The following is a 72089-nucleotide window of genomic DNA, read 5'->3' as shown; positions in this document are numbered from 1 at the left end:
ACCACGACAACTGGCTGTTTACTCTCCCTCTTCAAAATGTCCTGCACCCACTCTGAGGCATCCTTGACCCTTGCACCAGGGAGGCAACATACCATCCTGGAGTCTCAGTTGCGGCCACAGAAACATCTATCTATTCCCCTTACAATAGAATTGCCTATCACTATAGCTCTCCCACTCTTTTTCCTGCCCTCCTGTGCAGCAGAGCCACCCACAGTGCCATGGACTTGGCTGCTGCTGCCCTCCCCTGATGAATCATCCTCCTCAACAGTACCCAAAGCGTATCTGTCTTGCAGGGAGATGACCGCAGGGGACTCCTGCACTACCTTCCTTTCACTGCTCTTCCTGTTGGTCACCCATCCCCTATCTAGCTGTGTAACCTTTACCTGAGGTAAGACCAACTCACTAAACGTGCTATTCACGTCATTCTCAGCATCGTGGATGCTCCAGAGTGAATCCACCCGCAGCTCTAGTGCCACAATGCGGTCTGTCAGGAGCTGCAGCCGGATACACTTCCAGCACATGTAGTCGTCAGGGACACTGGAAGCGTCCCTGACTTCCCACATATTACAGGAGGAGCATAACACGTGTCCGAGCTCTCCTGCCATGACTTAACCCCTAGATTAACTTAATTTGGCAACAATAATGCTAAAGGTTACTTACTGATAAAGAAAAGAAAAAGAAAAACTACTCACCAATCACCAGCCAATCACTTACCCCCTTGGCTGTGACGTCACCTTTCGATTTCCTTGTACTTCTTTTTTGCCTTCTCACCCCTACTGCAGCTGCACCAGCTGGCCTCTTGTAGGCTTCCCGACTTCTGGGCCTCCCGACTTCTGGGCCTCTTGTAGGCTTCCCGACTTCTGGGCCTCTTGTAGGCCTCCCGACTTCTGGGCTTCCCGACTTCTGGGCCTCTTGTGGGCCTCCCGACGCTGCCGCTCCGCCTCCTCGACGAACTCCCGCTGCTCCCTCCAACTGCTGTGCCTCTTGTGGGCCTCCGGACGCTGCCGCTCTGCCTCCTCGACGAACTCCCGCTGCTCCCTCCAACTGCTGTGCCTCTTGTAGGCCTCCCGATGCTGCAGCTCCGCCTCCTCGACCAACTCCCAGTGTGTCCAGTCTGCTTCCTCTTGGAGAGAGCAGGCAGAAACATATTTTTCATCTCCAGCAGTAAGTGATCCTTAAAACAGCTTTCAGCATCAGCTGTGGCTCAGTGGGCAGCACCCTCGCCTCTGAGTCAGAAAGGTTGTAGGTTCAAGCCCTACACCAGGGACTTGAGCACAAAAATCCAAACTGACACTCCCAGTGCAGTGCTGAGGGTGTGCTGCACTGCCAGGGGTGCCATCTTGCAGATAAGACATTAAAGCAATTCTGCTCTCGCAAATGGACATAAAAGATCCCATGGCACTATTTTGAAGAAGAGCAGGGGGAATTATTCGCAGTTTTCCCTGGAAAATATTTATCCCTCAATCAACATAACTGTTGGGGTAAAAAGGAGACTTTTCTTCTTCAAGGTGGACTCACTGAAAAAAGGAATCGACACCCGCCCGTATAGCGACCACGGAATCACTCAGACAAAACCTCGGTTCAACCGATTTTTATTCAAGCATGCGAGGGAAGGGTTCACAGATGAACCTTCTAAGAACAGAGGTTTTCTATCTAGAGTTATATATTTTCTGAGGTGAGCGACCCTCCTACAAAACCACCGATTGGCCGACTGCTATCAGCGAAGTTACATTAGACTGGCTCTGAGTGGCTCCGCCCACCTGTCCATCTCCCGTCACCTGTCACCCTCCCGGAATGTGTGGTTCAGTTGTGTCAACTTTGCCTCAGTTCCTCATGATGTGTGAATTAACCTTGTTTCCCAGGGTTTGCTGTCTTGTGAGATTCAGATGCTGCTACAATCTGTGGTTCTAGACTGTTGACTTCCCACTGTCCTTGGTGGATGTTGTTCTGATCTGAATGTAAGTTTCCATCCAAGGTAAACACAACGGATGGTTCATTAACCATCAAGCTTTGCTGAGTAGCAAGCTTTGCTGAGTAGCAAGCTTTGCTGCTTCCCCTTCTTAAAACCCATTGTAAGAGAGTGTATAAGCGAGCTTTACATACATAAGCGAGTTTTACATACAATCTGTCAATTTACAATATATTACAATCCCTACTGTAAGGTAGAGGAACTTCCGATTCCTCAGAACCTCCGAATGCTGAGAAGCCCTACAATCTGGACCATGTGTCAGATCAATTCACTACCTTCAGTATCCACTTTGGCGACCATCTATCTGTCTGTCTACTTCCACTTTAGTCACCGTATTTTATCCCCTTACAATTCTTCTATACCCCTTCCAATATCTGGTCATTGTCACATTGCTGTTTGTGGGAGCTTGCTGTGCACAAATTGGCTGCCGCGTTTTCCACATTACGACAGTGACTTCACTTTAAAAAGTACATAATTGGCTGTCCAGTAATTGGCGCTTTGGGATGTCCAGTGGTTGTGAAAGGCGCTATATAAATTCAAATCTTTCTTTCTTTCTTTACATGAACAAACATTCCACTGTGTCTCGCTGTAGTATATGCCCGAACGTGAGAAGATTTAAACTAGCCATGTGTTTTCTCAGCCCCTCTATTGCCCCCATACCCAGGATTTCTCGTGCCCTCCCCACACAAGGAGATTTTGATTTAATGAACCTCCTTTGACCTGTGTGCATCACGGTTTGCTATGCGCGGCCTCCTCTGCTGAGCAGGGGGAAAAGGGATCTAATCTGGAATGAAGAGCAGAGGAAATGTGTGTTGCCAACTTCCCACACAATCAGCCATCTTAAGCGAAAAGAAAGAAAGACTTGCATTTATATAGCAACGGATGTCCCAAAGCGCTTTGCAGACAATGAAGTACTTTTGAAGTGTAATGTAGGAAGAGCCTCAGCCAATTTGTGCACAGCAAGCTCCCACAACCAGCAAGGTGATAATGACCAGATCCGAGAAGGTTCACCAGGTTGATTCCGGGGATGAGGGGGTTGACTTATGAGGAAAGGTTGAGTAGGTTGGGCCTCTACTCATTGAAATTCAGAAGAATGAGAGGTGGTCTTATCGGAACGTATAAGATTATGAGGGGCCTTGACAAGGTGGATGCAGAGAGGATGTTTCCACTGAAAAGGCAGACTAGAACTAGGGGGCATAATCTTAGAATAAGGATCCGTCTATTTAAAACTGAGATGAGAAGAAATTTATTTTCTCAGAGGGTTGTAAATCTGTGGAATTCGCTGCCTCAGAGAGCTGTGGAAGCTGGGTCATTGAATAAATTTAAGACAGAGATAGACAGTTTCTTAACCGATAAGGGAATAAGGGGGCGGGCAGGGAAGTGGAACTGGGTTCATGATCGGATCAGCCAAGATCGTATTAAATGGCGGAACAGGCTCGAGGGGCCGTATGGCCTACTCCTGCTCCTATTTCTTATATTCTTATGTTCTTGTAGATAATGGGGCTGAAATTGCCCACAGCCAGAAACGAGTCTGGTGAAGTGTTCCGGCCGACCCAATGCATGGGAAGGCCTAGCCGGAGAAATTCAGCATCTCGTGCTTGTTTTTGGGAGTGGGATGGAAGTGGCCCCATCACTGGGGCCGAAGTGAGGGGCGGGGTAACGTTTCAGCTTGCTTAGCTTTTGTCAGAACTGACGGTCTGATCAAACTGACTGCTTGAACTTCCTGACCCTGATTGGTTTCACTTCTACTGCGCTTATTCTACGATTGTCTCTGAATTGTGCAGCCTAAAAGTAAGTACATGCATTAAACACTTTGATACAAGTGTGCAGCACTTCTGTGCCTAGGGTTGAGTACTCAGATTAAAATTATTATACTGGTAGGAAATGAGGGAGGAACCCATTTGAAATGTTTCAGTCTTTTCTCTTTCAAGAATTTTCTGTTAATCTTATCATTTCAAGTAGAATCCATTCTGCTTGTCTCTGCTTGTTTTTAAAAAAAAGCACCAGGTTCCATAGCACAGAAATGAATGTAAAAAGAGCTGAAAACTATGTTGAAAGAACTGACGCAGTTTCCTGTAATCTGCACCGAACACTTCAAGAAATCTGAGCAAGTACTGCTGAAGAAGCCTTGGCGAGTTGCTGCAGTGCATCTTGTAGATGATACACATGTAGATGGCAGCCACGGTGCGCCGGTGGTGGAGGGAGTGAATGTTGAAGGTGGTGGATGGGGTGCCGATCAAGCGGGCTCTTTTGTCCTGGATGGTGTCGAGCTTCTTGTGTGTTGTTGGAGCTGCACTCATCCGGGCAAGTGGAGAGTATTCCATCACACTCCTGACTTGTGCCTTGTAGCTGGTGGAAAGGCTTTGGGCAGTCAGGAGGTGAGACACTCGCCGCAGAATACCCAGCCTCTGACCCGCTCTTGTTGCCACAGTATTTATGTGGCTGGTCCAGTTAAGTTTCTGGTCAATGGTGACCCCCAGGATGTTGATGGTTGGGATTCGGCGATGGTAATGCAGTCGAATATCAAGCGAAGGTGGTTAGACTCTCGCTTATTAGAAATGGTCAATGCCTGGCACTTGTGTGGTACGAATGTTACTTGCTGTATTCTAAATTTCTCCCAGTCCACATGATTTCCCCTTCATAAATCCATGCTGACTTGGACAGATCCTGTCACTGCTTTCGAAATGCGCTGTTATTTCATCTTTAATAATTGATTCCAACATTTTCCCTACTACTGATGTCAGGCTAACCGGTCTATAATTACCCGTTTTCTCTCTCCCTCCTTTTTTTAAAAGTGGTGTTACATTAGCTACCCTCCAGTCCACAGGAACTGATCCAGAGTCGATAGATTATTGGAAAATGATCACCAATGCATCCACTATTTCCATGGCCACTTCCTTAAGTACTGTGGGATGCAAACTATCAAGCCCCGGGGATTTATCGGCCTTCAATCCCATCACTTTCCCAAACACAATTTCCCGCCTAATAAGGATATCCTTCAGTTCCTCCTTCTCACTAGACCCTCGGTCTCCTAGTACTTCCGGAAGGTTAATTGTGTCTTCCTTCGTGAAGACAGAATCAAAGTATTAGTTCAACTGGTCTGCCATTTCTTTGTTCCCCATTATAAATTCATCTGAATCTGACTGCAAGGGACCTACGTTTGTCTTCACTAATCTTTTTCACTTCACATATCTATAGAAACTTTTGCAGTCAGTTTTTATGTTCCCGGCAAGATTCCTCTCATAATCCATTTTCCCCATCCTAATTAAACCCTTTGTCCTCCTCTGCTGTATTCTAAATTTCTCCCAGTCCTCAGATTTGCTGCTTTTTCTGTCCAATTTATATGCCTCTTCCTTGATTAACACTATCCTTAATTTCCCTTGTTAGCCATGGTTGAGCCACCTACACCGTTTAATTTTTATTCCAGGCAGGGATGTACAATTGTTGAAGTTCATCCATGTGATCTTTAAATGTTTGCCATTGCCTATCCACCGTCAACCCCTTAAGTATCATTTGCCAGTCTATTCTAGCCAATTCACATCTCATACTATCGAAGTTACCTTTCCTTAAGTTCAGGACCCTAGTCTCTGAATTAACTGTGCCACTCTCCATCTTAATAAAGAATTCTACCATATTATGGTCACTCTTCCCCAAGGGGCCTCGCACAAGATTGCTAATTAGTCCTTTCTCATTACACATCACCCAGTCTCGGATGGCCAGCCCTCTAGTTAGTTCCTCGACATATTGGTCCAGAAAACCATCCCTAATACACTCCAGGTAATCCTCCTCCACCGTATTGCTACCAGTTTGGTTAACCCAATCTATATGTAGATTAAAGTCGCCCATGATAACTGCTGTACCTTTATTGCACGCATCCCTAATTTCTTCTTTGATGCTGTCTCCAACTTCACTTTGGTATTCCGCAGCTCCACCCATACAGATTCTACATCCTCCAGGCTAATGTCCTTCCTTACTATTGCGTTAATTTCCTCTTTAACCAGCAACAACACCCCACCTCCTTTTCCTTTCTGTCTATTCTTCATGAATGTTGAATACCCCTGGATGTTGAGTTCCCAGCCTTGTTCACCCTTGAGCCATGTCTCCAATTATATCATATTCATTAATTGCTGCCTTTGCAGTTAATTCGTCCACCTTATTACAAATACTCCTCGCATTGAGGCACAGAGCCTTCATGCTTGTCTTTTTAACACACTTTGCCCTTTTAGAATTTTGGTGCAACGTGGCCCTTTTTGATTTTTGCATTGGGTTTCTCTGCCCTCCACTTTTACTTTTCTTCTTTCTATCTTTTGCTTCTGCCCCCATTCTACTTCCCTCTGTCTCCCTGCATAGGTTCCCATCCCCCTGCCATATTAGTTTAACGTCTCCCCAACCGCACTAGCAAACACTCCCCCTAGGACATTGGTTCCGGTCCTGCCCAGGTGCAGACCGTCCGGTTTGTACTGGTCCCACCTACCCCAGAACCGCTTCCAATGTCCCAGGAATTTGAATCCCTCCCTTCTGCACCACTCCTCAAGCCACGTATTCATCTCAGCTGTCCTGTGATTCCTACTCTGATTAGCACGTGGCACTGGTAGCAATCCTGACATTACTACCTTTGAAGTCCTACTTTTTAATTTAACTCCTAGCTCCCTAAATTCATTTTGTAGGACCTCATCCCATTTTTTACCTATATCGTTGGTACCTATATGCACCACGACAACTGGCTGTTCACCCTCCCCCCCTGCACCCGCTCCGAGACATCCTTGACGCTTGCACCAGGGAGGCAACATACCATCCTGGAGTCTCGATGCAGCCGCAGAAACGCTTACAATAGAATTCCCTACCACAATAGCTCTCCCATTCTTTTTCCTGCCCTCCTGTGTAGCAGAGCCACCCATGGTGCCATGGACTTGGCTGCTGTTGCCCTGCCCTGATGAGTCATCTCCCTCAACAGTACCCAAAGCGGTGTGTCTGTTTTGGAGGGGGATGACCGCAGGGGACACCTGCATTACCTTCCTTCCACTGCTCTTCCTGTTGGTCATCCATTCCCTATCTGTCTGTGTAAACTTTACCTGACGATACAAAGATCGGAGGTAAAGCAATGTGTGTGGAGACACAAAGAATCTGCAAAAGAACATAGACAGGCTAAGTGAGCGGGCAAAAATTTGGCAGATGGAGTATAATGTTGGAAAGTGTGAGGTCATGCACTTTGGCAGAAAAAAATCAAAGAGCAAATTATTATTTAAATGGAGAAAAATTGCAAAGTGCTGCAGTACAGAGGGACCTGGGGTACTTGTGCATGAAACACAAAAGGTTAGTATGCAGGTACAGCAAGTGATCAGGAAGGCAAATGGAATCTTGGCCTTTATTGCAAGGGGGATGGAGAATAAAAGCAGGGAAGTCTTACTACAGTTATACAGGGCATTGGTGAGGCCACACCTGGAATACTGCGTGCAGTTTTGGTTTCCATATTTACAAAAGGATATATTTGCTTTGGAAGCAGTTCAGAGAAGGTTCACTAGGTTGATTCCGGAGATGAGGGGTTTCTCTTATGAGGAAAGGTTGAGTAGGTTGGGCCTCTACGCATTGGAATTCAGAAGAATGAGAGGTGATCTTATCAAAACATATAAGATTATGAGGGGGCTTGACAAGGTGGATGCAGAGAGGATGTTTCCACTGATGGGGGAGACTAGAACTAGGGGGCATAATCTTAGAATAAGGGGCCGCCCATTTAAAACTGAGATGAGGAGAAATTTCTTCTCTCAGATGGTTGTAAATCTGTGGAATTCGCTGCCTCAGAGAGCTGTTGAATCTGGGACATTGAATAAATTTAAGACACAAACAGACAGTTTCTTAAACAATAAGGGAATAAGAGAATAAGGGGTTATGGGGAGCGGGCAGGAAAGTGGACTTGAGTCCATGATCGGATCAGCCATGATCGTATTAAATGGCGGAGCAGGCTCGAGGGGCCGTATGGCCTACAACTGCTCCTATTTCTTATGGTCTGATTTATGTTCTGACTCAAAGGCCCACTGGATCTGTTCTGAATCGATCGCATTTAGCACGGTGGTAGTGCCACACAACACAATGGAGGGTGTCTTCAGTGTGAAGACGGGAGTTCGTTGCCACAATGACCACGCAGTAATCATTGCTACCGCCGTCTTGAACCTCTGCAGTCCATGTGGTGAAGGTCTTATTATTTCTCGGTGCAGCTTGTTACAACTGAGTGGCCATTTTAGAGGGCAGTTAAGAGTGAATTACATTGCTGTGGGTCTTGAGTCATATATAGGCCAGACCGGGTAAGGACGGCAGATTTCCTTCCCTAAAGGGCAGTAGAGAACCAGATGGGTTTTTACGACTATCCAATAGTTTCATAGCCACCATTACTGACACTAGCTTTTTATTCCAGATTTATTTAATTAACTGAATTTAAATTCCCCAGCTGCCGTGAAGACATTGTAGAAGTGAAGACACAGGCTGAGTAGATCAGGCTGTGTTGTATCTCGAAGCCTGTCTTTTCTTGGTCTGTGTTCAACTTCATCACAGATTCCACTTTATAACAGAACTGGTGCCCTAACCCATTAAAACAGAAGTGCCCTTTGCTGTCAGCTGCTGTTTGTTAGAGCTGTACAATTCTCAGTGATTCTCTCTCATTTCAACTTTATAATCGGACAGGTCCTTTTTTTTTAATCTGCTGCAGCCTGCAAGCGAGCACAACAATTCAAATTCTGAAATGAAATATTATGATAGCATAATTGATTTATTTACAAGTGGAACAGAGAGAGCAAGGGGGAAAACACATCTTTATATCTCGTTTGTCCTCCTGCCATTAAGCCAGATTGACTGTATCTAAAATGTATAAAGATTAACTATCAATCTGAAGTTTCAACTTTAAAAGATCACTTTGAAAAAAGTTTCTTTTCTTTTCGCTGGCTTCATCTATTTCCATATTGCCAACCAGATGGGAACTGGCATCTGTCCCTGCATCAAACGGAAACTGAAAAGGAATAAAACCTTTCTTTAACCAGTGATGTGTTTTGCAGGGCTGGAGTAGCATTGCAACAAACAATCAACAGAAAGGTTGGGGTGTGATTTGGTTCCAAGTCCACGAACAGCAGCATCAATTAAATTTGATTGGCACCTTATTAGCCAATCAGCAACTTTCATGTAAACACTTGACACCGGCACAAATAATGAAGAAAAAAAATCTACAAATACTGGACGTTGCAAATAAATACAGGAGGCAGTTAGCGGGTTAAAGTGTAAAGCGAAAAGAAACGTTCAACTTTCCAGTTCATCACATTTAATTAACTAAATTTAAATTCCCCAGCTGCCATGGTGGGATTTGAACCCACGTCTCCCGATCATTGGTCCAGGCCTCTAGGATTACTGGTCCAGTAACATAACCATTGCCATCATCATAGGCAGTCCCTCGAAATGTGAGTTGTCAGGTGAGTTAACAGTCCAATACAGGAATTAAAGTCCCTGTTACAGGTGGGACAGATAGTCATTGAGGGAAGGGCTGGGTGAGACTGGTTTGCCGCACGCTCCTTCCGCTGCCTGCGCTTGTTTTCTGCATGCTCTCGGCGATGAGACTCGAGGTGCTCAGCACCCTCCCAGATGCTCTTCCTCCACTTAGGGCGGTCTTTGGCCAGGGACTCCCAGGTGTCGGTGGGGATGTTGCATTTTATCAGGAAGGCTTTGAGGGTGTCCTTGAAATGTTTCCTCTGCCCACCTGGGGCTCGCTTGCCGTGTAGGAGTTCCGAGTAGAGCACTTGCTTTGGGACATCCGACGACATCCTCGCCTCCCATCCTCCAGCAATGCTCTGGCCTCCCACCGGCTGCTGGTCCTACTCAACGGCAGAGTCTCTGTCGAGCACGTGATGTGCACAATGGCAGTAACATTACCACTATGCTACTGTGCCCAAGAGCCATAAAGTTGATCTCAACCTTTGTGGTCTCAGCACTGTGGGCTACAGAGCTGAGGGGCTGGGGAGAGGGTGGTATTATAAGTTCCCACTCCTAATCATTAACCAGAAACGCCCGTTGGAAGTGAGCGGATGTCAGGTGAAGACTGGGTCAGCTGTGATGCTCCCATAGGAGGACAAAGGGTTTGATTAGGGCAGGGAAAATGGAGTACGAGAAGAAGCTTGCAGGGAACATTAAGGCGGATTGCAAAAGTTTCTATAGGTATATAAAGAGAAAAAGGTTAGTAAAGACAAATGTAGGTCCCCTGCAGTCAGAATCAGGGGAAGTCATAATGGGGAACAAAGAAATGGCAGAGCAATTGAACAAGTACTTTGGTTCGCTTTTCACTAAGGAGGACACCAACAACCTTCCAGATATAAAAGGGGTCAGAGGGTTTAGTAAGGAGGAGGAACTGAGGGAAATCTTTATTAGTCGGGAAATTGTGTTGGGGAAATTGATGGGATTGAAGGCTGATAAATCCCCAGGGCCTGATGGACTGCATCCCAGAGTACTTAAGGAGGTGGCCTTGGAAATAGTGGATGCATTGACAGTCATTTTCCAACATTCCATTGACTCTGGATCAGTTCCTATCGAGTGGAGGGTAGCCAATGTAACCCCACTTTTTAAAAAAGGAGGGAGAGAGAAAACAGGGAATTATAGACCGGTCAGCCTGACCTCAGTAGTGGGTAAAATGATGGAATCAATTATTAAGGATGTCATAGCAGGGCATTTGGAAAATGGTGACATGATAGGTCCAAGTCAGCATGGATTTGTGAAAGGGAAATCATGCTTGACAAATCTTCTGGAATTTTTTGAAGATGTTTCCAGTAAAGTGGACAAGGGAGAACCAGTTGATGTGGTATATTTGGACTTTCAGAAGGCTTTTGACAAGGTCCCACACAAGAGATTAATGTGCAAAGTTAAAGCACATGGGATTGGGTGTAGTGTGCTGACGTGGATTGAGAACTGGTTGTCAGACAGGAAGCAAAGAGTAGGAGTAAATGGGTACTTTTCAGAATGGCAGGCAGTGACTAGTGGGGTACCGCAAGGTTCTGTGCTGGGGCCCCAGCTGTTTACATGGTACATTAATGATTTAGACGAGGGGATTAAATGTAGTATCTCCAAATTTGCGGATGACACTAAGTTGGGTGGCAGTGTGAGCTGCGAGGAGGATGCTATGAGGCTGCAGAGTGACTTGGATAGGTTAGGTGAGTGGGCAAATGCATGGCAGATGCAGTATAATGTGGATAAATGTGAGGTTATCCACTTTGGTGGTAAAAACAGAGAGACAGACTATTATCTGAATGGTGACAGATTAGGAAAAGGGGAGGTGCAACGAGACCTGGCTGTCATGGTACATCAGTCATTGAAGGTTGGCATGCAGGTACAGCAGGCGGTTAAGAAAGCAAATGGCATGTTGGCCTTCATAGCGAAGGGATTTGAGTACAGGGGCAGGGAGGTGTTGCTACAGTTGTACAGGGCCTTGGTGAGGCCACACCTGGAGTATTGTGTACAGTTTTGGTCTCCTAACTTGAGGAAGGACATTCTTGCTATTGAGGGAGTGCAGCGAAGATTCACCAGACTGATTCCCGGGATGGTGGGACTGACCTATCAAGAAAGACTGGATCAACTGGGCTTGTATTCACTGGAGTTCAGAAGAATGAGAGGGGACCTCATAGAAACGTTTAAAATTCTGACGGGTTTAGACAGGTTAGATGCAGGAAGAATGTTCCCAATGTTGGGGAAGTCCAGAATCAGGGGTCACAGTCTAAGGATAAGCCATTTAGGACCGAGATGAAGAGAAACTTCTTCACCCAGAGAGTGGTGAACCTGTGGAATTCGCTACCACAGAAAGTAGTTGAGGCCAATTCACTAAATATATTCAAAAGGGAGTTAGATGAAGTCCTTACTACTCGGGTGATCAAGGGGTATGGCGAGAAAGCAGGAAGGGGGTACTGAAGTTGCATGTTCAGCCATGAACTCATTGAATGGCGGTGCAGGCTCGAAGGGCCGAATGGCCTACTCCTGCACCTATTTTCTATGTTTCTATGTTTCTATGTTTCATAGTACTTGCTGTCTCGTTCACTGCTTGAGTGACATACTGGCTGCTTCCTGCTATGTTTGAATAACTTGCTAGCAATTGTTGTTCAGAAGTTAACAAATTGTTGCTGCTAATGTTTCAGGCATCCATCAATCCAAGAGACTTTAAACTCTTGATATCAAGGCTTTGATCCACCGTGGGATTTACTGTATCCTGAGCTGTATTTGATACAGGAATACACCTAATTTAAAGAACGACATGGGCAACAATGCTTCAGTGACTACAACAGAAAAAGCTGCACAAAAGTTGTATTAGAAGATGAAGGATAAGAACGCATATGTAGAGGTCACAACAAGCTGGAAATACACAAAAGTAGTTCTTGCAAAAACAGTAATGCTATATTTGGAAAATGGTGCTAAGTTCCTGTTTAAAAATGTTTTTGCAGTAAGCCGTGTTGCTGCAATTTCTACTGCTTCCTCATTGGGAATATTGGCTTTAGCTGGTTGTCTTATTGCACACAAAGATTTTGAAAATGACAGCAGCATTGAGGACATAATCCGGAAAGTATTCAATGAAGACAAAGCAGAGGAAATCGGTAACATACTTGCTGCCTACACCGATCGCTGCTTAATATTTGCAAACCACACAGAGAAACTCTGTAAAGAAGCTGAGATATACGAGAGGGAGCTGTTCAATCAGCTCAAGAGGATCAGCCAGGCTATGCTTCAAAAACCGATCAATAAGACAAATGTTTTGACCTTCTACGCCTGGCTGAAAGGTGCTCGATTTCACCTGGAAATGCTTTCTGACATGATTACTTTGGGGCTTGGAAACTCGAATGAGGTGCTCAAAGCAGCCGAGATACACAGCAACACCATGAGGGAGCTGGGAGCTGCAGTAAGAAACCAGAAGGCTTCGGTCATTGTGTATCATAATCTTTGTCTAGGCATCTGGCTGACAGACAAGGAAGCAGGCCAAAGTGTTACTTTATGGTGCCCTGAATGCGATTTTTAAAAAGTCAAGGATAAATACCTGGAGCTCCTGTTTGATGAGCTAATTAAAAGAGCAGAAGAGGAGTTTATTTCTTTTATTGCTGATTTTAAACCGCAATTACCCCAAGCGAGATCTCACTCGCAGACCAACAATGGCTCCTGATTAAGCAACGCCTTGATTTCAAAATTCCCATCTTGTTTACAAATCCTTCCACATCCTCCCCGGTTCCTATTTCGGTAATCTCCTCCAGCCCTACAACCCTGTAGCTCCTCCAGTTCTGGCCTCTTGAGCATCGCCTGTTATGTAAATACCATGTCTAACCACCAGAGGGCTTATCCCCTGGAGTCCCAAGGGATCCCACAATCCCTTGGGAGCACCTGTATATAAGGAGGCCCCACAAGCTGGAGAGGCACTCTGAGATCTGTAATAAAGGACTACAGTCACACCTTACTTTGAGCTTGCAGTATCTAGTCTGACTCTTTATTCAAGACATAACAATTGGCGACAATATACAGATGACGAATCCCACCGCAACAATGCAGAGAACCGTAGGCATGCTGGAGAAATTTTCAGAGTGAGATGATTGGGAAACCTTCGTGGAGCAACTCAACCAATACTTTGTGGCCAAGAGCTGGAAGGAGAAGCGAACGCTGCCAAACGAAGGGCGATCCTCCTCACCGTTTGCGGGGCACCAACGTATGGCCTCATGAACAACCTGCTCACTCCAGCGAAACCCACAGAAAAGTCGTGCGATGATTTGTGCACACTGGTCTGGGAGCATCTAAACCCGAAGGAAAGTGTTCTGATGGCGAGGTATCGGTTCTACACGTACAAGAGGTCTGAAGGCCAGGGAATGGTGAGCAATGTTGCCGAACTAAGGTGCCTTGCAGGACATTGCGAATTTGAAGGATACTTGGAGCACATGCTCAGGGACTTCTTTGTACTTGGCATTGGCCATGAAGTAATACTTTGCAAACATTTGACTGTAGAGACCAGGGACAGTACCAAACAAATTTCTCAGCACACTAGTGCTGCTGCAAGTATTGTGAACAAAGTAACATTGTTTTCGAATCGAAATGTACAGGGCAGGACTTACACGCCTACAGCTGCATGTCCGCAGATGACTCAGAGTCCACCATCAAGGGTGGTGAATACAAGGCCATTAACACCTTGTTGGTGCTGTGGGGGTGATCATTGCTTCCACTCATGCTGCTTCAAAAGATACGTTTGCAAGGACTGTGGAACAATGGGACACCTCCAACCTATGTGCAGGCAAGCTGCAAACACTGCAAATCCTGCAAACCACCTTGTGGCAGAGGAGGACAGATCCACGGTGGATCAGAACAAACCAAAGCCTCAGACTGAGGAGGCAGAGGTATATGGGGCGCACACCTTTACAACAAAGTGTCTCCCGATAATGCTGAAGGTTGAATTAAATGGACTCCCGGTGTCCATGAAGCTGGACAAGGGCACAAGCCAGTCCATAATGAGCAAAAAGACTTTCGATAAATTGTGGTGCAGCAAACTGAGAACGTACACAAAGGAACGGATTCCCGTAATCGGCAGTGCTACCGTAAAGGTCTCCTACGATGGAGAGGTGCACGAGTTACCACTCTGGGTGGTACCGGGCAATGGCCCCACACCGTTCGGCAGGAGCTGGCTGGGAAAGATACGCTGGAACTGGGACGACGTCCGAGCGCTTTCGTCCGTCGATGACACCTCATGTGCCCAGGTCCTAAACAAGTTCCCCCCGCTGTTCGAACCAGGCATCGGGAAGTTCCAAGGAGCAAAAGTGCAGATCCATTTGATTCCAGAGGTGCGACCCATCCATCACAAGGCGAGAGGTACCTTACATGATGAGAGAGAGGGTGGAGATTGAGCTGGACAGGCTGCAATGAGAGGGCATCATTTCGCCGATCGAATTCAATGAGTGGGCCAGTCCGATTGTTCCAGTCCTCAAGGGAGACAGCACCGTCAGAATCTGTGGTGATTACAAAGTAACTATCAATCATTTCTCACTGCAGGATCAACACCCGCTACTGAAGGCAGATGATCTATTAGCGACACTGACGGGAGAAAAAACGTTCACGACGCTGGACCTGACCTCGGCCTACATGACGCAGGAGCTGGAGGAATCATCGAAAGGCTTCACACGCACAAAGGTCTCTTCATTTACAACAGATGCCTGCTTCGGATACGATCGACCGCGGCGATATTCCAGAGGAACATGGAAAGCTTGCTGAAGTTGGTCCCACGCACCGTGGTCTTCCAGGACAACATCTTGGTTACAGGTCGGGACACCGTTGAGCACCTGCAAAACCTGGAGGAGGTTCTTAGTTGGCTCAATCATGTGGGGCTCAGGCTAAAATGCTCGAAGTGCGTTTTCCTGGCGCCTGAAGTGGAGTTCCTGGGGAGAAGAATCACGGCAGACGGCATCAGGCCCACCGATTCGAAGACGGAGGCAATCGAGAACGCACCGAGATGCAGAATGTGATGGAGCTGCGGTCATTTCTAGGACTCCTGAACTATTTTGGTAACTTCTTACCGGGTTTTAGCACATTGTTAGAACTCCTGCATTCTTTACTGTGTAAAGGAGATGAATGGGTATGGGGTAAAAGCCAAGAAAATGCCTTTGAGAAAGCAAGGAAGCTTTTATGTTCAAACAAATTGCTTGTGTTGTACGCACCATGTAAGTGTTTGGTACTAACATGTGATGCATTGTCGTACGGGGTCAGATGTGTATTGCAACAAGCTAATGAATTTGGGAAATTGCAAGCGGTTGCTTATGCATCCAGAAGTCTGTCTAAGGCTGAGAGGGCCTACAGTATGATCGAAAAATAAGTGTTAGCGTGTATTTACAGGGTAAAGAAAATGCATCAATATCTGTTCTGGCTCAAATTTGCATTGTAAACTGACCATAGGCCACTTATATCCATTTTTTCTGAAAGCAAGGAGATAAATACGAATGCATCGGCCCGGATCCAGAATGGGCGCTCACGTTGTCCGCATACAACTACGCCATCCGCCACAGGCCAGGCACAGGAAACTCTGCCGATGATCTCAGTAGGTGGAGATGGCACAGCCCGCAGATTTAGTCATGGTAATGGAAGCATTCGAGAGTGAGCAGACAGATTAGAACCTGGACGAGCCAGGACCCCTTACTGTCCTTTGTAAAAAATTGTGTGCTCCACGGGAGTTGGTCTAGTGTCCCGTTAGAGATGCAGAAAGAAATAAAGCCGTACCTGCAGCGCAGAGATGAAATGTCCATATAGGCAGACTGCCTCCTATAGGATAATCGGGTAGTTGTGCCAAGAAAGGGCAGGGACACTTTCATTAGTGATCTCCACAGTACCCACCTAGGCATCATAATGATGAAAGCGATAGCCAGATCCCACGTGTGGTGGCCCGATATCGATGCAGACTTGGAGTCCTCCATGCACAAATGTTAAGCAATGCACCGAGGGAGGCGCCACTAAGTTTATGGTCCTTGTCATGTATTCAACCAGCATTGTAACCCATGTATAAACTGACAAGTTGTACACTGTGAGAACAATGACCACTAGGTAGTGAACTTTTGGGAGACACTCCTAACCTGGACCTTCAGGTATAAAAGGGGAAGCTCCACCCACCTTCATCACTTGAGTGCTATGAAATAAAGGACAGGTCACAGACTGACCTTCTCTCAAGCATGGGCCTCGTGTGCATTTATACTGTATAGTAAGGACGTATCAATGGCGATGAGAAACTGGGATTTAAACCACGCGAGCATGGCCACGAGCAGAACAGACGAGAGATACTGTGTTAAGGAATGGTTGGGACAGAGAATCAACATTGTTAAAGCAGCACGCAGTTCTCCAGGCAGACAAGGGCAGTCGGGCATGCCCCAACATGTAGTCGAACCCAGAGGGGGAGTTCGACAGAGACAATGGCAAGCTGAACGGCGATTCACGCCATTGCAAGGGACAATGCGGCCAGTAATGGGGCCATCAACACCTGTTAATAGCGCACTCAAGGGCAATAACAGGGGCAGTCAGGGACGATCGACTGGCAAGGGACCTTTTGTTTCAAACAACAGTTCATGTTGGAGGCGTGGAGGCACACATTCAGCCAGAGTTTTCAGAGATGAGCAAAATACCTGCAGAAATGAACGCTGGGGGAAATCGCTGGAGCTGAAGTTCAGCGAGTTCATGTGGAGCACGTATACAGTTCATACATCAGGACGCCACCGATAATGATGAAAGAACTCCTCAATGGCATCCCAGTATCAATGGAGTTAGACACGGGGGCCAGCCAGTCCCTCATGAGTATCAAATAGTTCGAAAAGTTGTGGGCATCCAAGGCCAGGAGGCCAAAATTATCGGCGATTGACGCGCAGCTACGGGCTTACACAAAGGAGATCATTCCGGTGCTAGGCAGTGCCACGGTAGTTGTGACCCACAAAGATTCGGAGAACAGGTTGCCACTCTGGATTGTCCCAGGGGGACAGTCCCTCACTACTGGGAATGAATTGGCTTGCTGTCATGAACTGGAAATGGGGCGATGTCAATGCAATTTCCTCTGTGGAGTGAGTATCATGCTCACAGGTCCTGGACAAATTTGACTAATTATTTCAACCCGGCATTGGCACTTTCATGGAGGTCAAGGTAGTGATTCATATAAACCCGGATGCCAGGCCAGTACACCACAAGGCCAGAGCGGTGCCGTATGTGATGCGGGAAAAGATAGAAGGCGAATTGGACCGCCTGCTGAGGGAAGGCATCATCTCGCCAGTCGAATTCAGTGACTGGGCAAACCCAATTGGGCCGGTGCTCAAGGCGGATGGGTCGGTCAGGATATGTGGTGATTACAAGGCCACCATCAATCGGGTGTCACTCCAAGACCAGTACCCGCTACCGAGAGCGGAGGACCTCTTTGCGGCAATATCCGGTGGCAAACCTTTTTCAAAATTGGACCTGACCTCAGCTTACATGACCCAAGAGCTGGCAAGTGAGTCTAAGAAGCTGACCACCATCACGACATACAAGGGGTTGTTTGAGTACAACAGATGTCCGTTCGGGATTTGCTCGGCCGCCGCGATCTTCCAACAAAATATGGAAAGCCTCCTCAAGTCGATTCCAGGGACGGTGGTTTTTCAAGACGACATCCTCATCACGGGTTGTGATACTGAAGAACATCTCCACAACCTGGAGGAGGTGCTACGCAGACTGGACCAGGTAGGGCTGCGACTGAAAAAGGCGAAGTGCGTCTTCCTAGCTCCAGAGGTAGAATTCCTGGGGATGAGGGTAGCAGCAGACGGGATCAGCCCTACTGCGTCCAAGACGGAAGCGATCCAGAGAGCACCCAGACCCCGTAACACGACATAGCTGCGTTCATTCCTGGGCTCCTGAACTATTTTGGTAACTTTCTTCCCAAATTGAGCATGCTGCTAGAGCCGCTACATGTGCTCCTACGCAAAGGTCGCGAATAGGTCTGGGGGGACAGCCAGGAAAGGGCTTTTAATAGAGCACGCAATTTGTTATGTTTCAACAATCTGTTAACGCTATATGACCCATGTAAGAAACTTGTGTTAACGTGCGATGCGTCGTCCTATGGTGTCGGGTGTGTGTTGCAGCATGTCAATGCCAAGGGTCAGTTACAGCCGGTAGCTTATGCCTCCAGAAGTCTGTCCCAGGCAGAAAGGGGCTATGGGATGGTAGAAAAGGAGGCGCTCGCATGTGTATATGCGGTAAAGAAAATGCACCAGTACCTGTTTGGCAGGAAATTTGAGCTGGAGACAGATCACAAACCCCTAACGTCCCTTTTGGCCGACAACAAGGCCATAAATGCAAACGCATCGGCCCGCATACAGAGGTGGGCACTCACGTTAGCCGCCTATGACTACACAATTCGGCACAGACCGGGCACTGAAAACTGCACCGATGCACTCAGCAGGCTCCCACTAGCCACCACTGAGGGGGCAACCGAGCATGCTGCTGAGATGGTCATGGCTGTTGAAGCTTTCGGAAGTGAAGGGTCACCGATGACAGCCCGTCAGATCAAAGTCTAGACAAATAGAGACCCGCTACTGCCTTTAGTCAAGCAATGTGTCCTGAATGGGGACTGGGCAGCCACGTACGGGGCATGCCCTGAGGAATTTAAACCATTTCACAGGCGCAGGGATGAACTCTCGATTCAGGCCGATTGCCTGTTGTGGGGAAACCGCGTAGTCATGCCCCAGATGGGCAGAGAGGTGTTTATCAGGGAACTCCACAATGAGCACCCGGGCATTGTCATGATGAAGGCAATTGCCAGGTCACACGTTTGGTGGCCAGGGATAGACGCAGATCTGGAACTTTGTGTTCGCAGGTGCAACACGTGTGCCCAGCTGCGCAATGCGCCCAGGGAAGCCCCCCTTAGCCCCTGGTCCTGGCTCGCCAAGCCTTGGTCATGCATCCATGTGGACTACGCAGGTCCTTTTATGGGAAAAATGTTTTTGGTTGTAGTAGATGCCTACTCCAAATGGATCGAGTGTGACATTTTAAATTCAAGCACATCCTCTGCCTCGGTAGAAAGTCTACGGGCAATGTTCGCCGCCCACGGTTTACCGGACATCTTGGTCAGCGACAATGGCCCGTGCTTCACAAGCACTGAATTCCAGGACTTCATGGCAGGCAATGGAATTAAGCATGTCAGAACGGCACCATTCAAGCCGGCCTCAAACGGCCAGGCAGAACGAGCAGTGCAGATAATCAAACAGGGGATGCTCAGAATCTAAGGGGGTTCCCTACAAAGCCGCTTATCACGCCTCCTGTTGGCCTACAGATCCCGACCACACTCGCTCACAGGGGGTCCACCCGCAGAGCTGCTAATGAAAAGGACGCTCATAACCAGGTTATCCCTTATGCACCCCACCATGAAAGAAATTGTCGAGAGCAGGCGCCAGTCACAATGTGACTACCATGACAGGAATGCGAGGGCGCGATGTATTGATGTCAATGATCCTGTTTTTGTCCTCAACTACGCTGCAGGGCCCAAATGGCTCGCAGGCACCGTGATTGCAAAAGAGGGGAATAGGATTCTGGTAGTTAAACTTGCCAATGGACAAATTTGCCACAAACACGTGGATCAAACAAAAAGGAGGTTCAGCAACCCCATAGAAGAAGCAGAGGAAGAACACGAAATAGAGTTCACTCCACCACAGGTGACCGAACACCGGAACCAAAAGGAGGAGAGCCCAGTCACTATGGGCAGTCCGGACAGGCCTGAGGCACAGCAAACAACAGACACTCAGGCAGCACCCAACAACCGGAGCCCCAACTCAGGCGCTCTACAAGAGAGCGTAAACCACCAGAGAGGCTCAACCTGTGATCCCAATAAGACTTTGCGGGGGCGGGGGGAGGTGATGTCATGTATTCAACCAGCATTGTACCCCATGTATAAACTGACAAGTTGTATACTGTGAGAACAATGACCACTAGATGGTGAACTTTTGGGAGACACTCCTAACCTGGACCTTCAGGTATAAAAGGGGAAGCTCCACCCACCTTCATCACTTGAGTGTTATGAAATAAAGGACAGGTCACAGACTGACCTTCTCTCAAGCATGGGCCTCGTGTGCATTTATACCGTATAGTAAGGACGTATCAGTCCTGGCCCTCCAAACTGTGGTCCAGGCTCCATGTCGACTATGCAGGCCCATTCTTGGGAAAAATGTTCTTAGTGGTTGTAGATGCATACTCCAAATGGATTTAATGTGTGATAATGTCGGCAAGCACGTCCGCTGCCATCATTGAAAGCCTACGGTCCTGTTTGCCACGCACGGCCTGCCTGATGTCCTTGTGAGTGACAATGGACCATGCTTTACCAGTGCCGAGTTCAAGGAGTTCATGACCCGCAATGGGATCAAGCATGTCACATCTGCCCCGTTTAAACCAGCGTCTAACAGTCAGGCAGAACGAGCAGTTCAAACAATCAAGCAGAGCTTGAAAAGGGTAACTGAAGGCTCACTGCAGACTCGCTTATCCCGAGTCCTGCTTAGTTACCGCACAAGACCCCACTCGCTCACTGGGGTCCCTCCCGCTGAACTGCTCATGAAAAGGGCACTTAAGACAAGGCTCTCGTTAGTCCACCCTGATCTACACGAACAAATAGCGAACAGGCAGCTTCAACAGAATACATATCATGATCGCGCAAATGTGTCACGTGAAATCGAGATTAATGATCCTGTATTTGTGTTGAACTATGGACAAGGTCCCAAGTGGCTTCCTGGCACTGTTTTGGCCAAAGAGGGGAGTAGGGTATTTGTGGTCAAACTCTCAAATGGACTCACCTGCAGGAAACACTTGGACCAAACCAAACTCAGATTTACGGACTATCCAGAACAACCCACAATAGACCCTACCTTTTTCGACCCACCAACACACACAAAAGTGGCAACCGACCCAGCGGTTGACCACAAAGCAGAACCCATCACCCGCTGCAGCCCAGCAGGACTCACCAGCCCCAGCAGCCCAGCAAGGGCAGCTGTGCAGCAGCCCAGCAAGGTACCACCAAATGACTCACCAAAACCAGCATTTGCACCGAGACGATCAACCAGGGAAAGGAAGGCCCCAGATCGACTCACCTTGTAAATAGTTACACTATTGACTTGGGGGGGGGGAGGGTAGGTGGGAGTGTTGTTATGTATATAAACCTGTAAATACCATGTCTAACCACCAGATGGCTTATCCCCTGGAGTCCCAAGGGATCCCACAATCCTTGGGAGCACCTATATATAAGGAAGCCTCACAGGCTGGAGAGACACTCTGAGATCTGTAATAAAGGACCAGGGTCACACCTTACTTTGAGCTTGTCTAGTCTAACTCTTTATTCAAGACATAGCATCCCCGATTTTAATCGTTCCACCATTGGCGACTGTGTCTTCAGCTGCCTGGGCCCCAAGCTCTGGAATCCCCCCAAATTCTCTCCGCCTCTCTTTCCTCCTTTATGACGCTTATAAAAACCTACCTCTTTGACCATCTGCCCTAATATCTCCTTATGTGGCTCGGTGTTACATTTTGTTTGATAACTCTCCTGTGAAGTGCCTTGTGATGTTTTACTATGATAACGATGCTATATAAATGCGGGTTGTTGTTGTGGTAACTGGATACCCCAATGCCCTACACCTGCCAGGTGCTAATGAAGGCGGGTTGGAGCCTGCCCTCACCCACCCCCCCCCCACCCCACAGAAGATCTCACTGCTGACTGCCCATGATATGCTGGTTTATAATATTAGGGGAGTTGTCTGTGTAAGGCATAACGTGAGGCCACCGATTCATGATGACTAAATGAGTCAAATTCTATTTTAATTTCACGATATTCTGGGATTTTTCCTGATATTGGACATGACTGTGCTAACATCAGTGTGTGTATGGGCCGGAAGTATTTTTCGACTTTTAAAATGGATCTGCACCCTTTTAAAATGGAGAGCACATGGGCTGTGTTTCAAAGTGGAGTTTGAACATTTGGACTTTAAAAAGGACTGATAGCAGGTTGCATTGTGACCAGTCTCAGCAAACGCTGACGTGATGAACTTTGGAACTTTGTGAGATTTGTGGAAAAACACCTTTTGTCCATGGGGCCTGGATGTTTGGATGGACAATGAGGTTTGTAGGCCAAATGTAACACCTCTGGCCTCTTTCAATGAAGGAACAGTCAAGAACTCAACAAACAGTTAGCACTTCGACAACTGATCATTTACAGAAATGACCTATCATTGCGTTCGCTCGCTCCTTCCTTCTCTTCCACTTCCTGCCTCCCTGTCTTGCTCGTTCGCTCGCTTGCACCCTGCCATGCAGGTACAGCAGGCTTTGAAGAATTCAAATGTTATGTTGGCCTTCATAGCTAGGGGATTTGAGTACAGGAGGATAGAGTTCTTACTGCAGTTGTACAGGGCCTTGGTGAGGCCTCACCTGGAATATTGTGTTCAGTTTTGGTCTCCTAATCTGAGGAAGGACGTTCTTGCTATTGAGGGAGTGCAGCGAAGGTTCACCAGACTGATTCCCGGGATGGCAGGACAGACATATGAGGAGAGACTGTATCGACTGGTCCTTTTTTTAATTAAATTGTGGTGCAGGCTCGAAGGGCCGAATGGCCTACTCCTGCACCTATTTTCTATGTTTCTATGTTTCTATGTTTCATCGAGATGACCGATCCAGGACAGAGGCGTCACCAGGAAAACCAACTAGCATCTCTGTGACCATGGTAACCAGGAATCGCCCAGCCAGTTTTGTGTATTGTACGGGGTAGAAAGATGCTGAACTTTGGGGGATTCAGCGCTTACTTTTCTTCACCCTCTGGAACAGGGTTCCCCGCGTGGCTACACGTCCGTCAACTCTCCAGGAACGCCCGAAGTTGGTGCCTCGCCGTCCCGCCTGAACGTAACTCTCTCGGCCTCTGTTAGGCCCGGTTTTGTCTTTAGAGTCAAACGGACCTGGGACCACGTGAATCAACAAAGGCTGGTAATTATATCCAGCATACACCTCTGGAAATCCCCAAGACCGCCAGCGTATTCAGCTGCTGAGGAACTGCAAGTGTCCAAGATATCGGCTAACACGAGTGTGTGTGAGGAGGCTTCCAAGTGTGGGTTCTGACCAAACCGGGAGAGGTCCCGGTTTCCAATATCTAGGATAGATTCTGGGCAGGGGGTTGGTTGGGCGTAACCGACAGGGTGGGTATTTAGTCTAAGGTTTTCAGCAAATGTCCACAGTCACCTAATTTTTAAGCCGTAAGCGAGAGGTGTAGGGGTTGTCGTTTTGTGAGTATAATGAAAGGAATCGATCTTTGACCAACCTGAAGCGTTTCATTTTGTCTGAGTCAATTAAAACCTATCCATAGTGTCATGTATGTAACCAGCATACTACTGTAACCCTTATACAATTGTAACCCTCATGTAACCACTACATAGTGTACATACTTACTAGAAATGCACACCTTGACCACAGGGGGTGTACTTGTGGGCGACACTCCTTACCTGGAGATTCAGGTATATACGGGGAGGTCCCTCGCAGGGCCAGCACTCCTTGGTCCAGGTAATAAAGGTGAAGGTCACAGAGTGACTGTGTCGACAGTATGTGCCGCGTGTGATTATGTTTAAGAGTTAAGGACTCAACACATAGTAACTCCTTGTGTCCAAACTTGGGGGTTGTGGGGCCTGTGGTCCACGGCATAATTCGCAAGACCATCCAGGTGGCATCTGCTCATGGCCGGGTTACACAGTAATCCCTCTGGGAACGCTGATGGATGTTAATAGACACTGGACGGATTTTTGGAGGGGTAACCCAGAGCTGGTGGACGTGAACTTGAAGCAGATCCTCCTCAGTAGCTGCAAAAGCAGTTTTCAAAATTTGAAAGTTGACAGTAAGGTGGGGCAGGAAAAGGTGAAACTAGGTGGGCAGAAGGACCCTGTGCGGTCCAAAAGGGAATACAAAGCATGGAAGGGAAGACGAAAAAAAATGGAAAAGTATTTCTATAAATCTAAGAAGGTGAACCCGACATTTCAGCTTGTAACTTTCATGCCGAGAGAAATAAAACATAGAATTTGTGACCATGGATGTTTGAGAAGTCATGAAATGTTTTGTGTGTGAAAACCTGTCAGTGTAAAAACCTTTGATGTTTTCAGGGAGAATGTTTTAAGTTGTTTTTAAAAAGGCATGTGGATGTTTATTTGTCTTTAAGTGTGTCTGTACAGTTTTTCTCAACTGGCACTGGTTAGTTTGAGATTGGTTTGAATTAATCGGAGTTATTGAGGTTAATTAACCTGTTAAAACCAGACTTTTATTATGGCCATGGTGAAATTCTTGGTTTAAATTGTGTGAGAGACCTCTAGTTCCGGACATGAGGCGATCACATATATTTGGTATTTAAAAAAATAAACATTTCTGACCAATTTCAAGAATGTGTGACCAGGGGAGAGAAGGGGAGGGAGTGCTATTTTACACAGAGTACAGAATCATTGTAACGTGTAAGCTATTGGTATGCATGGAGTATAGAATGTAATGTAATGCATCTTTTAAAATGCGGAAAAAAGGAAGATAGCTCTCTGTACAAGACTTCAGAAAGCAACACCTTGTGCAGAGTTGAATAAATATTTTGAGCATTTTTAAAATTTTAAGACATTTTTAAGTTTCGAATTTGAGTGGATGTTTCCCTCAGTAACAGAAAGGGGATCAGAATTGATGAATTAACCCATTGGGCTGGCAGGAGAGCCACAATGGATGTTCTTTTTCTTTTCTTCTAAGCAGGAGTGCTGATTACCGAGAGGGACCTTAAATATGGAAATGAACTCAAGGTGTTACCGAACTTGAACTTTGATGGAACAATGCTGTGTGAACTCCAGTAAGGTTAAATCACAAAGGCTGGACATAAGGCTCTGTGAAATTAATGCTGACTTAGCTAAATTGATAGGAGTTGCTGCTCAAGCACTCGGGGAAGGGAAACCTATCAGTAATTTAAGGATAGAAAGGAAAAAGGGACGTGGTGACTGCAGTAATCACAGCGTGTATAACATGTATGTAACCTATGGAGGGAAGACCTCTCACAGAGCGGTGCTATTTTTCTTTGCTTTTATTTGCAGAAGTCACTTGAATGGAGAACGCAGGATGAAATGCGCTCTGTGGCTGAGCCTGTTGGTGATTCTGATCAGATCAGGGCAAATGGAGAGAGGGGACACAGAGGAATCCTTCCTCTACGGGTGCACAGGAGGGAAAGGACCCACCGTGGGGTAGGAATGGGGTTACTGATGGTGTGGCGGCCTATTTCCGCGAGGGAAGGTGGCCATGGGTGGCTGGGGTCCAATTCCACGTGGCACTCCAGCAGCAAGGGTTTTCACGTCTGGCAAAGCTTCCATACCGTGCCCCGAGCTGCAAGTCACGGCCACGCAGGTTTAGGGTGACCGAGGGGAGGTGAGTGCGCTTGCGGTGCGAGGGACACATACCCCTGGAGCGATGGTGGTGGCTGAGGTTAGCCATGGTAAAGGCAATCGGTCCGCGGACTGGGAACGGCCAGGCAATGATGTGCACCGCGAGCTCACGGGTACGGAGGGAGGCGTTGAAGTGTGGTGGCATAAGTGGTGGAGAGAGCAGCCAGGCCTGTACGTATGTAGATGGTGTTCAGCAAGAATCTTCCCGACTGGCATGCCAATCGCGTTCTCGAGGCGATGGCAGTATTCTGGGGCTGGGATAAGCTGGGAACGAAATATGGACTCCTGTGTCATCCCAGACTCCGAACTCCCCCCCCCCCCCCCCCGTCACCAATACTATTAACGCCACTGAGCTGCTAGTGCACGAGGTAAAGCCCCCTCCCACAGCCGTCCCAGTGCCAGAGACGGATGCCCCACCACAACCGCTGGGCCTAGAAATGGTTTAATATTAGTCCCCACCGCTAAGGTCTTATACCACGATGTACACTACTCGGTCGCCTCAGTGATTTTAAACTTGACCCAGAGACAAATGCCGCGGTGGTGTCTGACGGAAACAGGGCGCTTGTATGAAGTACTGCTCAAGGAAATGTTTAAAAAGTTTTATGAATTGAGTTACAGTGGCATGGATCGGGATGGTTTATATGATATACATCGCGGGGGTTCTGGGAGGTATAAGAGAGGCTGGTGAATGATGCGGCTCTGGCCTTCCACACTGGCACATCCTTTATTAACAGTATGGACGATGCTCAGTTGCAAATGCAGGTAAATACCTTAAAGGACTGCCTGCGAAAGATACTGGGAGAGGGTAACGCCATAGAGGGGTCGGAGTTGCGGGAAGATCAGGCCATGATCATTCACCTGAAGGAGGTCATAGCAGAGCTGGAGGCCCGTGCTCAGAGTATCAACAGTCTGATTCGTGACGATCGAAATGCCTCAGCTCAGGTGGCACAAAGTGATGTGTCTGTGTTGTACGCTGCTTGGTTGCTGAATGAAGGATGCAATAATTTAATAAGAACATAAGAAATAGGAGCAGGAGTAGGCCATGCGGCCCCTCGAGCCTGCTCCGCCATTTAATATGATCATGGCTGATCTGATCATGGACTCGGGTCCATTTCCCTGCCCGCTCCTCATAACCCCTTATCCCCATATCGGTTAAGAAACTGTCTTAAATTTATTCAATGTCCCAGCTTCCACAGCTCTCAGAGGTAGCAAATTCCACAGATTTACAACCCTCTGAGAGAAGAAATTTCTGCTCAACTCAGTTTTAAACGGGCGTCCCCTTATTCTAAGATCGTGCCCTATAGTTCTAGTCTCCCCCATCAGTGGAAATATCCTCTCTGCATCCACCTTGTCAAGCCCCCTCATCATTTGGAGGACCTTCAGCAAGGTCGCGTTCCTTCATGGGTCAGCAACAAGCACCTCACCGCGTTCAGCCCGTACAAGGGGTCGATGAGCCCGTGCCAACTCCGACTGGCCTCAGAGGCGTACCCGGTCCCGGTTGATTGCGGCTGGTCGAATTTTACCGCGATGGGGATTGTGCTGAGGATGCCGGTGATGAGCGATTTACCGCAGCCAGCTCTGGTATACCGGGTGCAAAATATTGAGGTGATAAGGGATGGAGCACACGTGTGGCACCATGGGGCTCCGCCATTCGCCGGTAAATGGGGGTCCACGATTGCAGGTGCAGACCTTAACCGGTGCCAACACCGGGGAGCACACGTTGTACTCTGTCCCCAGAGATTACATTCGTTCAACCGACCGGTGTGTGGGTTTGAATCAGAGAGTGCGGAGGCCATTAATTGTACAATGGAGGTGATGGCCCAGGGTCACGTTCCACCTCAGGTGGCGTACACAGGCAGGGGGACATACCGTATCACCACCAGCGTGACTCAGTACAGGGTCCACAACGAGACCTGGTGTCAAGTTCCCGATCTGGCCTTCTGCTTTAAACCCCACACAGAGGCTCAGTTTGCTCAGGAACGGATTTTCCCCATCACAGAGCCCTCCACGGTGCCCCTTACCGTAAGTGATTCCGTAACTAGTTTATACGAATACGTAACGCAGTTCGGGTACGACATTCCACCTCTGCCCGAACGTCTCACAAAGCTGCTGAAGGAGGTGGAATTGTCACAGAAGCACTTTTATACTTTGGAACAGCGTAACAGGGGGATGGAGAAGGACATCACTCTGCCGCTGTCTCCTCCATGGTGGGATGTTGGGCTCAGCATAGAAATCCCACCGCGGATTCGAGCAGTCTCTCACGTTTTGGTGATTGTACAGTGCATCATAACTTTGTATTTGCTTTATGTGACCTGCAGGAAACGAGGGAAGGCAGCTGGAGATCGGTGACTGAGAACGCTGCATTATCAGCCCCGGACTTCGCAAGCTGCTTCACCGTTGCTATAAATGTGTTGTGCAAGGTACTGTCGGACGGATTCATTTTCGGGTGGCTGGTGGAGCCGAGCCAGTCTGTTGTATATGTTGCGTCGGGTGTGGTGCGTGGGTTTTAATGTGTTGACGGGAATGTACAAGGGTGACGGGAGCCTGGCCCTCTAGTGTAATTCAAATTGTCGGCCGTGGGAGAGGGTACTGCCTTAAGTTCATTTCTGAGAAATGCTGTGGGGAAAAACAGCTTACTTTTTCCCTTGTATTGTTAAGAATTACTCAGGGAGACAGGCTTTTCGGCCTCCACCTTGTAACAAGTTTTAAGGATTTGGGGACAATGGACTTTCAGGAAACTGTTTCATTGTCCATGTTTTGGGAACTGTTTGTTTTAGTTTAGGAAACTCCCGGGAAGTAATTATAGTTTGGTCTGAAGATATGCTGGGGTCTCCATACACACACCGGTTGCCTGATCATTCTGGCGTGCAGGTTTGACAATGTTATTATCACAGGGGGGGTGTAGGATTTGGCCAGTACCAACATCAGTGTGTGTATGGGCCGGAAGTATTTTTGGACTTTTAAAATGGATCTGCACCCTTTTAAATTGGAGCCGCACATGTGCTGCGTTTCAAAGTGGAGTTTGAACATTTGGACTTTAAAAAGGACTGATAGCAGATTGCCATGTGACCAGCCTCAGCAAACGCTAACGCGATGAAAGGCAGAGGCCTTTTCATTTGGAACTTTGTGAGATTTGTGGAAAAACACCTTTTGTCCAGGGGGCCTGGATGTCTGGATGGACAATGAGATTTGAAGGACAAGTGTAACATCTCTGGACAATTTTAATAAATGAACAGTCAAGAACTCAACAAACAGTTAGCACTTCGAGAACTGCTCACTTACAGAAATGACCTACCATTGTGTTCATCGAGATGACCGATCCAGGACAGAGGTGTCACCAGGAAAACCAACCAGCGTCTCTGCAACCATGGTAACCAGGAATCGCCCAGCCAGCTTTGTGTATTATACGGGGTATAAAGATGCTGAACTTTGGGGGATTCAGGGCTTACTTTTCTTCGAACTATCTCGAACGGGGTTCCCCGCGCGGCTACACGTCCGTCAACTCTCCAGTAACGCCTGAAGTGAATGCCTCACCGTCCCGCCTGAACGTAACTCTCTAGGCCTCATCGCATGCCTCTGTTAGGCATGGTATTGTCTTTAGAGTCGAACGAGGGTGCGTGAATCAACGACAAGGGCTGGTAATTATATCCAGCATATACCTCTGGAAATTCCCAAGACCGCCAGCGTGTTCAGCTGCCGAGGAACTGCAAGACGCAGGTTAACGCATGTGTGTGTGAGGAGGCTTCCAAGTGTGGGTTCTGACCAAACCAGGAGAGGGGTTTAGTTAGAAGGGTTTCCATTATCTAGGTTTAGATTCTGGGCAGGGGGTTGGTTCAACGTAACCGACAGGGTGGGTATTTAGTCTAAGGTTTTTAAGCTAGTGTCCACAGTCACCTAATCTTTAAGCCATAAGCGAGAGGAGTAGGTGTTGTTGTTTTATGACTGTAATAAAAGGAATCGACCTTTGACCAACCTGAACCATTTTGTTTTATCTGAGTCAATTATAATCTATCCAGAGTAACTCCTTGGGCTAGAACCTCCACTTTTTTTGCCTGCTTAACGCCCATTTTACCGCTGAAATGACATATAATGCCCATAATGCGCCCATTTTGGCACAAAATGGAAACTGCCGGGCATTTTTAGGAAACTTATCACCGAGCGTTACTTTCCCCAGGTGCTTAACACCGAGGAAAAATATTACCGCCCGCCCAATTTTTGGGGGCGGAATCATCAGAATCGGCAAAATGAACGCTCATAATATCGCCCAGCATTACTTTCCACACAGAATTAACGGCGAGATTCAATAATACCGCCTGCCCACTTTTTTTGTCGTAAAGAGCACATTTCACGAAACTAACACCCAGGAGATCACCCACCGTCACTTTCAGCACCTCGCACACATATCGTCCACAATATCGCTCGCCCAAAAAAACACCCAGAAAAAGTGGAGCTGTTCTGAAACTGGCATTTTTAAAATCGCAGGTCGCTTCATTCAAAAGGCTGCCTCAACTTCGGGGGAGTTTGCATTGACTCTGGAGTTCTTCGCAGGTGAAGTGAACATCTCGACAGACATATTTTCAGACTCTGGACTATTGGGGGTTTACACCAGGTGTATTTTAGTAAGGAAATCATTGCTTCTGATCAATTGCTATTATACTTTCAATGCAATGGGGCCACCAAACAATAACTGTGCTTAAGCAGCGCTTCAGGTGTCTTGACCACTCAGGAGGGGAGCTACAATACAACCCTGAGCAAGTTGGTAAATTCGTGGTCGTGTGCTTGACGCTGCACAACCTGGCTATCAGGAGGGGCCAAGAATTGCCAGAAGGCACTGATGCTCCATCTCAGGAGAGAGAGGAAGAGGACGACAAGGGGCTGGATGCTGACCTAGGGCCAGACAATCAGGCTGGCTCTGCAACCGTGCCCACGACCCCCTCCAGACTGCAGGAAAGGGCCGGTGGTGGCTACATAGCTGCAAGACTCTTACGTGAGGAGCTGATATCTGAACGCTTTGCCTGAAAGAGCGTTGGTGTGAGTGACAACGCTGACACACTGCTGTGTGTGTGCAGCTCAGACATCAATGGTGCCCATCAACTTGGTGCCAGTTAAAGTTTACGTTGATTGATGTTAAGTTGTATTTAACCCTTTCATGTTAAGGAATCACGAGTGTGTAACGGTGCAGCCATATGAGACAATGCGCAACAAGGTTATGTTCAATAAAAAAAAAATTATACCAACACTGGTCTGAAATCATAAGTATCACACCCAACCCCCGCCCACACCCCACTTTTCCACCATTGACATAAATCACATGTTCAACATGTCCAGCAACACAGACTACAAAGACAAAGCAGGAGCGTGGTCCCCAGCCCCCATACATTGCAACAAATTGCATACACCCAGATGGAGATATAACACAGCCATCACCTGCACACATGCACCTCACTTTCCTTCCCCCTCCCCTTCTTCTCCCTACCTCTATCCCTTCCCCTCCTCGCTCCACGGCGCCTGGCCGAGGAGCTCCTGCCTCATTGGGGGGGATGAAGGCAGATGCGGTCGTTGCATGGGTACAGGAGCGGAGGGTGCCGAGGGGGCAACATTTTCTGATGCAGAAGCAGGATCTTGGTCCTTGCTCTCACCTGTCGTTCGCAGAGGTGGCACGGAACCTACGGTTGGAGTGCTGCGCTCGGAGACCACGGGGAGGCCTGTGGCAGCAGTGTTCCTGGCTATCGTATCCAGGGCCTCTGCCATCCGTAGAATGTACTCGGTCATGGTGGCCAGCTGTCGGGATATGCCCCCCAATGCTTTGATGAGCTGGTCACCAATGTCTTCAGCCCTCCTGGACAACTGTACCATCTCTCCGCTGTCACGTGGCGCTCGTGGAACAGACCTGCCACGTCCACAAGACCTCCGCGGGGTCGGCGCCATCCTGGGAACAAATGGGGTGCCCTGTGGCGAGGTGCTTGGGACTGGCACCTCCAGAGTGGAGGCGGGAATGACCGGAGGACTATTAGATCGCCTTGGGGTGGATTGGTTTTTGGAGCATGGCGATGTAGGTTCTTCGAAGTCCGCGCTCTCATCCGTGGAGAACAGACCCAGCGGATTGACGGGCGACAATCGGAGCTCCTCAGCACCAAATGTTGGATCGTCTGGAGAGTCGAGCCCCGCGCCCCCACCTTCTGGCCTCTGTGGTCTTACCTTGGGACGCGCTGCTGGCTGAGCTGAAAAACACAAATGAGGGTATTAGAGGAGAAGGGGGTGCTAGGGTCACTAGGTGAGTCCAGCGCTACAGAAAGCATATGCACGACAAAAGCACCATCGCTTATCAAAATTATCACAGACATCACATTTCATGACCATCGACACATTGTGCATTGCAATGATTTTCATTAGGCCATCATTATTTCTGTGACAATTTTAGAAATCATCTATCATATATGATTGTTCGGATATGAGTGGGTGTGGCATTTATTGATTTACATCACACAATGCTGTAAGCTTTACTCACGTGGCATCACTTCAGGGTCTGCAGATGCATCCGTGGCTGTCCAGGGGTGCTTCCCCACGAGTGTCAGCATTCGCTCCTCCGTCTCCATCTCGCTGGGAACTGCTGGTCCCCCCACCCGTTCGCCTCTGCACAGACCCTCATCATCGACAGTTTCTTCTGTAAAAGCTGACAGGACGACATGGAATGAGATCATTGCGTGATATCATTGCTAGCTACTATCACAGAGACCGATACAACACATAACCGACAGATGTAATCATGATTATTATGAAAATTATCATTCTTTACCTAAAGACGTACACCATGACCGCAGGCTTTGAGTAAAACATTCCCGGTAAAAGTGCAAGACCTCACATCTGATGATAGTCACTCATGACTGTTACAAATCAAATTATATAAATACGTAAGAAACATAGAAACAAAGAAACATAGAAAATAGGTGCAGGAGTAGGCCATGTAAGTATATGTAAATCAATGTAATACTTACTCTTGCGGATCCCACAAGGTCGTTCCAGCGTTTGCGGCATTGGTTGCCCTCACGAACCTCGTTGGTCGCAGATGAGACCACCTCTGCTATCTCGGTCCATATCCTCTGGTAGGCCTTTGGGGTGGGCTTCCCACGCCCTCCCTGCGTCAAATCACCTCAGCGTAACTCGACCACCTGCAGAAGGGAAGCAGTTGCCTCGTCCGAGAACCTCCTGGCTCTTTTGCGGCCTCCTATGTGCTCCTCTCCCACCTCACTGCTCTCTCCAGCGTCAGTCTCCACAGCGTGCTGTGATTCCTCCTCCTCTCCCTCCATTATAGACCAAATTCGGTCAAATATGTGGCTGGCAACAGCTCATTTTTGTTTCCCTATTTGCTGTGAAGCTCTAAAGTCTCCCTCCTTCCTCCCAAAGCAGCTACTCCACACTCAGCCACGCCTTTAGTCCCTCTGAGCTCCCTCTCTCTCTGTCTCCTCTTTTGCACATGTCATGATGACCCTTTGACCTCCAGAATCACGGGAATCGAGCACTGCCAGGCCGTTGCAAAGGACAGCCACACTTTACGGCAGAAGGTCAAAAAATGTAATGCTACCGCCCGTTTCATATCGCTCACAGCAACACCCATTTTCAAAAATGGAGACTAGGTGTTTTGATAATGAGCAAGAAGCTGGCGATCTGAAAACCCTTTTTTACCACCCAGGTCGGAAATAATGCCCATTTTTGGGCGATAAGCACAAATGTTGTGGTTCTAGCCCAATATGTTTAAAGTGCAGGAGGCAACCATACAGCAGGAAAAAGATGAATGGAAAAGACAGGGAGTTAAACAAGGTGTGGATGGAATCTGGAGGAAAGATTGTAATGTGGTAGCCCCAGAGTGCATACGATGGGTATGCACATACAGGTAAGACCAGCATGACGAGTTCAATGTCCCAATGCTGGTAGTGGAAGGGAATGGGAAGAGATATAGAAAATTACTGTAGGAAGTGCTTAACATGCGCAAAGCATAACCCAGGTGAAAAAGTAAAAGTCGGAATGGGACACCAACCCCAACCAATGGGACCATGGGAAAACCTGCAGATAGACTTCACGGGCCTGCTGCCCAATTACCAGGGGAAAATGTATTGTTAGGTTATAATAGATCAATTCACAAAATGGGTAGAAGCATTCGCAACTAGAAATTGCTCAGCCGAGACGGTGGATAGAATATTAGCAGAAGAAATTATACCTAGTTGGGGGATGTCCCTACAGATAGTTTCAGATCAGGGTACACACTTCACGGGTAAAGTAATGAAACAAGCCGACGCCCTACTGGGAATCAGACAGAAATTCCATATCCCATATCATTCGGAATCGTCCGGATTAGTAGAACGAACGAACAGGACCCTGAAGAACGCATTGGCCAAGGTGATCTACGAGACAGGAAAGGGATGGGATATAACGAGCATGGTGGATAGAGGTGTACCGATGGATGTGGTGTATTTAGATTTCCAAAAGGCATTCGATAAGGTGCCACACAAAAGGTTACTGCAGAAGATAGAGGTACGCGGAGTCAGAGGAAATGTATTAGCATGGATCGAGAATTGGCTGGCTAACAGAAAGCAGAGAGTCGGGATGAATGGGTCTTTTTCAGGTTGGAAATCGGTGGTTAGTGGTGTGCCACAGGGATCGGTGCTGGGACCACAACTGTTTACAATATACATAGATGACCTGGAAGAGGGGACAGAGTGTAGTGTAACAAAATTTGCAGATGACACAAAGATTAGTGGGAAAGCGGGTTGTGTAGAGGACACAGAGAGGCTGCAAAGAGATTTAGATAGGTTAAGCGAATGGGCTAAGGTTTGGCAGATGGAATACAATGTCAGAAAATGTGAGGTCATCCACCTTGGGGGGGGGGAAAAAAAACAGTAAAAGGGAATATTATTTAAATGGGGAGAAATTACAACATGCTGAGGTGCAGAGGGAACTGGGGGTCCTTGTGCATGAATCCCAAAAAGTTAGTTTGCAGGTGCAGCAGGTAATCAGGAAGGCGAATGCAATGTTGGCCTTCATTGCGAGAGAGATTGGGTACAAAAGCAGGGAGGTCCTGCTGCAACTGTATAGGGTATTGGTGAGGCCGCACCTGGAGTACTGCGTGAAATTTTGGTCACCTTTCTTAAGGAAGGATATACTAGCTTTGGAGGGGGTACAGAGACGATTCACTAGGCTGATTCCGGAGATGAGGGGGTTACCTTATGATGATAGATTGAGTAGACTGGGTCTTTACTCGTTGGAGTTCAGAAGGATGAGGGGTGATCTTATAGAAACATTTCAAATCATGAAAGGGATAGACAAGATAGAGGCAGAGAGGTTGTTTCCACTGGTCGGGGAGACTAGAACTAGGGGGCACAGCCTCAAAATACGGGTGAGCCAATTTAAAACCGAGTTGAGAAGGAATTTCTTCTCCCAGAGGGTTGTGAATCTGTGGAATTCTCTGCCCAAGGAAGCAGTTGAGGCTAGCTCATTGAATGTATTCAAATCACAGATAGATAGATTTTTAACCAATGAGGGAATTAAGGGTTATGGGGAGCGGGCGGGTAAGTGGAACTGAGTCCACGGCCAGATCAGCCATGATCTTGTTGAATGGCGGAGCAGGCTCGAGGGGCTAGATGGCCTACTCCTGTTTCTAATTCTTATGTTCTTATGTAAGGGATGGGTAGATATGCTGCCCAGAATTTTAATGAAGTAAAGGGCCACCCCAAACCGGACCACCGGACTCACGCCTTTCGAACTAATGACAGGAAGGGTAATGAGATTACCTGAGGTTCTAGTGACAGGGAGTGATGACGTTGGACCCTAACGGGACTGAGTAAGGAGATTTGTGATGGAATTATGGAGCTGATCGAGTGTGGTCAATGCTTCTTCAATACTGGGTTTGTTGGCCTGGTCGAGGACACTAATGTTGGTGTATCTGTCCTCCCGGGGATTTAGAAACATAGAAACATCGAAAATAGGTGCAGGAGTAGGCCATTCGGCCCTTCGAGCCTGCACCGCCATTCAATGAGTTCATGGCTGAACATGCAACTTCAGTATCCCATTCCTGCTTTCTCGCCATACCCCTTGATCCCCCTAGTAGTAAGGACTACATCTAACTCCTTTTTGAATATATTTAGTGAATTGGCCTCAACTACTTTCTGTGATAGAGAATTCCACAGGTTCACCACTCTCTGGGTGAAGAAGTTTCTCCTCATCTCGGTCCTAAATGGCTTACCCCTTATCCTTAGACTGTGACCCCTGGTTCTGAACTTCCCCAACATTGGGAACATTCTTCCTGCATCTAACCTCTCTTAACCCGTCAGAATTTTAAACATTTCTATGAAATCCCCTCTCATTCTTCTGAACTCCAGTGAATACAAGCCCAGTTGATCTAGTCTTTCTTGATATGTCAGTCCCGCCATCCTGGGAATCAGTCTGGTGAACCTTCGCTGCATTCCCTCAATAGCAAGAATGTCCTTCCTCAAGTTAGGAGACCAAAACTGTACACAATACTCCAGGTGTGGCCTCACCAAGGCCCTGTACAACTGTAGTAACACCTCCCTGCCCCTGTACTCAAATCCCCTCGCTATGAAGGCCAACATGCCATTTGCTTTCTTAACCGCCTGCTGTACCTGCATGCCAACCTTCAATGACTGACGTACCATGACACCCAGGTCTCGTTGCACCTCCCCTTTTCCTAATCTGTCACCATTCAGATAATAGTCTGTCTCTCTGTTTTTACCACCAAAGTGGATAACCTCACATTTATCCACATTATATTTCATCTGCCATGCATTTGCCCACTCACCTAACCTATCCAAGTCACTCATAGCATCCTCCTCACAGCTCACACTGCCACCCAACTTAGTGTCATCTGCAAATTTGGAGATACTACATTTAATCCCCTCGTCTAAATCATTAATGTACAATGTAAACAGCTGGGGCCCCAGCACAGAACTTTGCAGTACCCCACTAGTCACTGCCTGCCATTCTGAAAAGTTCCCATTTACTCCTACTCTTTGCTTCCTGTCTGCCAACCAGTTCTCAATCCACGTCAGCACACTACTCCCAATCCCATGTGCTTTAACTTTGCACATTAATCTCTTGTGTGGGACCTTGTCAAAAGCCTTCTTAAAGTCCAAATACACCACATCAATTGGTTCTCCCTTGTCCACTCTACTGGAAACATCCTCAAAAAATTCCAGAAGATTTGTCAAGCATGATTTCCCTTTCACAAATCCAAGCTGACTTGGACCTATCATGTCACCTCTTTCCAAATGCGCTGCTATGACATCCTTAATAATTGATTCCACCATTTTACCCACTGCCGATGTCAGGCTGACCGCTCTATAATTCCCTGTTTTCTCTCTCCCTCCTTTTTTAAAAGTGGGGTTATATTGGCTACCCTCCACTCCATAGGAACTGATCCAGAGTCTATGGAATGTTGGAAAATGATTGCTCCCTCTGAGTTGCCGACCAACTGGAATATCTTTCAGTTCTGAAGGAAGTTATTGTACCTCAAATGTGTTTCCTTGACCGATGCTCCCTGACCTGCTGAGTGTCTCCAATCTTTTGTTCTTGTTTTGAATCGAACAGGAAATAGTTCAGAAATAAAAACAGAAACAGCAGGAAATGCTCAGTGGGTCAGGCACTTCCTGAGAGAGGAAAACAGAGTTAATGTTTCAGCTCACTTCGCTTTCGTCAGAACTGATGGTCTGATTGTTGAGATATGTCCCAGTTGGCTTGAACTTCCTGAACACAAATTGTTTCACTTTCTACTGTGCTTATTCTGTGATTGCCAGCCTACAGCCAACAGCCTAAAAGTAAGTACGTGCATTAAACTCTTTGATACAAGTTAGAAGCATAGAAACATAGAAACATCTAACTCCTTTGTGAATATATTTAGTGAATTGGCCTCAACAACTTTCTGTGGTAGAGAATTCCACAGGTTCACCACTCTCTGGGTGAAGACGTTTCTCCTCATCTCGGACCTAAATGGCTCACCCCTTATCCTTAGACTGTTTGCAGCAATTCTGTGCCTAGGGTTGAGTACTCGGATTAAAATTATTATACTGGCCAGAAATGAGGGGGGATCCCACTTGAAATGTTTCTCAGTCCTTTCTCTTTCGAGCATTTTCTGTTAGTATTACCAAGTAGAACCCATTCTGCTCGTCTCATCTCCAATTAATCCGGTATTGTCGAAGAATTTTCTATGATAAATTAACTCAGGTGGAGGCTTTCTAAGTCGTGCTTCGAGAGAATTTTATTTAAAAGCGAGATATCTCGGAGAGCCTGCTTGGATCGCACCAAGGCAGAAAGCTCTCCTGTACAAGCAAATTGTCCCTATCTTAATACAGAAATAGAATACAGAAATAGAAAAGGAATCTTATTCATTAGTTCCGTGAGTACAAAGGTCGTCTTGGGAGGCACACACTCTATCTATCCTTGCATAGTTTCTCCCTGTTCAGTCTGATAAGCAGAATATCAGGAGACTCCCTTTTAATACCAGATAGTCATTTAATTACATTTCTAAGTTTCAAGGCTAAAAAGTGTGGGTGTTGTTCTAGTCCTATTATTTCTTCAACTATAGCAAAAACAGAATTTAACCCTTCCCTTTACCATAAGCCATAGATTCATAGATTCTTTCTTCCAAACTGGGTAAAGACATTTCTCCTCATCTCGGTCCTAAGTGGCTCACCCCTTATCCTTAGACTCTTTGCAGCAATTCTGTGCCTAGGGTTGAGTACTCGGATTTAAATTATTCTACTGGCCAGAAATGAGGGAGGATCCCACTTGAAATGTTTCTCAGTCCTTTCTCTTTCGAGCATTTTCTGTTAGTATTATCAAGTAGAACCCATTCTGCTCGTCTCATTTCCAATTAATCCGGTATTGGTCCTTTTTTAAAAAACGGCCGGTTCCATAGCACAGAAAGGAATGTAAAAAGAGCTGAAAACTATGTTGAAAGAACTGATGCAAATCAGTTTCCTGTAACCTGCAGCTAACTCTTCAAAAAATCTGAGCAAGTGCTGCCGAAAGAAGCTTTGGCGAGTTGCTGCAGTGCATCTTAGCGTCCTCAACCAGACCAATATCCCCAGCATTGAAACACTGACCATACTTGATCAGCTCTGTTGGGCGGGCCACATTGTTCGCATGCCAGACACGAGTCTTCCAAAGCAAGTGCTCTACTCGGAACTCCTTCACGGCAAACGAGCCCAAGGTGGGCAGAGGAAACGTTACAAGGACACCCTCAAAGCCTCCCTGATAAAGTGCAACATCCCACCAACACCTGGGAGTCCCTGGCCAGAGACTGCCCTAAGTGGAGGAAGAGCATCCGGGAGGGTGCTGAGCACCTAGAGTCTCATTGTGAGAGCATGCAGAAATCAAGCGCAGGCAGCGGAAAGAGCGTGCGGCAAACCAGTCCCACCCCCCCTTCCCTCAACGACTATCTGTCCCACCTATGTCAGGGACTATGTTTCTAGTATTGCACTGTTCAGTCACCTAAGAATGAATTTGTAGAGTGGAAGCAAGTTTTCCATGATTATGAGGGATTGCCTATGATGATGATGTAGATGATGCACACTGCAGCCACGGTGCGCCGGTGGTGGAGGGAGTGAATGTTTAAGGTGGTGGATGGGATGCCGATCAAGCGGGCTGCTTTGTCCTGGATGGTGCCGAGCTTCTTGAGTGTTGTTGGAGCTACACTCATCCAGGCAAGTGAAGAGTATTTCATCACATTCCTGACTTGTGCCTTGCAGATGGTGAAAAGGCTTTAGGGAGTCAGGAGGTGAGACACTTGCCGCAGAATACCCAGCCTCTGACCCGCTCTTGTAGCCACAGTATTTATGTGTCTGGTCCAGTTAAGTTTCTAGTCAATGTTGATGGTTGAGGATTCGGTGATGGTAATGCGGTTGAATATCAAGTGAAGGTGGTTAGACTCTCGCTTATTTGAGATGGTGATTGCCTGGCACTTGTGTGGTACGAATGTTACTTGCCACATATCAGCCCAAGCCTGATTGTCATCCAGGTTTTGCTGCAAGTGGGCATGGACGGCTTCATTATCTGGGGAGCTGCGAATGGCACTGAACTGTGCAGTCATCAGCGAACATCCCCACTTCTGACCTTATGATGGAGGGAAGGTCATTGATGAAGCAACAGAAGATGGTTGGGCCTAGGACACTGCCCTGAGGAACACCAGCTGCGATGTCCTGGGGCTGTGATGATTGACCTCCAACAACCACAACCATCTTTATGTGAGGTGAGGAGAGTTTCACCCCTGATTCTCTTGACTTCAATTTTACTAGTGCTCCTTGAACATAGAATCTTAGAGAAATTACAACACAGAAGGAAGCCATTCAGCCCATCATGTCCATGATGATCAAAAAAAGCCACCCAGCCTAATCCCACCTTCCAGCTCTAGGTCCGTAGCCCTGTAGGTTACGGCACTTCAAGTGCACATCCAAGTACCTTTAAATGTAGTGAGGGTTTCTGCCTCTAACACCCTTTCAGGCAGTGAGTTCCAGAACCCCACCACCCTCTGGGTGAAAAAATGTTTCCTCATCTCCCCTCTCCTCCTTCTACCAACTACTTTAAATCTATGCCCCCTGGTTATTGACCCCTCTGCTAAGAGAAATAGGTCCTTCCTATCCACTATATCTAGGCCCCTCATAATTTTATATACCTCAATTAAATCTCCCCTCAGCCTCTTCTGATCCAAGGAAAACAACCCCAGCCTATCCAATCATTCCTCATAGCTAAAGGTTTCCAGTCTGGAAACATTCTCGTAAATCTCCTCTGCACCCTTTCCAGTGCAATTACATCCTTTCTGTAATGTAGTTGCCCCTCCCCAAATGCATTACCTCACAATTTTTCAGATTGAATTCCATTTGCCACCTTTCTGTTCCACTGACCAGTTCATTGATATCTTCCTGTACCTAGAGCTTTCCTCCTCACTGTCAACCACACGGCCAATTTTTGTATCATCGTAAAATTTCTTTATCATACCCCCTACATTTAAGTCTAAATCATTAATATACATTACAAAAAGTAAGGGACTGAGTACTGAGCCCTGTGGAACCCCACTGGAAACAGCCCTTCAGTCACAAAAACTCCCCTCAACCATTGCCCTTTGCTTCCTGCCACTAAGCCAGTTTTGGATCCAATTTGTCACTCTCCCTTGGATCCCATGGACTTTTACTTTTTTGATCAGCCTGCCATGTGGAACCTTGTTAAAAGCCTTGCTAAAATCCATTTAGACTACATCAAACGCACTGCCCTCATTGACCCTCCTTGTTACCTCCTCAAAGAACTCAATCAAGTTAGTCAGACCCGACCTTCCCTTAACAAACACATGCTGACTGTCTTTCATTAATCTGTGTCTTTCTAAATGAAACTTTATCCTGTCCCACAGAATTTATTCCAGTAATTATCCACCATGGAGCTTAAACTAATTGGCCTGTAATTGCTCGGTTTATCCCTTCCTTCCTTTTTTAGCAGTTCTCCAATCCTCTGGCACATCTCCTGCAGCCAGGGAGGATTGAAAAATAATGGTCAGAGCCTCCACAATTTCCTCCCTTGCTTCTTTTCGTAGCCTCAGATATATTTCGTCCGGTCCTGGCGATTTATCAACTTTCAAAGATGCAAAACACCTTAAAACTTCCCACTTACTAAATTTATCCCATCCAATATTTTACTGTCTTCCTCCTGAACTTCAACATCAGCATCGTTCCCCCTCTTTTGTGAAGACAGCCACAAAGTATTCATTTAGTATCTTACCCACATCCTCCACCTCTGCACATACATCACTATTTTGGTCCCTAATAGGCCCTACTCGTTTCTTAGTTATCCTCTTGCTCTTTATAAGAACATAAGAACATAAGAAATAGGAGCAGGAGTAGGCCATATGGCCCCTCGAGCCTGCTCCACCATTTAATACAAAATTGGCTGATCTGATCATGGACTCAGCTCCACTTCCCTGCCCGCTCCCCATGACGCCTTATTCCCTTATCGGTTAAGAAACTGTCTATCTCTGTCTTAAATTTATTCAATGTCCCAGCTTCCACAGCTCTCTGAGGCAGCAAATTCCACAGATTTACAACCCTCTGAGAGAAGAAATTCCTCCTCATCTCAGTTTTAAATGGGCAGCCCCTTATTCTAAGATTATGCCCTCTAGTTCTAGTCTCACCTATGTAATTGTAAAACATCTTTGGGTTTTCTTTGATTCTATTTTCCGGTACTTTTTCATGACTTCTTTTTGCTTTCCTAATTTCCTTCTTAATTTCATTCCTGCATTTTCTATACTTTCTGCAGTATTGGGCTCACGATATCTGATATAGGCTTCCCTTTTTAGCCTTAGCTTACCCTGTATGCACCTTGGAATCCAGGGAGCTCTAAATTTGGCAGTTCTACCCATTTTCTTTGTGGGAACATGTTTACCCTGATCTCCATGTATCTCCCTCTTGAATGCCTCCCACTGCTCTGGCATTGATTTACCTTCAAGTAACTGTTTCCAGTCACTTTTGCCAAATCACTTCTCAGTCTAGTAACATTGGCCTTCCCCCAATTTAGAGCCCGTACTCCTGTTTTTACATTGTCCTTATCCATAATTATGCTAAAACTAACTGAATTATACTACCACAAAAATGCTCTCCCACTGCTACTCCATCCACCTGGGGAGGTGCAACAAGACCTGGGTGTCATGGTACATCAGTCATTGAAAGTTTGGCACGCAGGTACAGCAGGCGGTGAAGAAGGCAAATGGCATGTTGGCCTTCATAGCTAGGGGATTTGAGTATAGGAGCAGGGAGGTCTTACTGCAGTTGTACAGGGCCTTGGTGTGGCCTCACCTGGAAAATTGTGTTCAGTTTTAGTTTCCTAACCTGAGGGAGGACCTTCTTGCTATTGAGGGAGTGCAGCGAAGGTTCACCAGACTGATTCCCAGGATGGCAGGACTGACATATGAGGTCATCTGGGCCTGTATTCATTGGAGTTTAGAAGGATGAGAGGCAATCTCATAGAAACATATAAAATTCTGATGGGACTGGACAGGTTAGATGCAGGAAGAATATTCCCGATGTTGGGGAAGTCCAGAACCAGGGGACACAGTCTAAGGATAAGGGGTAAGCCATTTAGGACTGAGATGAGGAGAAACTTCTTCACTCAGAGAGTTGTTAACCTGTGGAATTCCCTGCCGCAGAGAGTTGTTGATGCCAGTTCATTGGATATATTCAAGAGGGAGTTAGATATGGCCCTTATGTCTAAAGGAATCAAGGGGTATGGAGAGAAAGCAGGAAAGGGGTACTGAGGTGAATGATCAGCCATGATCTTATTGAATGGTGGTGCAGGTTCGAAGGGCCGAATGGCCTACTCCTGCACCTACATTTCTATGTTTCTATGCCCAGCTTCAATCCCTAACACTAAATTAGAACTTTCCCCCATCCCCATGTATTGGATAAAGAAGTTCTCCAGAATACAATTTAGGAATTCTGTGCCCTCTGTATCTTTTACTGATAGTATCCCAGTTAATATTCGGGTATTCGGGAAATCCCCCACTATTACTGCCCTATTGTTTTGCACTTGTCAGTAATTTGCATCCAAATTTGCTCTTCTATCTCCCTCGGACTGTTTGGGGGTCTATAGTATACTCCCAGCAATGTGACCGCCCCATTTTGTTCTTTAGTTCAATCCATATGGCCTCCAACATATCATCCCTCCTCAAAGCTATAATTGTTTCTTTAATCAATACCGTGATGCGCCCCCCCTTTTTTAAGCTCCTCTCTATCTTGCCTGAGCTGCCATACCTGCCCTTCTTTCAGCCATGTCTCAGTACTAGCTATAATATCGTATTCCCAAGTGTCTATCTGTGCTCTCAGCTCATCTGCCTTATTCCCTAGACTCCTTGCATTGAAGTATTTACCATTTAGCACTGCCTAACTCCCTTGTTGTCTATTTTCTAGCCTTTGTTTCCTCTGCCTTCCAAACTTGTATACTCATTTTCTGCCTTCCATTTCCAGCTTGGCTTCGCTCCCTTCTGACAATTTGTTACAACTGAGTAGCTTGCTAGGCCATTTCAGAGGGACAGTTCAGAGTGAATTACATTACTGTGGGTCTGGAATCACATATAGGCCAGACCAGGTAAGATTTCCTTCCCTAAAGGACATTATTGAACCAGATGGGTTTTTACGACAATCCGCTAGTTTCATAGTCACCATTACTGATACTAGCTTTTTATTCCAGATTTATTTAATTAACTGAATTTAAATTCCCCAGCTGCCGTGAAGACTTGTAGAAGTGAAGACACAGGCTGAGTAGATCAGGCTGTGTTGTATGTCGAAGCCTGTCTTTTCTTGGTCTGTGTTCATCTTCATCACAGATTCCACTTTACAACGGAACTGGTGCCCTAACCCAATAAAACAGGAGTGCCCTTTCCTGTCAGCTGCTGTTTGTTAGACTTGTACATTGAAAGGCTGTGCAGCCCCCGGCCTGTGAGTACCATCGGAGCAGGCCGGGGAGCGAAAAGGAGCAGCGAGGCGGCATACCACTCCAGGGAGCAGCACATGCTGGAGCAGAAGAGCAACGGCATCGAAGAGAGACGTCACCAAGATCCAGGTCGGTGATTGGAGCGTGGGCAGGTACAGCAGGAGCGGCGAGATCGGGGCAAAGGAGCAGCGAGTGATCGTGGAGCCATGTGATCGGGGCCCAGGAGAGGCGAGGGCCCAGGTGCAGCACGGGCCAGCCCACACTGCGATGTGTGTGCGCACTAGGTCGTTGCAGAAGAGCTGGTCTCCAGTCGTCCTGGTTAACCTTTGCCACTGGACCAAGACCTAGCTCGGTCAAGCCCGTGTGGTGGCTGGTGTGCAACGGCCACCCCACGTTAAAAAAATCCACGCACAGGCATCTTCCACCCTTCAACATGTAGCTCGGGATCCGGAATATTAGGTCCTTCATTGAAACACCTGTGAACTTTTTGACGTGGCAGCAAGTCATCCTCGACTCGAGGGTCTGCCTATGATGATGATGATAGCGACAATTCTCAGTGATTCTCTCTCATTTCAACTTTATAATCGGACAGGTCCTTTTTTTTAATCTGCTGCAGCCTGCAAGCGAACACAACAATTCAAATTCTGAAATGAAATATTTTTATTATTTCAAAATATACTTTATTCATATAAAAATTTGCACAATACATTGGAAGGCAGTTCAGTACATTTGGATGCTAACGGCAGTTCCGTTCAATAGATTTGCTTGCTTTACATTTCGAGGTACATTTCAGTACAATCCAGGATACATTGTACTACAGTTATCATATTGCTTTACCAGTGGCACTATACGGTACACGGAATGGGTGAGGGTACAGTTACATTTCTTTGCAACATACATTGCTAAACAGAACTTGCATTATACATGGCACTGCATAGGTTTTTTCAGATCACGGTGCTCTATGTATACAAAAGGTTTACAAGTACAGCCCGAGGGGAGTTTTATACTGATTCCAGCCCCTGGGTTTATCGTCTCGGAAGGGCTTTAAACTGTGGCTCTTCTCCACCGTGCCTTTGCAGCGACTGCACCAATTTTTAGTGCGTCCCTCAGCACGTACTCCTGGATCTTGGATTGCGCCAGTCTGCAACACGCAGACGTGGACATCTCCTTGCTCTGGAAGACCAGCACCCTCTGGTGGTGGTACAATGCTGGTTACAAGGTGTTGCATACATAACAATCATAGGCAGTCCCTCAAAATCGAGGAAGACTTGCTTCCACTATAAAAGTGAGTTCTCAGGTGGCTGAACAGTCCAATATGGGAATTACAGTGTCTGTCGCAGGTGGGACAGACAGTGGTTGAGGGAAGGGGTGGGTGGGGAGTCTGGTTTCCGCACGCTCCTTCCGCTGCCTGCGCTTGCTTTCTGCATGTTCTCGCCGATGAGACTCGAGGTGCTCAGCGCCCTCCCGGATGCTCTTCCTCCACTTAGGGCGGTCTTTGGTCAGGGATTCCCAGGTGTCAGTGGAGAAGTTGTATTTTATCAAGGAGGCTTTGAGGGTGTCCTTGAAACGTTTCCTCTGCTCACCTGGGGCTCGCTTGCCGTGTAGGAGTTCCAAGTAGAGCGCTTGCCTTGGGACGTGTGACGACGTCCTGGCCTCCCTCCGGCTGCTGGCCCCACTCAACGACAGAGTCTCTGTCGAGCACGTGATGTGCACAATGGCAGTAACATTACCACTATGCTACTGTGCCCAAGAGCCATAAAGTTGATCTCAACCTTTGTGATCTCAGCACCGTGGGCTACAGAGCGGGGGTGGGAAGGGCTGGGGAGAGGGGGGGATTAGATGTTCCCACTCCTAATCATTAACCAGAAACGCCCGTTGGAAGTGAGCGGATGTCAGGGTCAGCTATGATGCTCCAATGGGAAAATAAACCACAAGTACTTGTTGTCTCGGTTCACTGCTTGAGTGACATACTGGCTGCTTCCTGCTATGTTTGAATAAATTGCTAGCAATTGTTGTCCAGAAGTTAACAAATTGTTGCTGCTAATGTTTCAGGCATCCATCAATCCAAGAGACTTTAAACTCTTGATATCAAGGCTTTGATCCACCGTGGGATTTACTGTATCCTGAGCTGTATTTGATACAGGAATACACCTGATTTAAAGAACGACATGGGCAACAATGCTTCGGTGACTGAAACAGAAAAAATTGCACAAAGGTTCTATCAGAAGATGAAGGATAAGAACGCATATGCAGAGGTCACAACAAGCTGGGAATACACAAAAGTAGTTCTTACAAAAACAGTAATGCCATATTTGGAAAATGGTGTTAAGTTCCTGTTTGAAAAATGTTTTTGCAGTAAGCCGTGTTGCTGCAATTTCTACTGCTTCCTCATTGGGAATATTGGCTTTAGCTGGTTGTCTTATTGCACACAAAGTTTTTGAAAATGACAGCAGCTTTGAGGACATAATCCGCAGAGCATTCAATGAAGACAAAGCAGAGGAAATCGGTAACATACTTGCTGCCTACACCGATCGCTGCTTAATATTTGCAAACCACACAGAGAAACTCTGTAAAGAAGCTGAGATATACGAGAGGGAGCTGTTCAATCAGCTCAAGAGGATCAGCCAGGCTATGCTTCAAAATCCTGTCAATAGGGCAAATGTTTTGACCTTCTACGCCTGGCTGAAAGGTGCTCGATTTCACCTGGAAATGCTTTCTGACATGATTACTTTGGGGCTTGGAAACTCGAATGAGGTGCTCAAAGCAGCCGAGATACACAGCAACACCATGAGGGAGCTGGGAGCTGCAGTAAGAAAACAGAAGGCTTCGGTCATTGTGTATCATAATCTTTGTCTAGGCATCTGGCTGACAGACAAGGAAGCAGGCCAAAGTGTTACTTTATGGTGCCCTGAATGCGATTTTAAAAAAGTCAAGGATAAATACCTGGAGCTCCTGTTTGATGAGCTAATTAAAAGACCAGAAGAAAAGTTTATTTCTTTTATTGCTGATTTTAAACAGAAATTACCCTAAGCGAGATCCCACTCGCAGACCAACATTGGCTTTCGGTTAAGCAACGTTTTGAGTTTAATATTCTCATTTTGTTCACAAATCTTTCCACGTCCTCCCCACTTCTTATCTCGGTAATCACCTCCAGCCCTCCAACCCTCTAAGATACCTGTGCGCCTCCAATTCTGGCCTCTTGAGCATCCCCGATTTTAATCGTTCCACCATTGACGACCGTGTCTTCAGCTGCCTGGGCCCCAAGCTCTGGAATTCCCCGCAAATTCTCTCCGCCTCTCTTTCCTCCTTTATGACGCTTATAAAAACCTACCTCTTTGACCAAGTCTGCCCTAATATCTCCTTCTGTGGCTCGGTGTTACATTTTGTTTGATAACTCTCCTGTGAAGTGCCTTGTGACGTTTTGCTATGATAACGATGCTATATAAATGCAGGTTGTTGTTGTGACAGCTGCATACCCCAATGCCCTACATCTGCCAGGTGCTAATGAAGGCGAGTTTCTGAGAAAGAATGGCCTTAAGGGATATAAAAAGTCAAGCCAAAGATGGCTGGGTCTCTTTTCTTAAGCACACGGCAAAAAGCAAGACCTTCCTCTACAGGCAAAGTATACCTTTTTTATTGTAACATCATTGTATCTGTTGTAACCAAGTAGATCCGTCGGATAGCTGAGGACTGCTGTTTCTCTGATAGATGTGCATGTGTGTGTGTTTAATAAACTATTCCAAATTGTTTTAAAAGAATCGGTCTTGTTGTCAATTTCATGCCAGAGATTTAGAAACCTTACACCCATCCGGTCCTATCTCAGGGCGGCAGCACGCCTGCTCCCCTGCCAGCTACTGATCCTGTGCCCCACACAGCCTGCTGGCCCAGACTGCTCTGGCTGTTGCCGAGACACAGCCGTCTGCAGCCGGGCCCTCGAGGACTAGAGATGCTCCAGGTCTCCCACCACAGCCATCTCGGTGGATGGATCTGTCCCAAAAATCAATTTCATGTTTGGTCCAAAGGTGTCGGATACTAAACCGCTCAGAACAGATTTTTTTCAAAAATAAACTTTATTCCTTTGATCAAGCAAATACATACACAGTCCAAAAAATTTCTGTACAGTATTGAGCCATGTCATAATTTACAAGTCACTTTTTCTGACTGACGGTATCAGGTAACGTTCACACTAATATATTTGTCCATACATTCATACATCTGGTTTCTTCGTAAACATTCACTTAGAAAAGATGCTACATTTACATGTAGGTTTCCGAATACACAATTGCACTGATCGCCAAGAAAGGAGGGTGTTAGGTTCCCCATATTGCCCTTGAGACAGCTGCACCAAGCTTCTTTCCATCCTTCAACATGGAGTCCTATACAATGGACTGTGCATGTCTGAATTACCCGGGGGGGGGGGGGGGGAAAATTCACCTGGTTTGCGCCTCCCGTTAGCGCCTGTGAGGGGCAGTAATCGAGCAATAAGCGGTTACCGACAGCACGTGGCAAAATCACCGACTCCCGCGAACTTCCCTGCCGATTTTGGGCCGGCGTGAACACTTATCGCCTCGCTCTCCTGCACTCCGGAGATCGTGACGTCATCCGTGGCACAGCGCCCCGTTACCGCCCCGCTTGCAATATTCGCTCCCGCCCCCTGTAGCATCACCGGGCGTCAACAACGGCAGCTACAGGAGGCTTTGTCACCTCGGCCGGCAGCTTGAGGAGCGATATTTAAAGGCGGTGGTGGTCGGGTAGGGCAAAATGTATTTCTCTCCCCATTCTGGTGCCTCCTGAATTCTTGTGGCCCCGCAATTGCTCAGCCCTGCACTCTCTTAGAGAGCTTGGGGCTGCTATGCACGTAGCACAGGTGCCGTGGCCCAACAGAGACAGCATGAAGATTCATTCAACCCGTCATTGGCCCTTCCCTTTAAGCGAGGAAGGGAGCCTGTACAGACGGCAGCGCTGCTCAGCGGCACGTTGCTCAGCGCTCTGCCGATGCCACCTCTTCAGTGCTCTAAGGGAAGTGGCACCGCTTGGTTTAGCACCCCACTTCCCTCTTGGAGCGCGAAAGGGGAAGTTCCTGGCAGCAGCAAATCTTTTTCGCCTGGCGATACTTCTGTGCTCCCTGAAAATGTAATCGCCCCAAACGGGGTGCACCGCAATTTCTAGCCCCCAGTCTCAAAAGGTCTTGGCACTGAAAAAGCTGCAAGTTTCAGGCAGACCGAAGGATGTCTCAGTATGTGACCCGGTGAAATATTACAGAGCACATTCATTAATGCTGCTTTAATAGCCACACTAACTTGCGTGTGCAAATACTGTGTCCTGGCTAATATTTACCCCTCAACCAACATAATATCACATTGTCTGGTTATTATCACATGGCTGTTTGTTGACTGCCGCGTTTCCCACATTACAACAGTGACTGCACTGCAAAAGTACTTCATTGGCTGTAAAGCGCTTTGGGATGTCCATGGTTGTGAAAGGCGCTATATAAACGCAAGTTTTTCTTTCTTTCCATACTGTCAGTAATTCCAGTCTTTATTATCCCTCCCTACAGTCTGTGGGAAGAATTTTAAGGCTCTGAAGTTATTGGTTGTGACGATGTTGTAGCATTGCTTGGTGGGCCAGCCCCGAGAGTTGGGGCTGTTTGCTTATTGGGCTGGGTGCTGTGGAATCTGCACTTTTCCTGCTGGTTTCCTACAATTGGTGGACACTGGGTTGCCTTGACAATGGGACTGGGCTGCCTGTCCTAGGACTTTCTCTCTCGATTCCTCTTCCCCTTCAGAGGAGGAGCTAACATTTTCCCGTTGTGGCCCCATTCAGCCAACGCACTTGGTCTGTTTCCTTGGGGTCTGTCGATCCTTCTTTTCCACTGGACTTGTGCTTTGTATCCTTACTGTACTGGAGTGCGTCATCACCCCCGGCAACCACTTTTTAATTTCACCATTTAAAGTTTCAAAAAGTTTTTATTTGTTCATTTGCCGTTTGTAGTGCCCCTTTAATAAGGGGGCGCTTGATTTAAAAGTTTTACACAAAATAGCTGTATCCGTTGTATCCTGTCTATCGGGTGAGACGTTAAACCGAGGCCCCGTCTGCTCTCTCAGATGGACGTAAACGATCCCATGGCACTGTCTCGAAAAGGAGCAGGGGAGTTATCCCCGGTGTCCTGGCCAATATTTATCCCTCAATCAACGTAACAAAAACAGATTATATGGTCGTCACGTTGCTGCTTGTGGGAGCTTGCTGTGTGCAAATTGGCTGCCGCGTTTCTCACATTACAATCTGACGACACTCCAACAGTACTTCATTGGCTGTAAAGTGCTTTGAGACGTCGGGTAGTCGCGAACGGCGCTATATAAATGCAAGTATTTCTTTCTTTACTGCTTACCACTTAGCAGTCTGCAGTTCTATCTGCTGCTGGTCCCACCACCATGAACTCCATCTGCTTCAAGGGGGTGCTTGGGTGATGTGCTCTGACAGCTCACTATGTTGTCATGGTGACTGTATCTTCTTATGTATTTTCTCACATTACAAATCCAAGTCTTGCTTTCTTCGGGCTTATGTCACTGGCGGCTCTGGCCTCACTCGGTGAGGTTAGACCTCAGTCGGTGTCTCCCTTCGGAGTTTCTCTCACCCTGCGTGTCGGACAGGCTTTTGTTTGGGGCACGATCTGTACGGAGCTTCTGTATCGTCTTCGATAAGATGTCCCACTGCTTGAAGTTTCCGCAGCGCTCCAGGGTCTTGAGCACAAAAAAATCTAGGCTGCCATTCCAGTGCAGTGGTGCAGGAGCACTGCACTGTTGAAGGTGCAGTCAGTCTTTTACATCAAAATAGTTGTCGTTTCTGCAGACCACGGAGATTGCAGGATGCTTGCCATGTGTCAGCCTTCTGCAGGATTGACATATTCTGGGCCGCCCTCCACACACACATCATGTAACCTCGACTTCCTCCAAATGCAAAGCAGGAAAGGATGCAGTGCAGGCCGACTCCATTCATACCCACTCTCAGCTTTGCTTTAGCATGTCTGTTACTGATTACTAATTAAATATCTGCCAAACCAGAGCAGCAATTCTATATTCAGCTGTACTTTTCCCAAATTACAACAGTGACTACACTCCAAAAGTACTTAATTGGCTGTAAAGCGCTTTGGGATGTGCGGTGGTCGCGAAAGGCGCTATATAAATGCAAGTCTTTTGTGTTCCTGTGTGCACAGAGAAATTGGTCTGACTTTCTCCAATAAAACTTTTTTTTTTAACAGCCATTTTTCCCACCAGGAAGGAACTGATTTCAATTGAGACGCAATTTGCCTCTCTTGCTTTGGACGGCGCTTATAGCAGTTTTATCGCCCCAAAGAATGTCCCGTCGCCATTCAGCGCAATCTGTGCCTGTATTCGTGGTATGACAAGTTCCAGCTCATCGCCCACTTCAAGTCTGGCAATGCCAGCGGTGAAACAGGAATTATTTGGGCAGCAGGCCGACATGTTCTGGATGCACCGGAAGAGGATCACGGTGCGGGGCTCGTTACCGACAACGCTGGCCTTCTTCCTTTTAATCAGATGTCCCATTGTGAAAGTATTGTCCTTATACCACACTTGACTGTACACCAGAAAGTAACCGGCTTCATTCACCGCGATCTTGTTATCTTTCTTGTCAAGGGCGTTACCCTTTTTCAAGCTGAGAATCCACGGGACAGTGGTTTCCTCCGCATGGTTCTGGTTGGAAACAGATCTTCGTTCAGCTCGGCAGCTCTGCAGAGACCTGCCCTGTATACATTTCTGGCAATTACTTGATCTTACCACCGGCCTTTGGTCATTGGTGGCGATCAGTTGCACGCAGGACTGCTGCACTGGCTCAGGAAGCGACCTGCCAGCTCTGAATTTCACCCGCTCATCTCCTGCTCCCTCCTCGTTCTGCAGCTCTCTCTGGAGAAAGTCACTGACCCGATCCACAGAGCTGCTCCAATTGGCTGCCTGCCCTTTGCTCCCTTGGGCCCTGGCTTCCAAGCGATCCAGCTGATACTTGTAGCTCTCCAGCTCCTCTCTCATCGAGGAGATTTCTACCCTCAGTGCAAGGACATGGTGCAAAGCCAGTGCTGTCACACAGGCCGAGAGCAGAGCTGCTGAAGTCAAGACACAGGCCGAGTAGATCAAACATCTATGTTGTCCGTCGAAGCCTGCCCTTCCTTGGTCTTTGTTCATCTTCATCACAGATTCCGCTTTATAACGGAACTGGTGCAATAACCCATCCAAAACAGAAGTGCCATTTCCTGTCAGCTGCTGTTTGTTAGACCTGTACAATTCTCAGTGCTTCTTTCATTTCAACTTTATAATCTGACAGGTCCCTTTTTTTTGATCTGTTGCAGCCTGCAAGCGAATACGACAATTCAAATTCTGAAACGCAACATTATGATGGCATAACTGATTTAGTTACAAGAACAGCGAGTACAAGGGGGAAAACACGTCTTTATATCTCGTTTGCCCTGCTGCCATGAAGTCAGATATATCTAAAACGTCACAATCTCAACTATTTATGTGAAATATTAACTTTTTTTTAAAGTTTTTTTTTCTGTTCGCTGGCTGCATCCATTTCTATATTGTAATTGACGCCTAAGGTAAAACATAGAAACATAGAAATTTACAGCGCAGAAGGAGGCCACTTCTGCCCATCGTGTCCGTGCCGGCCGACAAAGAGCCGCACGGCCCTCGGTCAGCAGCCCTGAAGGTTACATATAAACCTATGAACAATGAACAATGGCGGAAAGGTAAAAGCACCAGGCACAATCAGTCCGCCCCACACAACTGCGACACCCCTTACACCGAAACATTCTACACTCCACCCCAACCAGAGCCGTGTGATCTCCTGGGAGAGGCAAAAACCCAGGTCAATTTAGGGAGAAAGAAAATCAAGGAAAATTCCTCTCCGACCCATCCAGGTGATCGAAACTAGTCCAGGAGTTCACCCTGGTCGTATTCTATTGCCTGCAGTACTTACCACTGTATCTGCGCCAGCCAACAAGAGGTTATCCAGTCTAATCCCATTTACCAGCTCTAGGTCTGTAACCCTGCAGGTTACGGCACTTTATGCCCCTTCAATCACCTTTTAAATGTGGTGAGGGTTTCTGCATCCACCACCCTTCCAGGCAGTGAGTCCCAGACCCCCACAACGCTCTGAAAAAGCTCCCCCTCAAATCCCCTCTGAACCTTCTACCATCCACCTTAAAACTATGCTCCTCGAAATTGACCCCTCCACCAATGGAAATAGGCCCTTGCTATCCACTATATCCAAGCCCTTCAAAATTTTGCACACCTCAATGAGGTCTCCTCTCAACCTCCTCTGTTCCAATGAGAACAAACCCAGCCTATTTTTTTTAATTTCAAAATATACTTTATTCATATAAAAATTTGCACAATACATTTGAAAGCAGTTCAGTACATTTGATGCTGCCAGCAGTTCCGTTCAATACATTTCTTTACTTTACATTTCAAGGTACGATTCATACAATCCAGGATACATTGTGGTACGTTCATCAAGTTACATAGAAACATAGAAACATAGAAAATAGGAGCCTGCACTGCCATTCAATGAGTTCATGGCTGAACATGAAACTTCAGTACCCCATTCCTGCTTTCTCACCATACCCCTTGATCTCCCTAGTAGTAAGGACTACATCTAACTCCTTTTTGAATATATTTAGTGAATTGGCCTCAACAACTTTCTGTGGTAGAGAATTCCACAGGTTCACCATTCTCTGGGTGAAGAAGTTTCTCCTCATCTCAGTCCTAAATGGCTTACCTCTTATCCTTAGACTGTGACCCCTGGTTCTGGACTTCCCCAACATTGGGAATATTCTTCCTGCATCTAACCTGTCTAAACCCATCAGAATTTTAAACGTCTCTATGAGATCCCCTCTCATTCTTCTGAACTCCAGTGAATACAAGCCCAGTTGATCCAGTCTTTCTTGATATGTCAGTCCCGCCATCCCGGGAATCAGTCTGGTGAACCTTCGCTGCACTCCCTCAATAGCAAGAATGTCCTTCCTCAAGTTAGGAGACCAAAACTGTACACAATACTCCAGGTGTGGCCTCACCAATGCCCTGTACAACTGTAGTAACACCTCCCTGCCCCTGTACTCAAATCCCCTCGCTATGAAGGCCAACATGTCATTTGCTTTCTTAACCGCCTGCTGTACCTGCATGCCAACCTTCAATGACTGATGTACCATGACACCCAGGTCTCGTTGCACCTCCCCTTTTCCTAATCTGTCACCATTCAGATAATATTACATTACATGTGACACCATACGGTATACAGTGAGGGTACAGTTACATTTGTTTCCAACGTGCATTAAGCAACAGAACTTGCATTATACATGGCGCAACATAGGTGTTTGCAGATCATGGTGCTCTATGTATACAAAAGGTTTACCATTGCAGCCCGAGGGGGGTTTGTACTGATTCCTGCCCCTGGGTTTACCGTGACAGAAGGGCTTTAAACTGTGGCCCTTCCCCACCGTGCCTTTGCGGCGGCTGCACCAATTTTAATTGCGTCCCTCAGCACGTAATCCTGGATCTTGGATTGCACCAGTCTGTAACACACAGATGTGGACATCTCCTTGCTCTGGAAGACCAGCAAGTTTCGGCAAGACCAAAGTGCGTCTTTGACCGAGTTGATGGCCCTCCAGCAGCAGGTGATGTCTGTCTCGGTGTGTGTCCCTGGGAACAGCCCGTAGAGCACAAAGTCCTGTGTTACGGAACTGCTCGGGATGAACCTCGACAGCAACCACTCCATCTCCAACCAAACCTGCCTTGCGAAGGCGCAATCCTGAAGGAGATGGATGACTGTCTCATCCGCATCGATGGGTAAGGCCCTCCTCACCGCCAACCAAGCTATATCTTGGTGCTTGTGTGAAAGCTCTGGCGATGAGACGTTCTGCCAAACGAGTTCGACAGTCCGCTCAGGGAACCACCCGACAGGGTCCACCCTCTCCTTCTTTCGTAGGGCGTCCAGGACCTTACGTGCTGACCACTGTTTTATGGCTTTGTGGTCAAACGGGTTTTTTGTGAAAACCTTTTCCACGAAGGACAGGTGGGCAGGCATGGTCCAACTGGTGGGGGCGTTTCACGGCAGCGTGGCCAGGCCCATCCTTCGCAATGCCGGGGACAGGTAGAACCTCAGCACGTAGTGACACTTGGTGTTTGGGTACGGGGGGTCTGTGCACAGCTTGATGCAGCCGCACACAAAGGTGGCCTTCAGGATGAGGGCCACGTTCGGAACATCCTTTCCTCCACTGTCCAGAGATTTGTACATCGTGTCTCTGTGGACACGTTCCATTTTGGACCTCCAGACAAAGTGGAAGACGGCCCGGGTGACTGCCGCGGCACAGGAGCGAGGGATGGGCCAGACCTGTGCCACGTGCAGCAACCCCGAGAGCACCTCACTCCTGATGACCAGGTCCTTTCCTGCCATGGAGAGGGAGCGCAGCTTCCACCATCCCAGTGTTTGCTTCACTTTGGCGATACGCTCTTCCCAGTTTTTGGCGCACGCCCCGTCCGCTCCAAACCATGTTCCCAACACCTTCAGGTAATCTGGTTTAACGGTGAAGGGAATAAAGGATCGGTCGGCCCAGTTGCCGAAGAACATGGCCTCGCTTTTGCTGCGATTGACCTTCGCTCCCGAGGCCAGTTCAAACTGGTCGCAGATTGTGAGCAATCTGCGGACCGACTGCGGATCCGAGCAAAAGACGGCCACGTCGTCCATGTACAGGGAGGTCTTGACCTGAGCGCCTCCGCTGCCTGGGATCATCACCCCTCTAATGCCCGCTCTCTCCCACTCTGACCTCTCCGTCCTCGGACTCCTACACTGTTCCAATGAAGCTCAACGCAAGCTCGAGGAACAGCACTTCATCTTTCGATTAGGCACTTTACAGCCTTCTGGATTCAACATCCAGTTCAACAAGTTCAGACAATGACCTCTGGCCATATTTTGCTCTGATGTATTTATTCTCTCTTAGATTTCCATGGCAACTAGTACTTATCCCACCATTCACCCCCTAACCAAATTAATCTTTTTCGAACTTCTGCCATTACCATCTCAAGTCGGCCCGTCGGCCCATCACCCCTTTGATCTCTCTAATCTCTCCTGCCTTCCACCCTATCACAGACCTTCCCTTCTGTTCTTTCCTCCCCTCCCCCTTTCAGTGCTCCTAAGAATCTGTTACATCTTGAACTTTTCCAGTTCTGACAAAGGGTCACAGAACTGAAACGTTTACTCTGTTTCTCTCCACAGATGCTGCCTGGCCCGCTGATTTCCAGCATTTTCTGTTTTTATTTCAGATTCCAGCATCCACAGTATTTTACTTTTGTAATGGGGACATCTGTTGGTTTAAAGTGGAATTGCAAGGTGCACTTCATCATCATCATATCATAGACAGTCCCTCGAAATCGAGGAAGACTTGCTTGCGCTCTAAAAGTGAGTTTTCAGGTGACTGTACAGTCCAATACGGGAATTACAGTCTGTGTCACAGGTGGGACAGACAGGGGTTGAAGGAAAGGGTGGGTGGGGAGTCTGGTTTGCCACACGCTCCTTCCGCTGCCTGCGCTTGGTTTCTGCATGCTCTCGGCGACGAGACTCGAGGTGCTCAGCGCCCTCCCAGATGCTCTTCCTCCACTTAGGGTGGTCTTGGGCCAGGGACTCCCAGGGATGTTGCACTTTATCAAGGGGGCTTTGAGGGTGTCCTTGAAATGTTTCCTCTGCCCACCTGGGGCTTGCTTGCCGTGTAGGAGTTAGAGCGCTTGCTTTGGGAGTCTTGTGTCAGGCATGCGGACGATGTGGCCTGCCCAGTGTGGTCGAGTGTGGTCAGTGCTTCAATACAGGGGATGTTGGCCTGATCGAGAACACTGACGTTGGTGCGTCTGTCCTCACAGGGGATTTGCAGGATCTTGCGGAGACATCGTTGGTGATATTTCTCCAGCGATTTGAGGTGTCTACTGTACATGGTCCATCTGTTGGTTCAAAGTGGAACTGCAGAATACAGACTGAGGAAGTGAAGAGGACATCTGTTGGTTCAAAGTGGAACTGCAAGGCGCATGCACTGACGAGGTGATAGGATCATAGAAACATAAAAATTTACAGCACGGAAGGAGGCCATTTCGGCCCATCGTGTCTACGCCGGCTGACCAAGAGCTTTTTTTAAATTTCAAAATATACTTTATTCATATAAAAATTTGCACAATACATTGGAAAGCAGTTCAATGCATTTGGATGCAGTCAGCAATTCCATACAATACATTTGGATGCTGACGGCAGTTCCGTTCAATACATTTGCTTGCTTTACATTTCGAGGTACAATTCAGTACAATGTAATACAATCACCAAATTACGTTACATGTGGCACTATACGGTACACGGAATGGGTGAGGGTACAGTTACATTTCTTTGCAATACACATTACTAAACAGAACTTGCATTATACATGGCACTGCATAGGTTGTTTTCAGATCACGGTGCTCTATGTATACAAAAAGTTGACAAGTACAGCCCGAGGGGAGTTTTGTACTGATTCCAGCCCCTGGGTTTAAACTGTGGCTCTTCCCCACCATGCCTCTGCGGCGACTGCACCAATTTTTAGTGCCAGTCTGCAACACGTCTGCGTGTTACAGACTGACGCAATCCAAGATCCAGGATTACGTGCTGAGGGACGCACTTAAAATTGGTGCAGCCGCCGCAAAGGCACGGTGGGGAAGGGCCGCAGTTTAAAGCCCTTCTGCCACGGTAAACCCGGGGGCAGGAATCAGGACAAAACTCCCCTCGGGCTGTGCTTGTAACTTCTTTTTTGTGTACATGGAGCACCATGATCAGTAAACACCTATGTAGTGCCATGTACAATGCAAGGTCTGTTTCGTAATGCACGTTGAAAAGAAAAATGTAAATGTACCCTCACCCATTCCGTGTACTGTATAGTGACACATGTAATGTCATTTGTTGAATGTACTACAATGTATCCCGTATTGTAACGAATTGTACTTGAACTGAAAAGCAAGGGAATGTATCGAACAGAACTGCCGTCAGCACCCAAATGTAGTGTATGGGATTGCTGACCGCAGCTAAATGTACTGAACTGCTTTTGAATGTACTGTACAAATTTTTAAATGAATAAAGTATAAGTATAAGCTACGTCTTGGTGCTTGTGTGAAAGCTTTGGTGATGAGACGTTCTGCCAAACGAGTTCGACAGTCTGCTCAGGGAACCACCCGACAGGGTCCACCCTCTCCTTCTTTCGTAGGGCGTCCAGGACCTTACGTGCTGACCACTGTTTTATGGCCTTGTGGTCAAAGGGTTTTTTTCTGAAAACCTTTTCCACGAAGAACAGGTGGACAGACATGGTCCAACTGGTGGGGGCGTTTCGCAACAGCGTGGCCAGACCCATCCTTCACAACACCAGGGACAGGTAGAACCTCAGCACGGTGACACTTGGTGTTTGGGTACGGGGGGTCTGTGCACAGCTTGATGCAGCCGCACACAAAGGTGGCCATCAGGATGAGGGCCACGTTCGGAACATCCTTTCCTCCACTGTCCAGAGATTTGTACATTGTGTCTCTGTGGACACGCTCCATTTTGGATCTCCAGACAAAGTGGAAGACGGCCCGGGTGACTGCCGCAGCACAGGAGCGAGGGATGGGCCAGACCTGTGCCACGTGCAGCAACCCCGAGAGCACCTCACTCCTGATGACCAGGTCCTTTCCTGCCATGGAGAGGGAGCGCAGCTTCCACCATCCCAGTTTTTGTTTCACTTTGGCGATACGCTCTTCCCAGTTTTTGGCGCACGCCCCGTCTGCTCCGAACCATGTTCCCAACACCTTCAGGTAATCTGGCTTAACGGTGAAGGGAATAAAGGATCGGTCGGCCCAGTTGCCAAAGAACATGGCCTCGCTCTTGCTGCGATTGACCTTCGCTCCCGAGGCCAGTTCAAACTGGTCGCAGATTGTGAGCAATCTGCGGACCGACTGCGGATCCGAGCAAAAGATGGCTACATCTTGACCTGAGCGTCTCCGCTGCCTGGGATCATCACCCCTCTAACGCTCGCATCCTTCCTGATGGACTCGGCAAAGAGTTCGATACAGCACACAAACAAGACAGAGGAGAGGGGACAGCCTTGCCTGACTCCAGATCTGATTGGAAAGCTTTGAGTTTCCCACCCGTTGATTCGAACTGTGCTACTGGTGTCTGTGTAGAGCAGTTTGACCCAATTTCGGATGCCCTCCCCAAACCCCATTTTGGAGAGCACGTCCATCAGGTACGTGTGCAATATCCTGTCAAAGGCCTTCTCCTGGTCTAAGCTGATTAAGCAGGTGTCCACCCCCCTGTCCCGCACGTAGGCGATCGTATCCTGAGTAGCACCAGACTATCAGAGATCTTCCTGCCGGGGACAGCGCAGGTCTGGTCCGGGTGAATCACCAGCTCCAGAGCAGACTTGACCCTGTTGGCGATGATCTTTGACAGGATCTTGTAGTCCACATTGAGCAGCGAAATGGGCCGCCAGTTTTTGATTTCCTCCCTCTCCCCCTTCTGCTGTAGATGAGGGTGATGATGCCTTTCCTCATCGATTCTGACATGCTGCCGGCCAGAAGCATACCTCCATACACTTCCAGCAGGTCTGGGCCTATCCAGTCCCACAGAGCCGAAAACAACTCGACCGGTAAGCCGTTGCTTCTGGGAGTTTTATTCGTCTCGAAGGACCGGACGGCCTTTGTCATCTCATCCAGAGTTAACGGGTGGTCCAGACTCTCCCGCTCGTTGTCATCTAAGACTTCTGAGATAGACGACAGGAAAGACTGGGAGGCCGCACGGTCTGTGGGCTTGACGTCGTACAGCCTGGCATAGAAGGATTTGCTGATCCTCAGCATGTCAGGCAACGAAAACGTCACAGAACCGTCTTCTTCCTTTCGGCTGGTGATCACAGAGCTCCCCCTGTGTACCTTTTGGAAGAAGAAACCTGAACACGTCTCATCCTGCTCGACGGAGCGGACTGTGGATCGGAAGATGATCTTGGAGGACTCTGAGGCAAAGAGCGAGGCTTGCTGGCCCTTCACCTCTTCGAGTTCCTCCGTGACATCGACCCCCATCGACTGCAGCAGGAGCAGGTTTTGCATGCTCTTCTGGAGTTGGGACAATTCCCTCTGTCTCCCTCTCGCCTCCTGAACACCTTTGAGGATGAAGAACCTCTTGATGTTCGTCTTGATTGTTTCCCACCAGTGCATCGGGGAATCGCAGAGGGGTTTTACGGTTCTCCAACCTTTGTAATCCCTCTCAATGTTTTCCGGAGTCAACAGTTTCACGTTGAGCTTCCATATCCTTCTGCCAACTTTCTGGTTTTCCTGTGGGCGACAGTCGGCCAGTAGGAGGCAGTGGTCAGAGAAGAACACCGGCGTGACGTCGGTGGATCTGACCTTGAGCGTATGGGACACAAACAGGAAGTCAATTCTGGAACGGACGGACCCGTCTGGTCTCGACCAGGTGTATCTGCGCGGTGCTCCGTCTGCAGGGTTGCTGAAGACGTCGCACAGCTTGCCGTCTTTTACCGCGTCCATCAGAGTCTGGACGTGGTGCCCAGCTTGCTGTCGGCTCTGCTAGATCGTCCAGCCGCATCGATGATGCAGTTGAAGTCACCGCCCAGAATGACCGGCCTGGACATTGCCAGTAGCAGTGGGAGCTGCTGGAACAGGGCCAGCCGCTCGTTCTTGAGAGCTGGGACATAAACATTAATTAACCTGAGAGGGGAATTTTTGTACATTACATCTGCTACGTGGAGGCGGCCGCCCACCACCTCCTTAACTTCGGTGATGGTGAAGTGCCCTCCCCACAGCAGAATGCCCAGGCCGGAAGACCGGCTGGCGTTGCCTCCTGACCAGACGGATGGTCCATGGGTCCACCATCGTGACCATTGCCGGTAACTGCTGAAGTGCGGCAGACCACACTCCTGCAAGAACAGCAGGTCTGCTTTGACCTTGGAGAGGTACCGCAAGGTGGAAACAAATCACGTAGTGGATTTTACGCTACGCACGTTAATAGTAGCAATTTTTAAATCCATTTTAAAGTTACTGGTTACAGTTCAAAACATTTACATTACAAATAAACCGTCCTTTAAGTTGGAGACCTGCCCAGTGGCCAGTTCCTGCATACATAGATTTACACTATAAAAGTCTACTTCACCTGGGCTGGGATACAGGTCATCCTCTGCCGTGGGGGTGCTTTGACCAGGGGACTGCTGCAGTGTTGTCAGACAGACCGATATATCCTCTGCGCTGTCATCGCCTGGTGTTGGTGGTTCCCTCTTTTCCTCACTCACGAGCTGGGGTGCTTCGGTCGTCCGTTGTCCCGGAGCTGGGCTGCGCTGGTCGCTGCTTCGATCCCGGTATTCCGGAGCTCGTGTGCGCTGGGCACTTCGCTGCTCCCGGTTTCCCGGAGTGGGGCTGCACTGGTCGCTTGACTGCTCCCGGTCGCCTGGGGCTGTGGATTGGCGTTTTGCCTCTTGTTCTGGTGGCGGTAGTGAGGGGGTAGTGAGTGGCCGACCAAGAGCCATCCAGCCTAATCCCACTTTCCAGCTCTTGGTCCGTAGCCCTGTAGGTTACGGCACTTCAAGTGCACATCCAAGTACTTTTTAAATGTGGTGAGGGTTTCTGCCTCTATCACCCTTTCAGGCAGTGAGTTCCAGACCCCCACCGCCCTCTGGGTAAAAACATTCTCCTCATATTTCCTTTGTAAATGTATTCTCATCCGTTCTGTGCACTGCTTTCATCTGTATAGTGCTGCATGTAATGTGATTTGTGGGCTGTATTACACCCGAATAAATTCTGCAATTCACACAGTTCATAAATTAAACGAATCTAACTTGATTAATGACTCACAGGAGTGATTACCAGACAAAATTTGATCTGAAGATATTGGGACAGTTTGGTCAAAGAGGTTGGTTTTTAAGGAGTGCCACAAAGGAGGTGAAGGGGTCGTGGTGGAGTTATGGCGAATGTTTGTGGCGGAGGATCGGCGAGAGATCGTGGCGGAGGATCGGCGAATGAGGGTACGGGGCCCAGAAGAGGCGAGGGCCCAGGGGCAGCACGGGCCAGCTCACACTGCGATATGTGTGCGCACTGGGTCCGTGCAGCAGAGCAGGTCTCCAGTCGTCCTGGTTAACCCTTGCCACTGGACCAAGACCGAGCTCTGTCGAGCCCGTGTGGTGGCTGGTGTGCAACGGTCACCACATATTAAAAAAATCCTCGCACAGGCATCTTCCACCCCCTCAATTGGAGTTCAGGACTGGAACATTGGGTCCTTCATTGAAACATCGGTGAATTCATGTGGAAGCAAGTCATCCTCGTTCGAGGAACCGCCTCTGATGATGATGATCCTGGATTGTACTGAATTGTACCTTGAAATGTAAAGTAAGCAAATGAATTGAATGGGAACTGCCGTTAGCATCCAAATGTATTGTATGGAATTGCTGACTGCATCCAAATTTACTGAACTGTTCGTGAAAATGTTTTATATGAATAAAGTATATACTTTGAAACAAACAAAAATATTTTCTCTAGATCTCCCACCATTTACTTTAAATCTATGCCTCCTGGTTGTTGACCTTTCCGCCAAGGGAAACAGGTCCTTCCTATCCACTCTATCCAGGCCCCTCATAATTTTATACACCTCAATCAGGTCTGCCCTCAGCCTCCAAAGAAAACAGACCCAGCATCTCCAATCTTTCCTCATAGCCAAAATTCTCCAGTCCAGGCAACATTCTTTTAAATATCCTCTGCACCCTCTCCAGTGCAATCTCATCTTTCCTGTAATGTGGTGACCAGAACTGCACACAGTACTCCAGCTGCAGCCTAACCAGTGTTTTATAGTTTAAGCATAACCTCCCTGCTCTTGTATTCCACACCTCTGGGGACATCTGTTGTTCAATGTGGAACTGCAGCATACAATAGCAACAAAAATAACTTGTATTTATATAGCGCCTTTAATGTAATAAACCGACCCAAGGCGCTTCACAGGACAAACAAATAAATTTGACACCGAGCCACATAAGAAGAAGTTACAGCAGGTGACCAAAAGTTGGTCAAAGAGGTAGGTTTTAAGGAGCATCTTAAAGGAAGAAAGAGAGATAGAGAGGTTCAGGAAGGGAGTTCCAGAGCTTGGGGCCCAGGCAACAGAAGGCACGGCCATCAATAGTTGAGTGATTATAATCAGGGATGCTCAAGAGGGCAGAATTAAACGAGCGCAGACATCTCGGGGGGGGTTGTGGGGCTGGAGAAGATTACAGAGATAGGGAGGGGGCGAGGTCATGGAGGGATTTGTAAACAAGTATGAGAATTTTGAAATCAAGGCATTGCCTAACCGGAAGATGATGTAGGTCAGCGAGCACAGGGGGTGATGGGTGAGCGGGACTCGTTGCAAGTTAGGACACAGGCAGCCGAGTTTTGGATGACCTCAAATTTACGTGGGGTAGAATGTGGGAAGCCAGCCAGGAGTGCATTGGAGTAGTCAAGTCTAGAGGTAACAAAGGCGTGGATGAGGGTTTCAGTAGCAGATGAGCTGAGGCAGAGGTGGAGACTGGCGATGTTACAGAGGATGTTACAGAGGTGGAAACAGGTGGTTTTAGTTATGCTGCGGATATGTGGCCAGAAGCTCATTTCAGGGTTAAATATGACACCTAGGTTGCGAACAGTCTGGTTCACCCTCAGATTGATGCTAGGGAAAGGGATGGAGTCAGTGGTTAGGGAATGCAGTTTGTGGTGGGGACCAAAGACAATGGCTTCGGTCTTCCCAATATTTAATTGGAGAAAATTTCTGCTCATCCAGTACTGGATGTCAGACTCTCTCAGGTAGACATAAAAGCTGCTGCATCAACAGTGACTACACTTAAAATGTACTTTATTGGCTGTAATTCCAGTGAAGAGGAAAGGGTGTAAGAGAAAAGATAGCCATCCATGGCTAACTAAGGAAATTAAGGACGGTATCCAATTAAAAACAAGGGCATACAAGTGGCCAAAACTAGTGGGAGGACAGAAGATTTGGAAGCTTTTAAAAGCCAGCAAAGAACGACTAATAAATGATTAAGAAAGGGAAGATAGACTATGAAAGTAAACTAGCACAAAATACAAAAACAGATAGCAAGAGTTTCTATAGGTATATAAAAAGGCAAAGAGTTACTAAAGTAAGTGTTGGTCCCTTCGAGGACCAGACCGGGGAATTAGTAATGGGAGATGGCAGAAACTCTGAACAAATATTTTGTATCAGTCTTTACGGTAGAGGACACTAACAATATTCCGACAGTGGATAGTCAAGGGGCTATAGGGGGGGAGGAACTTAACACAATCACAATCACTAAGGAGGTGGTACTCAGTAAGATAATGGGACTAAAGGCAGATAAATCCCCTGGACTTGATGGCTTGCATCCTTGGGTCTTACGAGAAGTAGCGGCAGGGATAATGAATTCATTGGTTGTAATTTACCAAAATCCCTGGATTCTGGGACGGTCCCAGCAGATTGGAAAACTTCAAATGTAATGCCCCTATTTAAAAAATGAGGCAGACAAAAAGCAGAAAACTATAGACCAGTTAGCCTAATATCTGTGGTTGGGAAAACGTTAGAGTCCATTGTTTTTTTTTAAATTTTTCGTAGCCAATCTTTCCAATTCTTTGTCAGATCACAAATGCCAGAGGTCACCTTGCACACATCAAGGATCACCCTGCGCTAATGCTCTTAGCCAAAAGGCCTAGAGCCCAAGCACCGTTCCTGGAAGTACTGCAATACCAGGTTCGTGCCATGGAGGTGGATGGGTCAGCAACCCCACACACCTCCGTGGAGGTGGATGAGTCAAACCACCCCACCCACCTCCTATTTCCAAAAAGCATAGGAGAACCACCTTCCTGATCCAGGGAGAACCACGTTGGGATCATGGTTACTCCCCTGTCAGGTCAGTTACGCATGATCTTAGCCAAAAGGCCGAGAAGCGATCATCCATTGTTAAAGAAGCAGTAGCAGGACATTTGGAAAAGCAAAATTCGGTCAGGCAGAGTCAGCATGGATTTATGAAGGGGAAGTCATGTTTGACAAATTTGATGGAGTTCTTCGAGGATGTAATGAACAGGGTGGATAAAGGGGAATCAGTGGATGTGGTGTATTTGGACTTCCAGAAGGCATTTAACAAGGTGCCACATAAAAGGTTACTGCACAAGATAAAAGTTCACGGGGTTAGGGGTAATATATTAGCATGGATAGAGGATTGGCTAACTAACAGAAAACAGGGAGTCAGGATAAATGGTTCATTCTCTGGTTGGCAACCAGTAACTAGTGGGGTGCCGCAGGGATCAGTGCTGGGACCCCAACTATTTACGATCTATATTAACGACTTGGAAGAAGGGACTGAGTGTAAAGTAGCCAAGTTTGCTGATGATACAAAGCTGGGAGGAAAAGCAAAGTGTGAGGAGCACACGAAAAATCTGCAAAAGGACATAGACAGGCTAAGTGAGTGGGCAAAAAATTGGCAGATGGAGTATAATGTTGCAAAGTGTGAGGTCATGCACTTTGGCAGAAAAAATCAAAGAGCAAGTTATTATTTAAATGGAGAAAGATTGCAAAGTGCTGCATTACAGTGGGACCTGGGGGTACTTGTGCATGAAACGCAAAAGGATAGTATACAGGTACAGCAAGTGATCAGAAAGGCCAATGACATCTTGGCCTTTATTGCTAAGGGAATGGAGTATAAAAGCATGGAAGTCTTGCTACAGCTATATAAGATATTGGTGAGGTCACACCTGGAATACTGCATGCAGTTTTGGTTTCCATATTTAAGAAAGGATATACTTGCTTTGGAGGCAGTTCAGGGAAGGTTCACTAGATTGATTCCGGGGATGAGGGGGTTGACTTATGAAGAAAGGTTGGGCCTCTACTCATTCGAATTCAGAAGAATGAGAGGTGATCTTATTGAAATGTATAAGATTATGAGGGGGGGCTTGACAAGGTGGATGCAGAGAGGATGTTTCCACTGATGGGGGAAACTAGAACTAGGGGGCACAATCTTAGAATAAGGGGCCGCCCATTTAAAACAGATGATGAGAAATTTCTTCTCTCAGAGGGTTGTAAATCTGTGGAATTCGCTGCCTCAGCAAGCTGTGGAAGCTGGGACATTAAATAAATGTAAGACAGAAATAGACAGTTTCTTAAACGATAAGGAGATAAGGATTATGGGGAGCGGACGGGGAAGTGGAGCTGAGTCCGTAATCAGATCAGCCATGATCTTATTGAATGGTGGAGCAGGCTCGAGGGGCCGTATGGCCTACTCGTGTTCCTATTTCTTATGTTCTTATGTAAATCTTTTTGAAACATCGTAGGGTGAAAGACAAGGTATAAATGCAAGTTATTTTCTATTTTTTAATGTAAATGAATAAAAGAAAGATTTGCATTTATATAGCATCTTTCACAACCTCAAGACATCCCAAAGCGCTTTACTGCTAATGAAGTACTTTTTTGAAGTTTAGTCATTGTTGTAATGTGGGAAACGTAGCAACCAATTTGCAAACAGCAAGCTCCCACAAACAGCAATATGATAATGACCAATCTGTTCTGTCTTAGTGATGTTGATCGAGGGATAAATATTGATTTCAGGACACTGGGCAGAACTCCGCTGCTCTTCTTCGAGGGCAGACCTTGGTTTAACTTCTCATCAGAATGAAGGAGCCTCTGATAATGCAGCACTCCCTCAGCTCTGCACTGGGAGCGTCAGCCTAGTTTTTTGTGCTCAGGTACCTGGAATGGGACTTCAACCCACAACCTTCCAGCTCAGAGGTGAGAATGCTGCCCACTGAGCCATTGATCCAACACCAATTGAGATCACGCAATAGTATTCATGAAAAAAAGGGTTTAATCTGATTTTGTTAATTTACATAAGATATGCGAACATTGTAAATGTACAGTGGGACAGGAAGATAAGAAAGCAGAGTTGGTGAAATGACTTTGGGGAGCAGAACATTCGTTCCCTATTACAATGAGCTGGTGCACAGAAATACCTATGTAGTGCCATGTATAATGCAAGTTCTGTTGCGTAATGAATGTTGAAAAGAAATGTAACTGTACCCTGACTGTGTACCGTATGGTGACACATGTAATGTAACTTGATGAACGTACCACAACGTATCCTGGATTGTATGAATTGTACCTTGAAATGTAAAGTAAAGAAATGTATTGAAACGAACTGCGGTCAGAATCCAAATGTATTGTATGGAATTGCTGACTGCATCCAAATGTACTGAACTGCTTTCCAATGTATTGTGCAAATTTTTATATGAATAAAGTATATTTTGAAATTTTTTAAAAAAGAATGCATCATTGCCGCAAAGGCACAGTGGGAAGAGCCACAGTTGAAAGCCCTTCTGCCACGGTAAACCCAGGGGCTGGAATCAGTGTAAAACTCCCCTCGGGCTGTACTTGTGAAACTTTTTTGTATACATAGAGCACCATGATCTGAAAACACCTATGTAGTGCCATGTATAATGCAAGATCTGTTTAGTAATGTATGTTGCAAAGAAATGTAACTGTACCCTCACCCATTCCGTGTACCATATAGTGACTTATGTAATGTAATTTGATGAATGTATTACAATGTATCCTGGATTGTACTGAATTGTACCTCGAAATGTAAAGCAAGGAAACGTATGGAATGGAACTGCCGTCAGCATCCAAATGTATTGTATGGAATTGCTGGCAGCATCCAAATGTACTGAACTGCTTTCCAATGTATTGTGCAAATTTTTATATGAATAAAGTATATTTTGAAATTTAAAAAAAATAATGCACTGTTCAGCAGACTGTCGAACTCGTTTGGCAGAACGTCTCATCGCCAGAGCTTTCACACAAGCACCAAGACGTAGCTTGTTTGGCGGTGAGGAGGGCCCTACCCGTCAGATTCTTCATGCACAGCCGGGGTTTCAGAGACACGGCACTCTGCCCCCGAGTCGGCTGTGGTGTGGACGAGACTGTCATCCATCTCGTTCGGGATTGCCCCTTCGCAAGGCAGGTCTGGATGGAGATGCAGTGGTGGCTGTCGAGGTTCATCCCAAGCAGCTCCGTAACACAGGACTCTGCTCTACGGGCTGTTCCCAGGGACACACACCGAGACAGACATCATCTGCTGCTGGAGGGCCATCAACTCGGTGAAAGACGCTCTTTGGTCTTGCTGAATGAAACTTGTTGCAGACTGGCGCAATCCAAGATCCAGGAGTACGTGCTGAGGGATGCACTAAAAATTGGTGCAGTCGCCGCAAAGGCACAGTGGGGAGGGGCCACAGTTTAAAGCCCTTCTGCCACGGTAAACCCAGGGGATGGAATCAGTATAAAACTCCCCTTGGGCTGTACTTGTCAACTTTTTGTATGATCTGAAAACACCTATGCAGTGCCATGTATAATGCAAGTTCTGTTTAGTAATGTATGTTGCAAAGAAATGTAACTGTACCCTCACCCATTCCGTGTACCGTATAGTGCCACATGTAACGTAATTTGATGACTGTATTACAATGTATCCTGGATTGTACTGAATTGTACCTCGAAATGTAGAGCAAGCAACTGCATTGAACGGAACTGCCGTCAGCATCCAAATGTATTGTATGGAATCGATGACCACATCCAAATGTACTGTGCACATTTTTATATGAATAAAGTATATTTTGAAATATTAAAAAAAAGAACACGTCGCTAAAGTTGTGCACTTTTAGCTGGAACTGAACCTCCTGCCTGCTGCCATCATCCGCCACAGCTCCCTCTGCTCAGAGGCGCTCGCAGGAACTGAACTCATCCGTCCTGGAAACATTATTGCAATAGTAAATTGCTGATGTGTCTAGCAGATCCGTTGCAAAAAAAAAAGTTCCTTTATCTCCTTTCATTTTTGGTATTGCACATTTGCATATTTTCAGTGATTCACCAATTACCTGGAGGTTTGTAGCTATCCATCCCTCACACGTCAGAGGTTGCGGGTAAGTTTAAATGGAAGCTGCTGATTGGCGACTATAATTGGCCGTGTAACTGGCTGGGATTTCCCAGCGAGCCGGGTCTCCCCTCCGTTGATTGGTGGAATATCTCAAACTCGGCGAGGGTCAAGTGGTCGAATGTGCAGATCATTTCACCCCAGTAACTACAAACAGCACTAAGGTTATGGCTGGTTATTTGCTACTGATGAATTTTATTGGTTTTTAAAAAAATAATTCAATTCAGGGCACTTACAGGCGGCTTCATTCTCCTCTGATACTGATCGATGCCTCTGTGGATCTGCAGGCATTTCAGCAGCACACGCGGCGATCTGTTGAAGGAAGCTGCAATTTCACAATGTGAATAGTGATCTGAAAAGCTCCCTCATTTCTTTGGAGAAAGTCAACATTTTTAAATTTGCTAACAATTATTATTTTAAAAGTAACGGATCAATTCAAAGGTTACGTAGATGTACGTGCGGTGGTTATATTACTGGACTGGTAATCCAGAGAATGCAACCGTGTCAGTTTGACAATTTGAGTTGTTTTTAAACAATCTGGAAATAAGAAACTGGTGGAATCCCCACCACTTACAACAAATAGGAGCAGGAGTAGGCCACCTGGCCCCTCGAGCCTGCTCTGTAAGATCATGGCTGATCTGATCATGGACTCAGCTCCACTTCCCTGCCCGCTCCCCATAACCCTTTACTCCCTTATCGTTCAAAAATCTATCTCCGCCTTAAATATATTCAATGACCCAGCCTCCACAGAGAATTTCACCGATTTACAACCCTCAGAGAAGGAATTCCTCCTCATCTCAGTTTTAAATGGGCGGCCCCTTATTCTGAGACTATGTCCCCTAGTTTTAGTTTCCCCTATGAGTGGAAGTATCCTCTCTGCATCCACCTTGTCGAGCCCCCTCATTATCTTATAATGTTCATGCTCAGCTGCCTATAGCGGGCAAATAATGGCAATCATTTCCACAGGAGTCAATGACAAAGGCTTATAATGTACGAAGCACGCCAAATTTATCGGTAATTCAATAAATACTTACCATGCACTTACCCATTTATAAATCTCCGCTGATTTCAGGCAGGGTCAGGTCTTCAAACAGCGTCTAACAATTAGGAGAGGTTGTTGCTCAATGAGATTTCCTGTTCAAAAAACCTGTTGGTTACTTTCCTTTTTTGGTTTTACCATGTAGAGCAGGCAAATCGCATCAACGTAAACACACCCGCTATAAGCAGTGGGGACTGTCTCAGTAAAAGTGACCATGAAGCTATCGGATGGTTGTAAAAACCCAACGGCTTCACTAATGTTCTTTGGGGAAGGAAACCTACAGCCTTAACCGGTCTGGGCCGATGTGTCCCACCCCAACACGATTGATTCTTAACTGTCCTCTGAAGTGGCCTAGCAAGCCATGCAGTTAAAGGCAACTAGGGATGGGCAATAAATGTCAGTCTTATCAGTGATGCCCACAACCCAAGAATTAATAAAAAGAAACGTGCAAACTGCAAGCATGAGGCATTTGGAAAAGTTCAGGTGAATAAATGAAAGCCAGCACTGATTGGTTAATTAACACAGATTGTGTATGATTAATTGGATTGAGTTGTTTGATGAAGTAACGGGGAGGGTGGATAAGGACAGTGCGGTTGATGTTATGTATATGGACTTTCAAAAGGAGTTTGGTAAGGCACCACATAATGCACCGGTTAGCAAAATTAAAGCCCACGGGATTAAAGGGACAGTGGATGTGTGGATACATCATTGGCCAAGGGACAGGAAACAGAGTAATCAGATCGGTTGTTCTTCAGAATGGAAGGAAGTTTACAATGGTGTTTTGCAGGGGAAGGAATTAAGACCACTGCTCTTTTTCATGTATATTAATGACCTGGACTTGGGTATACAGGGCATAATTTCAAAGTTTGCAGATGACACGAAATGTAGCAAATAATGAGGACGATAGTAACAGACTTCAGGAGGACAGAGACACATTTAAGGTGACTGGCAAAAGAACCAGAGGGGACATAAGGAAACATTTATTTTACGCAGCGAGTTGTGATCTGGATACATGTGACTTCTTAGTACAGAATACCAATTACTGAAAGCAATGCACATTTATACACCTTAAAGACATATTGTAAGTAAAGTCAGTTGACTTGCTCTAAACCTATCCATTAAGATTCTTGCCTGTGATTCTGGTCATATGTTTCTACACCAAAAGATGGTGCAATGCACCACAAATACTTCATTCTCACAAATATGGAAAGTGATTTATTTCTGATCAGTAAAAGGACAGTTTTGCATGGTCATAAACATCACACCATACCAGAATAGTAACTTAAACCAGACATTTTGGCTCCAAACTAGCTGTAATTCTTTACCTTTTGATACTTCTTAAATTGCCTTAAAACTGACAATGCATCCTGCTTGCTTAGATTTGCCCTGTAAAATTCTAATGACCTGACCTAAACCATGTATCACACATAATACTCACAATACTGCCTGCTGTATTACACTATTTTTCCTCAATTTCTTACCAGATGTTCTAAACTTTCTAGTGAATCATGCCCAATGTATATCTGCCGTCTCGACACTTTCCTTTACTGTAGCCCTCTATGCTAACTATCCCTCAATACCTTTTTACCTATACTAAGCTATTGTATTACAGTGCACACTATCTCACATAGAAAGCTG

The 72089-nt window shown here is 47.0% G+C and overlaps 1 protein-coding gene, 1 long non-coding RNA gene and 1 other non-coding gene across 3 annotated transcripts; 1 reads left to right on the top strand and 2 right to left on the bottom strand.

Annotated features, from left to right (window-relative positions):
• Nucleotides 1–37618: 37618 nt before the first annotated feature.
• On the top strand, nucleotides 37619–48143 carry LOC139230503 (uncharacterized). The gene is made up of 2 exons (XR_011587942.1): nucleotides 37619–37733; nucleotides 46438–48143. It is a non-coding gene; the product is annotated as an uncharacterized lncRNA (long non-coding RNA).
• Nucleotides 48144–51612: 3469 nt separating this feature from the next.
• On the bottom strand, nucleotides 51613–52589 carry LOC139230502 (tumor necrosis factor ligand superfamily member 13B-like). The gene has a single exon (XM_070862329.1). The coding sequence runs from the start codon at nucleotides 52587–52589 to the stop codon at nucleotides 51714–51716; it is 876 nt and encodes a 291-aa protein (XP_070718430.1). The 3' UTR covers nucleotides 51613–51713.
• A 12605-nt stretch (nucleotides 52590–65194) lies between these two features.
• LOC139230690 (U2 spliceosomal RNA) lies at nucleotides 65195–65391 on the bottom strand. Its single transcript, XR_011587959.1, has one exon. It is a non-coding gene; the product is annotated as a U2 spliceosomal RNA (small nuclear RNA).
• Between the last annotated feature and the right edge of the window lie 6698 nt (nucleotides 65392–72089).

Source organism: Pristiophorus japonicus, chromosome 19 (genome assembly GCF_044704955.1).
Source record: "Pristiophorus japonicus isolate sPriJap1 chromosome 19, sPriJap1.hap1, whole genome shotgun sequence".
NCBI lineage: Eukaryota > Metazoa > Chordata > Chondrichthyes > Pristiophoridae > Pristiophorus > Pristiophorus japonicus.
This window is presented reverse-complemented; position numbering and strand designations above follow the sequence as displayed.

What these genes read in the sequence shown, in the direction of transcription:
- LOC139230502 (XM_070862329.1), bottom strand. Translation starts at nt 52,589, where the DNA reads ATGAAGATGAACAAAGACCAAGGAAGGGCAGGCTTCGACGGACAACAT.